Genomic DNA, 67946 nt, shown 5'->3' with positions numbered 1-67946 from the left:
CACGACAATGGTCTCGCAGAAGCATTTAACAAGACCCTTTGCAACTTATTGAAGAAAATTGTTGATAAGTCAAAGAGGGATTGACATGAATGAGTAGGAGAAGCACTTTGGGCATATCGAACAACATATCGAACGCCTACACAAGCAACCCCTTATTCTCTCGTTTATGGTGTAGAAGCTGTATTGCCACTTGAGCGTCAAATCCCTTCATTAAGGATTGCTATACATGAAGGACTAATTGATGAAGATAATGCCAAGTTACGTCTTCAAGAGTTAGAAGCACTAGACGAAAAACGACTCGAAGCCTAGTAACGCTTAGAGTGTTATTAAGCACGCCTTTCAAAAGCTTTTAACAAAAAGGTTCGCCTTCGGTCTTTTCAAATCGGTGATCTAGTTCTTGCCATTTGTAGACCCATCATCACCACACATAAGACTGGGAGCAAATTTACATCAAAATGGGATGGACCTTATGTGGTGCAAGAAGTTTACACCAATGGTGCTTATAAGATTGTCGCTGAGGACGAATTAAGAATTGACCCTATCAATGGAAAATTCTTAAAGCGTTATTATGCTTGAGTCACACTTTGCTCCTGGCCTGCATGAGCATAAACTGCGTACGGCACACAAAAAAAAAAAAAAAAAAATCATTCTTGGCAAACTTCTTATACCGAGGAACAAACTCTTTGTATTAAAGAAGTCAAATTCGAAGATTCCAAACTAAAATCTCTAACTTCTCTACATACAAGTGTTCTTTTCTTTCAGCATGACGCGTTCTCAAAAGGGCAATGCAACCTAGAAGCTAAATCCAAAAATGAAGCTTCAAAAGTCAAAATCAAACTCCAAACATTCTTCAACAAGCTCGTGGAAGAATATCAAACACAAACAAAAGTATCATTCATCCACCTTCAAAGCTAAAGAAGACAAGGTTGGGTTTTTCAAAACACTTGAGGAAATTGTTTATAAGTTTACTTGAGATCAAGTCATCATTGACCCTCAATTAAATTTTGCTCCAATAACACGTGGTTACCACCTTTGGATTAAAATCAAGTTCAAGCTTGACACATTCTTCAACAAGCTCGTGGAAGAATATCAAACACAATACAAAAGTGTCATTCATCCACTTTTAAGACTGAAGAAAATCAAGACAAAGGACTTCTTTTGTTCTCCAAAATGTTTAAGAAAAGTCTTCATAAGTTTGGTTGAGAATAAGTCATCTTTGACCCTCAATTAAACTTTATTCCAAGGACGTGAATTTATCATCCTTTGATCAAACTCAAGACAAAGTGATGCTCCTGGCCCGCATGAGCATAAACTACGTACTACGTACCAAAAAAAAAAAAAAAAAAGTTTGCTAAGTTGAAAACCTGAAAAGGCGACTTAGGCAAAAGTTAGGACATATGCTCGCAAGATTAAATCTTTCTTTTAGTCTTGGCAAAAGTTAGAGCGTTAAAAAATAAAAAATTATTACTTCAAGACTCACCCCATCTACATAACAATGGATGTACGTGATGAGTCTTGAAGTGGGGGCATTTGTAGACATAAAAAAATTAGTGGATTAAATTACCACTAATTTGGTCTTCTAAAATAAAATAAAAAATCATCTTATGGATAAGTCTCTCTCATCCCCAACTATAAAAAGGATAATAATAATAATAAGAAAATTATTATTATTATTATTATTATTATCTTGTTGGTAAAACCTCCCGGATAAGAAAATTTGCTAAAATTAAGGAACTAAATCCCTTGAATTAAGCAACTAAAATTGGGGATTCTAAAATTCAAATTCTCTTTCTTCACCTATAAATAGAGGTGTCTTTCATCAAGAGGGAATAAGAAAATTCTAGAGAGGAAAATCCTAAGGCGAAAATCCAAAGGTAACTCCGTATAGGAGAAGGGGCTTCACAACAATAGAGAGCTTCATCAAATCTCCTTGCAAGTTCGGTAAACGGCAAAAGAACTAATACAATCGTTCTTTTCCATTCAACAAGGTCATTCGAGAATAAGTCATTTGTGGCCCTCGATTGATCTCTGAAATCAAGAAAACGTCATTATCGTCTTCCGAAGTGTGATCAAGTCAAAAGAATCAGAGGGAAAAATATTCTTTTGGAAAGAATATTATTTATTTCTGAGATTGTACCCGCACTACACTTTTAAATTTAATAAATTATTTGTTCGCATTAATTTTCCTATTTTATTGTGTTAATTTTTACAGGATAAAATTTTACGAAATTTGTGCGTACAACATTATCTATGAAAAACCAAATTTAATGGTTCACTCTACCACTTATCTCTTAGAACACCCGCGTTTAAGCTTGAAAATCCAAGCACACTCCTACAAATAAGTAAATAAAACATAATAAATGTTAAATAAATAAACTGAAAATGCGCTGAATAAATAAAGATGAAAGCTTAGCAATGATTTTTAACTCAAGATTCAGCTGTAGAAAGTAAGATTATAACCCTAAGCCAAACCAACCTATAACATCAAAGAGAAGAAAAACTAAGAAACTAAGGGCTCCTGAGGGATGGAGGAAAACTTCTCTTCATATACAAAATGAGAGTTTTATATCTTCCAAAATATTGCCCTAGACCTAGGACACGTGGAAGCATTAAGATAGGAGAAGTGGAGATCCAGTGGTCGCAAGAAATTAAAGACTCATTTTTAGCTTACATGCACAAAACGAAACTAGATGGCAAGGTGGCCTAGGGCACATTTTTGGCAAACACCACTAAGCTCTTTCTTTGGCAATTTTATGATTTTTTTTTGGCCAAAATTTTATCGATTTTAGGGTTAGACAGATAGGATTCAAAATCTTAATTATGAGAATTGGTAGCACTGAGAGTTAGAAAAATGAAAAACATATCAAAGACTCAGGAAAAGATGATAATTAATGATCAAACATAACGGAATAGCTCCAAAATAACTGATGATGATGGGATAGAAACCACATTGAAACACTCCAAATATATGGTAGATATTAAGAATAGAGAGGAGTTTCAGTTGCTAGTCATCTTGGTATTAAGACGCCGGACAAATGATAGAAGTGGTGGTTGAAAAAGGTTTTAATTTCTGATCCAAAACCCGTGTGAAACAAAGAGAATCCCTTTGGACAAAATGAAAGAAACAGTGGGCGCCATAAAGAGAAGGTCATTGAACTGCATGGAACAATATGTCATCAAACTAACTCCACATGCAATGCAGCTGTCCCTCGTCACCCTTGGGCTTCTCCCCAACTTCTCCTCAATTTCATTGGCCATGAAATGAACCCACAAAGCACTTATCCATTTCCTTCACTTTGCATTGAGATAAGATCGCAAGACTTTCATGGAGAGTCCCCTCGGCCTTTTCTCTCAATTCACTGCGAAAACCTAACAAACCTAGCTTCTTTAATTCTCTGAGTACCGGCCCCCACTATGCAACCGTCCACAGTCACATTTATATGATTCTTCTTCTTCTTTTTTAGATCATCAGTCCAATGGAAAGATTTGCAGTTGCAACCATTAATCTTTCTTTCTCTATCCATTTCCTCATTTCCTCTGGTGCATTGGCACATGGGGGTCCACTTTTTCTGTGCAATTACAGCTCTCTATCCTACTAGAAGCCGCTAGATTTCACTGCCGGTTTTCTCGACACGCGTCCCATGCATTAATTAATTTAATAGATATATAGCTTTTTACTATTTTTAGATTACTATTTTTCTTTTGTTTTTTCCTTGATATTTAGCCTTTTTTTTTTTCTAGATTAGAAATGCCCTGAATTTGAGTATATTAGATCACCAATCCAGTGTAGAGATTTGCAGTTTCAACCAACCATCTTTCTTTCCCTATCCACTCCCCCATTTCTGGTGCAAAGGGTCTGGGCCTTTCACTTGCTTTGCACTAGCACCTTTCTCCATCCTACTAGAAGCTGCTAGATTTCATTTTCTGTTCTCTAAACATGTGACCCGTGTATTAATTTGATAGATTTATGGCTTCTTACTTTTTTTTCTTTTTTTTTTAATGGAATTCTCATGTAATATATGAGGCTAAAGGGTAGAGATTTTTAGGTTAAAATCATAAAAGTACATGTTAAATAATTACCTTACGTCCAGAGAGGAATTAGATCATTTTAAATAGGGGATGACAATGCAAGTTTGAGATAGATCAAACTATCTTGCCCTAAGAAAATAATTAAATGGGGAAGAACATGACAATTTCCCATACTTGCTCTACACTATTCATTTGATTTTTCGTTTTTTAATTTTTTTTAAATTTAAATTATATAAAAAAATAAATATTATAATTTTTATAATTTATTTTAATAGGAAATGATTTTAAATTTTATATGTTAAAAAAGAAAAGAAAAAAGAAAAGAAAATAAAATAATTATATATATATATATATATATATATATATATATATTATATATATATATATATATATATATATATATATATATATATATATATATAAGGGATAAAGTAATATACATTGAACTTAGTTTAAGTTTATCTTTTTTTTTTTTTGAAACTCTTCTTATTAAGAGCGGGATGGAAACGTGAAAAAACCCATTTTATTATCATTTTTATTTTTAATATCTTTGACCTTTAATTAAATACATTGTTACCTCTTGGCTACTTATTTATTTGCTTAGCCCTTTACATTATGCCACATGAATAAAATTTGATACATTCATTAGATTAATTGACTTTTATTTAACTTCATTATTTTTTTTCTTCGAACATAGAATGCTCCTCAGACCTCACTAAAAAAATTGAAAAAAGATTTACTTAAATGAAAAATAGAAGAAGATCTAGTAGTACTCTATTAACTTTTATTGTGTAACTGCCCGAGGAACCAAATCAGGAAACCCATTTGATATGGCAGGATCAAGAGTGCATCAAAGCTGGTCAATATTCTTGAATCAAGGAAACTAGAAGTTGACTCAATTTTTAAAATCCATAGTTGTTTAAAGTTGTTGCATGTATAAAAAAAAACCATATGTTTCAGCTCTCCTACATTTATATTTTTTAAAACTACTTAAGATATTCTTTAAGATTTTAAATAAGAGATCCTCATTCTCTAACCTTCAATATGAATGTGACTTTTTATTTGTTTTATATTTTCAAATTTGCACAAAACTGTGTCCTACCCAACGTGCATGTGTGAGAGTAATTTATAAATTTTAATTGCCAGTTGTTTCTTTTTCTTAGAAACTTGGGTAGTTTTTTAACTTAGGAGCTTTTGCTAGGTGTGTAGTTAAAATTTTCTTGTCAAGAAAATGACATGCATTATACAACATCTTTCCGCCCAAAAGCACTATCGAAAGTTACATTAATTTTTAAAGATTTTTTAGATTGATAATTAATTGGCATTGATTTTGTTAGAGTGCATAGTATTCATTGTGAGCATAATTCTTCAAACTTAAATTTTTAGGAAAATTGATTGTTCCATATGGTATTAGAGCTTCATTTGATTGGAGGTCATGTGTTTGAATCTTATCATTGTATATATATTTGTTTCCCAATTTATTAAATCAACATGTAACCTCAAGTGAGCCTAGACGTGAGTAAGGATGTTAGAGTGCATGTTATATATTATGAGTCTAAATCTTATTGATTAGGTATCATAATAGAAAGTTCAATACTGTTGTCACTGCCTAAATTATTTGAATTACTTTCCTTTCAATCATCCCTAACATTACCATAATTTTTTTCCTTTTGATTGATTAGCCTTTCAATAGTTGTTTAATCAATGTAATTTATAGACTGTTTGATGTACTTGTATATGTTGCCACAATCGAAATAAATCAAGCAAGGAATTCTTTTTTGTTTATCATGTTATTCGTTTATTGTTCTTCCAAATTACTAAAAAATTTAAATAATTAGAAGGGTTGTGATATGATTTATGCTAATAGTAGAGAAGGTTTGTAAATTTCTCACATTGGTAATACCAACTTACATAATCAACATGATATATAGCGCCCAAAAACTAAATAATGTTTTTATTGTACCTAAATTAAAAGAAAAACTCATATCTCTATAGACAACTCACTATTGATAGTTCTTGTATATATTTTTGAGTTTGATCCTAATAGTTTTGTGATAAAGGATAAAAGCAAAAAGATATTGTGAGGGAGTATGATGTGACTAACTTTATGCACTCGAGGATAAATAAGAAGAAGCCTTAATTGTTATTAGAAGCAACACTATGACCTCAACCATTCGGCATCAAAGACTTGGACATCTCATTCTAAAGATTATTTGAAGCTTTAAAGATAAAATTGATATTTCCAAATGGATCAAAATACCTAGTATTTGTTCCTCTTGTCAAATGGGTAAAAGTTGCAAACTACCTTTTATTAATTCTTTCAAATAAAGTTTCAGATTTCCGTTGGCAGAAGATACATTGTGACCTTTGGGACCTTCCTCCTATTGCTTCAAGTAAAAAAATATAGATATTATGCTTTATTTGTAGATGATTGCACTTGATTTCATGGATTTTTCCATTAAAAAGAAATCTAACTTTTTTTTTCTTGTTTCCTAAAATTCTAAAGGCAAATAAAAAATCAATTGGAAGTAAAAATCAAGATTTTCTGGTATGATGGAGGTGGTGAATTTCAATCTATTTTTGAATCACTTGGATTTATGTAGTGTAGCTAAACAAATATATTATCTTAAAAACCCCCGACCCAAATGGGGTTATAGAAAGGAGGTCACGCTTCATGATGACTTATCTCTTGAGTGGATGGTTTTCTTACAACAATTTATCCCATAAATAGATCATATATAATGTGGCCCACCATATTTTGTAGATTGTTTTTAAAAAAGTCACAAAGGCATGTGTCTTTTCGTGCATTAATGGCTCATTCATCATAGTGAAGGTAAATGGTTGCTTTCACACCATGTGAGGATGGGACATGAATAAAGTAAGAATACTTTTTAAGGAGAAAGATGTTAATATACTCTTATTTGAAACAAAAAAAAAAATGTATTTTTCAATAATCCCAACTTTCACATTATACTTTTTAGGGATAATGATGTTGACATGCTCTGATTTAAAAAAAAAAAAAATGTTTTTCGATAATCCCATTGATTAAAGTACATTAATTTTGGTTCAAGGTGACCTCTTTTTAATACAAAATAAATTGGAAAAATGAGTATCACTCCTCCCCTCCCAATCGCCTTCTCTACATCATGCTTTAACATCATTTTCTGTTTTTATTTTTTTATGTCCCCACATCTTACTTTGATATTTTTAATATATATATATATATATATAATATATATATATATATATTGAAGTGGCTACACTTTCTCTAAATTGTAAAATCTATTTAATTTCAATTTTCTTTACATTTTATCTTTTCATATTTATTTGTTTTAATCATTTTCTTAAATACATTAACACGAAGTTGATAATATATAATAGATAATTAATTGGAGTAAATTAAATATAACATTGATATACAATAAAGAAAACAATATTCTATAAATAATACATTTCATAATTTAAAATATACATTTAATAGTTGAGAATTTAGATTTAAAAGTTAAGTTTTATTATTTTTAGGTTTAGGATATAAGATTGATATTACTCAAAGATTTGCTTATCACAAGTAAATAAAATAAAAATATTTTTATTATAGCATTTTTATAAATATGTTATTTTATTTTAATTTAAAATTTTTTATATCGAGATCACCATCATTAAGATACACTATATGAATGTTATAAGAGGTATTTACCATTAACTAATGATCATAATCATCGACCTATATTTCCTTGCCCAATCATATCTGTTTGAAGATTATTTACTTTCATTTATGTCAAAGGGGTTAAATACATTCTTCATTTCTTATGGTATATCTTGAAAAAAATTCGATATATCATTAAACCGAAGTAAAGAAGAAAAAAAAATCTACAATGAGATTATACTGAATATGAGTTACATTGTATGAAATGAAAAGTTGTATAATGAAGTTCATGCGAGGCGTACGAGTCTTTTCATGTGTTGGGTCGTTCATCATCGAGGTACTAGGTTGCTTTCATAAGATGTGAGGACATGAGGATATGAGACGGATAAAGTAAGAATACTTTATATGGGAAAGTTGCAGGTATTCCAATTCCCAAGCCTTTGTTTCAATTCTCGGAGGATGTCCACAACAGCCCACATGTATGCTGCCGTAAGCTGGTTACTATTTTTAGTAACATATTTTATGCCTTATCTTAAGGTATGTCTGTTGAATCTTTAATTGCCTCGAAAATTCCATGTTCACTTTAACTAACACTTAACCAACACCTTCAACTAACTTCATCTTCTTCTTCCTCCTTGACATTAATCACTCTTCATTCATTATGGGTTAGGCGCTAACTTTTCTCTCCGTTTCACATGTCATGTGATTAAGGCTCTCCTCTCCTACAAGCTTTCTATATGAACAAATCCTTTCCTCTTTGTTTCTCAAGTTTCCCTATAAATACCTGCCAAACTCAACACAGTTCTCCACATCCTCCCTTTGGGAATTCATCAACCAATCTTGTAGGCACAATGGTATGCTTTAGTAGAATTGGCTTCTTTTGGGGGCTTTTTCTTCTTGCAGCTCTAGCTTGTGAAGCTAGGGTTCTTCAAAATTCAGGCTTTGTTCAAACCCGAAACACCCAATTCATCCTGATGGTTCCCATTCTTCTTCATGGATTTAACTCATACTGGTTGATGCACATCTCAGCAGAGCCAAGCCAAAGGAATAAGGTCTCTGATGTGTTTCGACAGGCTTCAGCTGCAGGTCTCAGTGTCTGTAGGACATGGGCATTCAGCGATGGAGGTTACCAAGCTCTGCAAATCTCTCCCGGAGTTTATGATGAACGCGTCTTTCAGGTTTCCAAGTCTTGAATAGTAGTTGGCCTGAGTAAATGATGTTACTAATATACATGAACTTGGAATACTTATGCATGCTACTTTTGTTATACTTTTGTTTTTTAGGGACTTGATTTCGTGATTTCGGAGGCAAGAAAGAATGGAATCCTTAGTCTTGACTTTGAGCAACAACTACCAAGACTTTGGAGGAAGGCCTCAGTATGTGAATTGGGCTAAAAGTGCTGGTGTCTAGTTAACAATGATGATGACTTTTACATTAATGCGTCATAAAAGGTTACTATAAGAACCATGTCAGGTATATATATGTACAAATTATAGCCATAAAAGTCTTGAACATTACATACTTTTTGGTTTTTTTACCAACTTTTTGTTTCACTTTTGTTCAGAGAGTGATAACAAGGGTCAATACAATCACTGGAGTTGCTTACAAAGATGACCCAACAATCATGGCATGGGAACTTATGAATGAACCGCGTTGCCAAATCGATTACTCTGGAAAAACCCTAAATGTGAGCCTTGATGCCCAAGCATGGATAGACTTAATGCATGTAGTTGTGATTGATTCAAGGAAAGCTGATCCCTTCAGTGAACTAACTAAAATTTTCAATGACAGGGATGGGTTCAAGAAATGGCAAGCTATGTTAAATCTATTGACAACAAACACTTGTTGACAGTAGGTATGGAAGGATTCTATGGAGATTCACTGCCAGAAGGAAGCCAGTCAACCCCGGCTACCAAGTTGGCACAGATTTTATTAGCAATCATCTTATTAGGGAGATTGATTTCACAACCATACATGCATATCCCGATATTTGGTGAGTACTACATTTTTATTAATCCTTTTTTTTTAGTGTTACTAATTATTGAGGACAAGTTGAAGCTAATGGATTGGATATTAATTTCCAATAGGCTGAATGGAAAGGATGATAATGCACAAATGGCTTTCTTGCAAACATGGACGACTAGCACTTGACAGACTCTAGGACAATAATAAAGAAGCCAATGATTTTTGCTGAATTTGGAAAATCAAGCAAGGATCCAGGATATAGTATAAATGCAAGGGATTCGTTCTTGAATGCTGTTTATACAAACATATACAGCTCTGCGAGAAGTGGAGGAATGGGTGGCGGCTTGCTTTGGCAGATCATGGCTGAAGGGATGGAATCATATTATGATGGATATGAGATTGTTCTATCCAAAATCCATCAACAAGCAGTGTCATTACTCAACAATCTAGAAGAATGGCAGCCCTTGATCATATGTGAGCAGGCCATGGCTAGTATGGTTTGAACCCATGTACGGCTATCTTCAAGAGGCTAAAGATGCAGAGTCTTAGTAATAGAAGTTTAATTGATGCTTAGAAGCTAGGGCTTTTATTAGTTAATAAGAAACCCTATGTATTTCACATCCCATAATTCTCAATGTTATGGAATGAGAGTATTTTGGTTTTATTATTCTGATCGAATCTTTTCTGATAATCAATATATGATGGTATAGTACTTAGCATCAACTGAGGTTGGGATTGATTAATCTCCTAGTGATTTTTTTCATACTTTCTCAATTATTTGACGTTAAGTGCAATACAATAATGACAGTTTAGCCAAAAGAAACTAGAATGTTGTATTCTTCAATACAAATTTCAAGAATAGTACTTTTGACATCCTTCACTACATGGTACAATAGATGCAGTAAGATATTTAATACTTTTAATAGGAATACAGTTAGACGCACTATAAATATCCAATAGACTACAGACTATGATTTCTGCCATTTTCATGTCGGTTCATGTAATTAATCTAACATTGAGGTCTTGATAACGAGTTCTCCCAAGACTAATTCCAAGGTGTGCAAGGCAGAAACATGTCATATATAAGCTTATGTCCTTCATTAATGTGATTTCATTTATGATCATCTCTATCCAGTTTGCTAAAATGGCAATTACGTACGAAGACGAGTTGGCTTCATACGGCTTGGTATGCCATTACGTAACCAGAACTTTTAGGTCATATTGATGACATCACATGCATCAATCTTTCTCTTTTAACCATGGACACATACATTATTTTTTTACCTTCCACTTTCAGGTGTATCTGCAAATTGGGCAGGAAGCGTTTCAGGGAAGGCCAAGATGGAATTTTCATGAGTATTAATTAGGTCATCATCTCGGTTGGTTTATATGGAATGGTTGAAGAATAGTTTCTTTGGCCCTCCATTTGTTTGACTTGCTTTTGTATAATTGGTTTGATTAATATTCATCTGAAAACTTATCTGAGAGTCCTTTTAGTATTCTCTTTTTACCCATATTCTTAATGGTTTAATTAATTACATCCGTTTTTTCTATTTTGCATGTCATTCATTTACTTCAGTGGTGTTTGTTTTTTGATTGAATAGAAAAAATCAAAATATTTGATTTTTTCGATTCGGCTAAAAGTAACCCGTTGACATCATCCAATATAATTAAAGTGAATTTGTTATTAATAGGTTTGGTTTAGATATGTTGGATAATGTTAATATGTTACTTTTAGCTGAATAAAAAAAACCAAATATTTTAATTTTTTCTATTCAATCAAAAAACAAATATCACCTTAGTAAGCCTCAGTTCCATACAAAATTTGAATATTAGGGAGCATCACAGGATATGTCAAGTTTCAAGACAAAATTGAAACCCAATCTATCCCAACTTTATGACCCATTATTAGGATTTTGCATCAATTTATCTGATGCAAAATTCTACTTGAATCCCACTTAGCCAGTACTTGGAATGGCTTTTTCAAATAAATTACCAAGCTTTAGAGACTGATAATTTCAATTAGTACATGCATGTTGTGAGGGCCGCTTTTCCATTACAAAGCCACGAATAAATAAAGTAATACCAATTTGTCATCCAAATCTTATAGATATTATCACATCGAGAAACATCAGCTAAGCAAAAGGTAATAAAATTGATAAAGAATTCCTTTGTCAGAGTTGAGAAAAAAATTCATCAGTACACCAACATTGAAAACACTACCTCCTAAAGCCTAATTCTAATACTAAGGTTCGATCAATCTCAGTGCTTTCAACCAGCTGCTTCATTGTCGTCCGCATTTGCTTCAATAATCACTAGTCATGTGCTGCTCAAATTAATATGATCAAGGGCTATCATTTTATTGGATTGTTGAGTAATGACGCCGCTTGTCGAAGGATTTTGGACAGAACAATCTCATATCCATCATCATACGACTGCATCCCCTCAGCCATGAGTTGCCAAACCAAGCCTCCACCAATTCCTCCACTTCTTGCAAAGTTGTAGATGTTGGTGTAAACAGCATTCAAGAATGAATCCCTTGCACTTGGACTATATCCCGGGTCTTTGCTCGATTTTCCAAATTCAGAAAAAACCATTGGCTTCTTTATTATTGTCTCTGAGTCCGTCAAATGGCTCGTCGTCCATCTTAGCATGAAAGCCATCTGTGAGCTATCGTCCTTCCCAGACAGCCTATTGAAAATTAGGCATAAAAGATGTTAGCTCCAACATGTTCTTAATGAACTTACAATTATAATTGGTAGCGAGAAGTAATTAGAATGTATTACTTACCAAATATCAGGATATGCATGTATGGTTGAGAAATCAATCTCCTTAATAAGATGATTGCTGATAAAATCTGTGCCAACTTGGTAACCAGGGTTTATTGTCTTCTTTTCTGGCATTGAATCTCCATAGAATCCTTCCATGCCTACTGTCAACAAGTGATTGCTGTCAATGGATTTTACAAAGCTTGCCATTTCTTGAATCCATCCCTGTCATATTGAAAATTGTTATTAGTTTAAGGAAGCACTCCATGATAATTATAAACATATGCACCAAAAGCTACCAACTAATGTTATGGGGGCGTGTCAAGGCTCACATTTAGGGTTTTTCCAGAGTAATCAACTTGGCAACGTGGCTCGTTTATCAGTTCCCATGCCATGATTGTGGGGTCATCTTTGTAAGCAACTCTGGTGATTGTATTGATCCTTGTTAGCACTCTCTGCAAGAAATTAAGCCAATATTAATTAGTATCAAGAATCGAGTCATTAGAAAAAACAATGTCGGCCAGACTCCTCAGCAAATCTAAATTAGGTATTTATAATTTGTACCTTAATGTGGTTCTTATAGTAGACTTTGACGACTTCATTAGTGTAAAAATCATCATCACTATTTACTGGAGCACCAGCATTCCTAGCCCAACTCACGTACTGAGGCCTTCCTCCAAAGTCTTTGTAGTTGTTGCTCAAACTCAAAATCAAGCGGACTCCATTCTTTCTTGCTTCCGAGATCACAAAGTCAAGGCCCTGAATATTTGTTGTCATATGTATCAAAGGAGTTAGTAAATTAAATCTATACATAAATGCACCAAAAAAAAAAGGGATTTCTGGAAATGCTGGAACCTGAAAGACACGCTCATCATAAACTCCAGGAGATATTTGAAGAGCTTGGGTGCCTCCATCGTTGAATGCCCATGTCCTACAGACACTCAGCCTTGCAGCTGCAGCCTGGCTAAAAACATCCGACACTTTACTCCTTTGGCTTGGATCTGCAGCCACGTTCATCATCCAGTATGAGTTAAACCCATTGAAGAAGAAAGGGGAACCATTGAGGGTGAATTGAGTATTTCGAGTTTGAACAAATCCTGAAGATTGAAGAAGTACTCTAGCTTCACAAGCTAGGGCAACAAGTAGGAAAAGCACCGAAAAGGAGATGATTCTACCGAAGTAGGCCATTGTAGTAACTGGGTTTTGTTTTAGGATCGGAATTCTTGTGGGTCTGGATATGAAGCACTTGTGTTGTGCTTGCTGCTTATTTATAGCAAAAAAATCGAGAGAGGAAGACAGAGAAGTTTGCTAATTTAGGAAAGATTTTAGCAGAGCAGCGGCTTAGTCATATTCCATGTGAAATCATGAGGAAAATTGGGAGGTGTAATCAGTGGAGAGAGATTGTGAAGAAAGAAAAAAATAGGGAATGAAAGATATGGAAGTTGAAAGAGTTGGTTAAAAGTTAGTTGAAGAGAACATGGAATTGTTAAGGCACTAATAAATAAAGATTTAACCAAAATTCCTTAAGGCTATATTTGGCTCCCGATAAATACGAAACAAAGAAAAAAAAATGCTAAAAAATGTAGTTTTTTCATGTTTGATTTCATCATAAAAAAACATAATTAAAATTTGTCAAAAATTTATATATTTTTAAATGATTAAATCTTTATATAATATAAAGAAATAAGTAAAATGAGTTTAAAAAAATATATAAAAATAATTTATTGAATTTAAACATACTTTTTTTTTTTTTCACTTCTTATTATCTTCCATTTTTTTTTCTCTATCTATTTTCCCTCACATTTTCCTCCTTCAAATTTTCCAAAACCAAACATATCTAAGGCTCAAAATTTGGTGCTAAATATAGCAAATAGGCTGCTGATAAGGCTGCAATCGATGTGGGCTGTTGATGACAAAGCCATCTGCAGCCTACCAAGAACTTAAAATAAAATAAAATAGAATAAAAAAGCCCCGTCTAACTTCATCTTTCCTTCAAAAGTAGTTCCTTCATCTATGTCACATTGTCACATGGTCTGAGGCGAATCGACCTTCACGATAACCAATCAACACATGGAAAGAGTCATATGGCTTGAACAAGGGTTCTCTATCATTCTGTACTTTGCAATGGACTCGTGTTTTCATATTTAGCATTGACCCCACTTGCTCCTACCTGTATTGTATCATATGACTACCCTAAAATATTTTGTTGAGTCAGTCATGTGAAGCTGATTTCACACCATGTGATCATATGAGATGGATAAAGTGCAACCCTTTAGGGGAAAGTAGGAGTTATTGAACCGCCGTTTTTTAATCTTGAGGGGCTGCAAATAGTCGTGTCATCACCAGCCCACATGTATTGCAACCATCAGATGCATGTTTCCTATATTTAGTAACATATTTTGAGCCTTAACTTAAGGAAATTGCTATTGAATCCGTAATCACTGACGCCTCAACAATTCCATGTTCTGTTCAACTAAAACCTAACCAACACCTTCAACTACCATACCTTTTTCCTTTATGTTTTTCATTCTTCACAACCTCTCTCTACTGATTACACCTCCCAATTTTCGTCACCATTTCACATGTAATATGATTCAACCTCTCCTCTGCAAAAAGCATCCTTAAATTAGCAAACTTCTCTCTTCATTTTCTGTCTATAAATAACCAGAAAACTCAATGCAAGTTCCTCACATCTAAACCAACAAGAATTCCTAAACCAAACCCATTTCGTATAATGGCATATTACCGTAGAAGCAGCCTTCTTTCGGTGCTTTTCCTTCTTGTAGCCCTTGTCTGTGAAGCTAGAGTCCTTCTTCAATCGCCAGGATTTGTTCAAACTCAAAATACTCAATTCGTCCTGGATGGTTCCCGTTTCTTCTTCAATGGGTTTAACTCATACTGGATGATGAACGTAGCAGCCGACCCAAGCCAAAGGAATAAGATATCTGAGGTGTTTGGCCAGGCTACAGCTTCACGACTCAGTGTCTGTAGGACATGGGCATTCAATGATGGAGGCAATCAAGCTCTTCAGATATCTCCTGGAGTTTATGATGAGCGCGTCTTTCAGGTCTGTACTACTCCCAAATGCCCATCTTTTTGTATTCAGAAAAACATTTTAGGCACAAATGCAGTAGTAGTGGTTGCATGACTAAATTTAACATATTTTCAGGGACTTGATTTTGTGATCTCGGAAGCAAAAAGGTATGGAGTCCGCTTGATATTGAGTTTAAGCAACAACTACAAAGATTTCGGAGGAAGGCCGCAGTATGTGAATTGGGCTAAAAGTGCTGGTGCCCCGGTGAACAAGGATGACGATTTTTACACTAATGAAGTCGTCAAAGGCTATTATAAGAACCATGTCAAGGTACAACTATGAACACCTAACTTTAGGGTTAAATTTTCCTTGAGAGTCCAAACCGTGAGCTTTCATCATGGAATGTTGCTATACTGAACATTTGCTTTCCTTGAGATATAATTATTAGATCATGAATCAATATTTATATACTAATAACGTGCTTTTGATACTTTCTTGCAGAGAGTGCTAACAAGGATCAATACAATCACTAGAGTTGCTTACAAAGATGACCCAACTATCATGGCATGGGAACTGATAAATGAACCACGTTGCCAAGTTGATTACTCTGGAAAAACCCTGAATGTGAGCCTTTCTGCACACCTATCACATTAGTAGCCTTTGGTGCCTATGTTTGTAATTAATTTGAGTGCTTCCTTTAACTAATTATGTTTTCAATATGACAGGGATGGATTCAAGAAATGGCAACCTATGTTAAATCTATTGACAACAAACACCTGTTGACAGTAGGCATGGAAGGATTCTATGGAGATTCAATGCCAGAAAAGAAGGCAATAAACCCTGGTTACCAAGTTGGCACCGATTTTATTAGCAATCATCTTATTAAGGAAATTGATTTCACAACCATCCATGCATATCCTGATATTTGGTAAGTAATACTTGCTAAATAATTATGGCTATTAAATATCATTATTAGTCAAAGCTAATTAACCAGTTGCTTACTTAATTTTGCATAGGTTGTCAGGAAAAGATGATAGCTCGCAAATGGCTTTCATGCAAAGATGGACAATGAGCCACTGGACAGACTCAAGGACCATAATAAAGAAGCCAATGGTTTTTTCTGAATTTGGAAAATCGAGCAAAGACCCGGGATATAGTCTAAGTGCAAGGGATTCATTCTTGAATGCTGTTTATACCAACATCTACAACTTTGCAAGAAATGGAGGAATTGGTGGAGGCTTGGTTTGGCAACTCATGGGGGAGGGAATGCAGTCATATGATGATGGATATGAGATTGTTTTGTCTCAAACTCCTTCAACAAGTGGCCTCATTACTCAACAATCCAATAAAATGATAGCCCTTGATCGTGTATAAATATTAAAGCGCTTAATTAAGCAGCAGGCTGAAAGCACTTAGAGAGAGTGTTAGCAATTTAGTGCTTATGAACTAGGTTTTTATAGACACAACCAGATGTACTTCACCATTGATTATTTATTCAAGAATTCGTTTCAATCAAATTTATTGTTGTTTTTAATATTATGTGATGCTAGCAAGATACAACTGATGAGATCATGTGGAGAAGTAATCAAACAGTATCATACTGAATATTGAAATGGTAGGTGCTCCTAATTTGGTGACCATTAATTGTTGTTTTTGATCCTAAATACAGATTGGTTCCATTGCTTTTTCCTACTTCAACCTTTCTGGTTCATTGGAAATATAAGAAATCGGGTTTTCATTTTGTTAACTCAAACAATCTGGCCAGTGGTTTACTATCATCAAAGGAATTAATTTACAAAATTACAGTCCCTTGATGGACTAGTAAATTCTAATTCACAAGAATGTTACGAAAAAGAGGTTGCTATTTAATATGAGAAAAGATTTCAAAATTTGGTATCTGTTCTTCTAAACTCCACTGCAAATGTGCGTATGTGACTTAACTTCAGAAGCCAACTACCTCATCTTTTTCCTTTAATAATAATTTCACTTACAAAGTAAAACCGAACATTGATATGCTTCAAATGTGTGTGATATACTTGGTTTTAAGCTAAAGTGATCAATAGCTCTTTGGCTAGCAAATACAAACTAATATGCTTTTGAACAACTTCAAAGTACTCTGCCTCTATTTGACAAGGCAACTGTAGATTATAGAGTAGACTTCCAACTTACTTGTCCTGTAGCAAGAGCAAATACATAAACTATCGTCAGTTTGATATTTTTAAAGTCAGTTGTATAATCAGATTTGACATGACTCATGACTACACACTAACCAATATCATCATCCGGCTGAAAAACCAAACTAACGTTCAAAGTTTGCATGATGTATTGCAAAATCCATTTCATAACTTGCCAATGTCCTTTACTAAGATTATTCGCATACCGCTTACCAAACTAACAATTTGCAAAGTTAGGGCGCATACACATGATAACATACATCAAGCTGCCTAAGACATTAGAATAAGGAATTGCGACATGTATTCTTGTTCTGCATTTATGCTAGGAGATGAAGTTGCACTAAGCTTGAAATGAAAATCAAATAGGGTACCTTACGTGTTCCGATTACTTAGTCATGCCACTTTGTACTAGTTTCTTTAAATATTGCTTGTGTCAAACTAGCCTTGGCGTTGCTTCTACCTTTGCAGATTTCTGTGCGTAGAATGTTTCTTTTCATTTCAAATTTTTTATTTAACCGAGTTTTCAATATTTCAATTTCCATTTTTCTCTTAGATGCTATTTGTATGTTGCCATCATATAAGAGCAAGTATATGAAAGATCCATCATGTAGCTTGCAAAAACACACACATGATCAAATTCATTTTTTGTGTGCTATGCTCTTAGAGTTGCTCAATCCATATAGCAACTTTCTCAATTTGTATACCCAATTTTCTTTTCTGACAACCTTAACCATATCGCTGATTCATATAAATCTCTTCTTCCTCCTCATCATGTAGGAATGTTGTTTTATATCAAGTTGAACTTGTTCAAGGTCCAACAATGCAACCAAGACTTAACAATGCAACAATGATAAAGGAATGCTTTACCATTGTAGAAAACATGTCATCGTAGTCAATGCCTTCCATTTGTGGATATCCCTTGGTACCAACCTAGCCTTGAAACTATCTTATTTCTTACCCTTGTGTAGTTAACTCCTAAGTCTTGTTCTTTTGAAGGGACTATATTTCTTCATCCATTTCATGCTTCCAATGTTTACTAAATTTATTTTTTCACTGCCTTTCTTACTCTTCGTTGAAACTATCATATCAACAAATGAAATAGGCATTTGAATATCTCTCTTCTTGGTCTAGTAATTACAATTGAATCTTGGTATTGCAGAAGATCTTGACATAAAGTATATTCTCCATCTGTCATTTAATTTGAAGGTTACTAGTTGTCTCATTGACATTTGTTGGGTCAATTGATGTTTTCTCAAACTCCACATGTTCTAAAGTACAATAGTCTTCTCTTCTTTAGAACAATTTTCTTGTCATGTTTCAATAGAGAAGATTCATCAAAAGTTATATCTTTGCTCAAATCTATTTTTTCTTTTTTTAAATATGGGCACCAAAGATGATATCGTTTCACACCTATACTAAGCTTCATGAATAATAATCTCTTGGCTTTCAGATCTAATTTAGATTCCTTCACATGAAAAAAAGGCAAAGAAACAAGAAAGTGATAAGGAATCATAATCATTTATAGGTTTTCTAGATTGTACCTGAACAAGAGTTCTACCTTTAATTATAATCGATGACATATAATTGGTGAGATGACAGGCCTAAACAACTGTCTCAACCCAAAATTCTTTATTTGCTCATTCCATCATTTGACAACATACATCCAGTCTTTTCCAACAATGCTCAATTTGTTCACTCTGCTTTCCCATTTTGCTGTGGTGTATCTCTAACCATGGAATGTTGAACTATACAAGCTCTCATTTTGACATGGAGAATGGACCACTTTTTTATCTACCACAATTTTTCTGATCTTAGCCATTTGATCTTCCTACTAGTTTAAGTTTCAATCATCTCGCTCCATTTAAGCAATACTCCCAAAACTTCATCCATAGTTTTCATGACTTATTCCCAAACCCTTCTTGAGAAGTTATCAACAAAAGTAACAAAATAGTACATACCTCCTTTAGAAGCTCCTCTGGTTGATCTCCAAACATCCTTACGGAAAAAGTCTAAGATAACTTCAGTAGAGTGGAAGATTGCAGTCTTAAATATCACTCTTGTTTGCTTTCCAAAAATATAGTGCTCACAAAATCCTAGTTTCCAAAAATTCAGCTGCAGCCTAGTGAAACACAGAAGATGTCATATTCCTTTGGCTTGGTTCTGCTGCTACGTTCATCATCCAGTGTAAGTTAAACCCATTGAAGAAGAAAGGGGAACTGTCCAGGATGAATAGAGTATTTTGGGTTTGAAAAAGTCCTGAATATTGAAGAAGCACTCTAGCTTCACAGATTAGGGTTACAAGAAGGAAAAGCACTGAAAAAAAAGGCTGCTTCTACTGAAGTATGCCATTCTACCAAGTGGGTTTGTTTTAGGAATTCTTGTTAGTTTAGATCATATGAGGAACTTGCATTGAATTTTCTGGTTATCTATAGATAGAGAATTAAGAGAGAAGTTTGTTAATTTAGGAAAGCTTTTACATGTGAAATGGTGACGAAAATTGGGAGGTGTAATAAGTAGAGAGAGAATGTGAACAAGGAAGGAATAGAGGAAGAAGATAGGGTAGTTGAAGGTGCATGTTGGTTAGTTTTAGTTGAAGAGAACATGGAATTGTTGCAATACATGTTACTAAATATATGTCACTAAATATAGAAAACATGCATCTGATGGTTGCAATACATGTGGGCTGTTGATGACATTGCTATTTGCAGCCCCTCAAGATTTAGAAAATGGCGGTTGAATAACTCCCCCTTTCCTCCAAAAAGTTGCACTTTATCCACCTCATACCATCATATGGTGTGAAATCAGCTTCACATGACTGACTCAACAAAAAATTTTAGGGTATGATATCATACAGATGTTGAATTATATATATATATATATATATATATATATATATATATATATATATATATATATTAGATCATTAAGATGAGGCTCAAAATATGTTACTAAATATAGGAAACATACGGCTGATGGTTACAATACATGTGGGCCGTTGATGACATGGCTGTCTGCAGCCTCTCAAGATTTAAAAATGGCCCTTGAATAACTCCCACATTCCCTGAAAATGGTACTCCCATATGGTCACATGAATTTTGAACATAAGCTTTTTAATATATAAATCTGGAATGCTGAATAGAGATTATTATTATTAAAAAGAATTAGATAGGAACAAATAAGGTGAAAATGTTAGAAATGATATCCAGCCACAAAAAAAGGTTCTTCCCGTTGGATCCATGTTTTTAGCCCATCTTTAAATTAATAATACTGGCTATAGAATAAAGTCGACTGCGACTGCCCTCTCTTTTTTCATTAATGTTGGAGCTTTGGCTAAAACAATGACCACTAAGCTAATATTCCTTTTAATAAATACATGATCTAAATCAATCAAATACAACTTTCGATTACTTTAAATACTCGTTTACCTAGTAAGATAATAAATGTAAAAAGTAATATAGGCTAAAAATTGTCATATATGGCTGTGGCAATGGAGTTAAAGTTGCATAATTTTATTTCATTTTTAAATAAATCTTCTTAACATTTAAATATATAATAAAATTAGGAATATTAATACATTGCATTTTATCCTCATCAAACAGAAAAAATGAAGAATCTATAAGTTATGTTTGGTTCCCAGAAAATCTGAGGGAACTGCAAGAGAAAAAAAATACAAAGAAAGAAAAAATGAAGGAAAATAAAAAAATAGATTAAAAGTCGATAAATTATTTTTTTTGTTACTTCAAACTTATTTTATTTATTTTAACTTATCAATATAAAGATTAAATAATTTAAAAATACGTAAATTTTTAATTAGTTTTAATTATATTTGATTTTCTTTTATATTTTTCATAAGACAACCAAACATGAAAAAATCATTTTCCTTTACATTTTTTTTTTCTTTCCTTAGTATTTTTCGAGAACCAAATATAACCTAAGTTTTAATTATATATATATAATTAATATTCTGAACCGATAATTTTTCTAATTTTAGAATCACTTTGGTTTACAATGGATTAGACTATTAGATTTTTCTTTTCCTGTTTTCTTTTTCATTTTTCTTTGATTGGTTCAATCCAATATTTAAACTTTTGCCCGGACTCCCACAAGTCCATGTTCAAGTCATGTGACTCTTTCCATGTGTTGATTCATCATAGTGAAGGTAGGTTGGCCTCACACCATGTTATAGTGTGACATAGATAAAGCAACAACTTTTGAAGGAAATATGGGTTTATCCAGGGGCTTTTCCTTTTATTTCTTGGTAGGCTGCAGATGGCTTTGTCATTAACAGCCCACATGGATTGCAACCATCAACAGCATATTTGCTATATTTAGCAACAAATTTTGAGCCTCATCTTAAGGAATTTCGGCTAAATCGTTAATTATTACTGCCTTAATAGTTCCATGTTCTCTTCAACTAACTTTTGACCAACACTTTCAACTACCATATCTTCTTCCTCTAATTTTTCATTCTTCAAAATCTCTCTCTACCGATTACACTTCCCAATTTTACTCATGATTTCACATGGAATATGACTCAACCTCTCCTCTGCTTAAAGCTTTCCTAAATTAGCAAACTTCTCTCCCCATTTTTTTGCTATAAATAAGCAGCAACCTCAACACAAGTGCTTCATATCCAGACCAACAAGAATTCCCAAAACAAAACCCAGTTACTACAATGGCCTGTTTCAGTAGAATCATCTCCTTTTCGTTGCTTTTCCTACTCATTGCCCTAGCTTGTGAAGCTAGAGTACTTCTTCAATCTTCAGGATTTGTTCAAACTCGAAATACTCAATTCATCCTCAATGGGTCCCCTTTCTTCTTCAATGGGTTCAACTCATACTGGATGATGAACGTGGCCGCAGATCCAAGCCAAAGGAGTAAAGTGTCGGATGTTTTTAGCCAGGCTACAGCCACACGGCTGAGTGTCTGTAGGACATGGGCATTCAACGATGGAGGCACCCAAGCTCTTCAAATATCTCCTGGAGTTTATGATGAGCGTGTCTTTCAGGTTCCAGCATTTCCAGAAATCCTTTCCTTTTTTTTTTTTTTTTTTTTTTATCGCCTTTATGTAGAAATTTAATTTACTAACCTTTTTTTATACTTAAATACGACAACAAATATTCAGGGACTTGACTTTGTGATCTCGGAGGCAAGAAAGAATGGAGTCCGCTTGATTTTGAGTTTGAGCAACAACTACAAAGACTTTGGAGGAAGGCCTCAGTACGTGAGTTGGGCTAGAAATGCTGGTGCTCCAGTGAACAGTGATGATGATTTTTACACTAATGAGGTCGTCAAAGGCTACTATAAGAACCACGTTAAGGTACAAATTATTATAAATACCTAACTCACATCAGGTTAGATTTGACGAACGTGGTGTCTGGCCGACATTGTTTTTCCTAACGACTTGATTCCTAATACTATTATTGGCTTAATTTCTTGCAGAGAGTGCTAACAAGGATCAATACAATCACCAGAGTTGCTTACAAGGATGACCCCACAATCATGGCATGGGAACTGATAAACGAGCCACGTTGCCAAGTTGATTACTCTGGAAAAACCATAAATGTGAGCCTTGACATGCACCCATAACATTAGTTGGTAGCCTTCAGTGCACATGTTTATAATTATCGAGGAGTGCTTCCTTAAACTAATCACAATTCTTCAATATGGCAGGGATGGATTCAAGAAATGGCTAGCTATGTAAAATCCATTGACAGCAACCACTTGTTGACAGTAGGCATGGAAGGATTCTATGGAGATTCAATGCCAGAAAAGAAGGCAATAAACCCTGGTTACCAAGTTGGCACAGATTTTATCAGCAATCATCTTGTTAAGGAGATTGATTTCACGACCATACATGCATATCCTGATATTTGGTAAGCAATACATTCTAATTACTTCTCTCTAACATTTATCATTACAAGTTTATTAAGAAGATGTTGAAGCTAACAACTTGCATGCCTAATTTCCAACAGGCTGTCCGGAAAGGATGATAGCTCACAGATGGCTTTCATGCAAAGATGGATGACGAGCCATTCGACAGACTCGGAGACAATAATAAAGAAGCCAATGGTTTTTTCTGAATTTGGAAAATCGAGCAAAGACCAGGGATATAATATCAGTGCAAGGGATACATTCTTGAATGCCGTTTATACCAACATCTACAACTTTGCAAGAAGTGGAGGAATTGGTGGAGGCTTGGTTTGGCAACTCATGGCCGAGGGGATGCAGTCGTATGATGATGGATATGATATTGTTTTGTCTCAAAATCCTTCAACAAGGGGCATCATTACTCAACAATCTAATAAAATGATAGCCCTTGACCACGTCTAAATATATAGGATATGAAAAGTTATTATGAAGCGCACCTATAGAGTAATGGTATTGAAGCAGCAGGGTGAAAGCACTTGAAGAGAGTATTAGCATTAGAATTTAGTGCTTATGAACTAGGACCTTATAAACACAACCAGATGTACTTCACCATTGATTATTTGAAGGATTCATTTCAATCAAATTTACTATGTTTTTTTGTTTTTTTGTTTTTATTATTATTATTATTAGGTGGAGAAGCAATGTACAACTGATGAGGTCATGTGGAGAAGTAATAAATATTATTGTAATATTTATTTTTGTTTTTGATCCTCATACTTTGTCCTTTTTGATTCATTTTTAAATATAAGAAATTGGGTTTTAATTTTGTTAACAACGTCTATCTGGCCAATGGTTTACTGTCATCAAAGGAATCAATTTACAGAACTACAGCCCCTTGATGCACTTGTAAATTTTAGTTCATAAGAATCTTAAGAAAAAGTGGTTGCTATTGCATAAGAGAAAAGATTTTTAGTTTTGATATCTGTTGTTCTAAACTCAAACAGCAAATGCTGTAAGTAACTCAACTTCAGAAGAGAAGTTTTAAATCCTAATTCTCTTCTTTAACAGTGTAAAGATATACGTACTGACCAAATTAAAGACATTATAATATTTTTTTCTTCTTCCCTGTCCATTTTTAGTAACAGGCTAGGTTTTAGGATAGGTATTGATACCAAATTAAGTGACAACCACTATGTTGAGGAATATCCCATTATAGTGGTATTGTTGTCAAGTAAGATTTCAAGATCATTTTCTTTCATTCACCTGTCTATTATCAAGGCATGCATGGTTATTTTTGGTGATAACCGTCCATTTGTATCTCATAGACTGATCACAGCTTTCACGGCTCCATTAATCCATTCCTATGCCCACACACTCCATTGGACCCTATCGGAATGCCTGTCTATATATGTGTATTTTTGGATCAAACTTGCCCTAGTCGTTGCATTTCATAGCCTTTCCATCAATTTCTGGGAGTCTGAGAATAGCTTTGTTATCAACAGTCCACATGTATTATAGCCATCTAGATTTAATAACATATTCTGAGCCTTATCTTATATTTACAATTAATGTTCATCAGCCAACCTTTTAATTAGGCACAATGGCATGCTTCAGTAGAATCAGCTTCTTTTGGGTGCTTTTTCATCTTGTAGCCCTAGCCTGTGTTGCTAGGGTTCTTCAGTCTTCATGATTTGTTCAAACTCGAAATACTCAATTTTGTCTTGAATGGCTCCCACTTTTTCTTCAAGGGGTTTAACTCATTGGATGATGAACGTTGCTGCAGACCCAAGCCAAATGAGCAAAGTATCTGGTGTGTTTCCCCTGCAAAACCAATTCATAAGCCAGAGGACTTAGACTTATTTATAGGCCCTCAAACCCTAGCAAAACCAATTTATAATCATGTGGGACAAGGATTCGAAAAAAAATAACAAACACTAATTAAGTCAAAAACTGACCAATCTCAACCTTGGCAAATTAGTCCTATACTACCAACTACCAAAATTCTTCTTTACAAGTGAACCAATTATCATCTCCTGCAAACGAACCTTTAGATGCCGTACACCCGAAAGGCATTCAAACTCCAAGGTTTAAATCAAGTTCAACAATGCTTGAACTTGAATGTTAGTACCACCTTAATAAAGATATCTGCCGGATTATTTGTAGTTTCAATTTTTTGGATGCAAATATTTCCTTCAATAATTTCACTAACAAAGTCAAATTGAACATTGATATGCTTCAAATGTATGTGATAAGCTTGATTTTAACTAAGTGACAACTTCAAAGTTCTAAAGCAGTCCATGTAACCAAATCACCTTCTTAACAACCTCAGAGAATACCATGTACTCTGCCTCTATTTGACTAGGCAACTATAAGATTGTAGAGTAGACTTCCAACTTGCAAGTCTGTAGCAAAAGTAAATACATGACCTATAATTAATTGACATTTATTTTAAGTCAGTTGTATAATCAGAATTGACATAACTAACAGTACATTTACCTATACCATCATCCTACTAAAAAACCAAGCCAACATCTAAAGTGTGCAGAATGTACATATTGCAAAATCCACTTCATAGCTTGCCAATGTCCTTCACCAAGATCATCCAGATACCTACTAACCAAACTAATAACTTGTTAAATACCAGGCCTCATACACACGATAACATACATCAAGCTCTTTACTGCTTTAGAACAAGGAACTTGCGATAGGTACTCATGTTTTGCATTTATGCTACCAAGCTTGAAATGAGAAGCAAGTGGGTACTTACATGTTTGGATTACTTAGTCATGCCACTTTGTACGTGCTTGTTTGTTCAAATATTGCTTTTGTCAAACTACCATAGCCTTTGACTCTTATCTTTGCAAATTTCTATGCCAAGAATCTTTCTTTTTCTTTTATTCCATTTTGTTGACTTAATTGAGTTCTCAATATTTCAATTTCCATTTTTCGTTGAATGCCCCCAATATATTATCATTATATTGGAGCAACTATATGAAAGATCCATCATATAGATAGCAAAAACATACACTATGATCAAATTGATTTTTTGTGTACTATTGTCTAGCTTGGATTGGAGTTGCTTAATCCATATAGCGAATTTCTCAATTTGCATGCCCAATTTGCCTTTTGGACAACCTTACAACCATCTGGTTTATTATTCATATGAATCTCTTTTTTCTCATGACCATTTAAAAATGTTGTTTTTACATCAAGTTGAACTTGTTCAAGGTCCAACAATACAAACGAAATTCGGATAGAGGAATGCTTTACCATTGGAGAAAATACATCATCATAGTCAATGCCTTCTTCTTGAGGACAACCCTTGGCCACCAACCTAGCCTAGAAATTGTTTTATTTTTGTCAAGAAATCCTTCCTTCTTTGTATATACCCATTTGCTTCCAATTTTTTTCTTACCCTTGCATAGTTGAGATAACTCCCAAGTCTCAGTTCTTTTGAAGGGACTACATTTCTACTGCCGTTGCATGCTTCCAATGTTTACTAATTTTATTTTTTCACTGCCTCTTTGTATGAAGTACATCATCATCTATTATTGGAAATACATATACTATCATATCAACAAATCAAGTAGGCATTTGAATATCTCTTCTTGGTCTAGTAACTATAGTTGAATCTTGCTATTGTGGAAGTACTTGAGTTGCAGTATCTTCTTCATGTATGATATCTTTATTTGACATTTCAAGGTTACTAGTTGTCTCATTGACATTTGCTAGGTCAATTGATGTTTTCTGAACTCCACATGTTTTGAAGTACCATAGTCTTCTCTTCTTGAGAACAATTTTTCTTCACATGCTTGTTACAATAGAGAAGATTTATCAAAAGTTACATCCTTGCTCAAATTTATTTATTTTTATTGGCACCAAAGATAATATCTTTTCACACCTATACAGAGCGCCATGAACAATGATCTCTTGGCTTTCAAATTTAATTTAGATTCCTTCACATGAAAAAAGACAGAACCAAAAACTTGATAAGGAATCATAATCATTTGCAGGTTTTTCAGACCGTACCTCAATAAGAGTTCTACCTTTAATTATAGTTGATGACTTACGACTGGATAAGATTACAAGCATAAACCACTGCCTCAACCCAAAATTCTTGATTTGCTCATTCCATCATTTGGCAACATATATTGAGTACTCTTTTCCAACAATGTTATTTGATTCATTTGCTTTGCTATCCCATTTTTCTGTGGTGTATCTCTAATTGTGAAATGTTGAACAATGCTCTCATTTTGACATGGAGAAATGGATCACTTTTTTTATTCACCTACATTTTCTAATCTTAGATATTTGATCTTCCTACTAGTCCGACTTTCAATCATCTTGTTCTATTTTAAAAACACTCTCAAAGCCTCATTCTTAGTTTTCATGGCATACACCCCAAACCTTTTACATTACATACAGCCAAACCCTTCTAGAGAAGTCATCAACAAAAGTAATAAAATAGTGCATACCTTCTAAAGATGCTACTCAGGTTGGTCCCAAATCATCTGCATGGAAATAATCTAAGATACCTTCAGTACAGTGGAATATTGCAGTCTCAAATATCACTACTCTTGTTTGCTTTCCAAAAATATAGTGCTCACAAAATTTTCCAAAAATTCAGCTGCAGCCTAGTGAAACACAACAGATATTTTATTCCTTTGGCTTGGGTCTGCTGCTACATTCATCATCCATTGAAGAAGCAAGGGGAACTGTCCAGGATGAATCGAGTATTTTTGAGTTTGAAGAAATCCTGAATATCGAAAAAGCACTCTAGCTTTACAAACAAAGGCTACAAGAAGGAAGGCTCCTTCTACTGAAGTATGCCATTACATTAAGTGTGCTTATTATAGGAATTATTGTTGGTTTAGATCGCCTGAGGAACTTGCGTTGAGTTCTCTGTTTACTTATAGATGGAGAATGAAGAGAGAAGTTTGCTAATTTAGGAAAGCTTTTACACGTGAAATGGTGACGAAAATTGGGAGGTGTAATCAGCAGAGAGAGATTGTGAACAATGAAGGAATAGAGGAAGAAGATAGGGCAGTTGAAGGTGTTGGTTAGTTTTAGTTGAAGAGAACATGGAATTGTTGAGGCATCAGTGATTAAAGATTCAATAGCAACTTCATTAAGATAAGACTCAAAATATGTTACTAAATATGGGAAACATGCAGCTGACGGTTGCAATACATGTGGGCCGTTGATGACATGGCTATTTGCAGCCCCTCAAGATTTAAAAATGGTGGTAGAATAACTCCCCCTTTGCCCCAAAAAGTTGCACTTCATACATCTCATATGATCACATGGTGTGAAATCAGCTTCACATGACTGCCTCAACAAATAATTTTAGTATATACATATATATATGTATAGGATCATTGAGATGAGATGGGGGTCAAAATATGTTACTAAACATAGGAAGCATGCAGCTGATGGTTGCAATACATGTGGGCCGTTGATGACATGGCTGTCTGCAGCCTCTCAAGATTTAAAAATGGCCCTCGAATAACTCCCACATTCCCTGAAAAAGATTTAAAAATGGTACTTCAGCCATCTCATATGGTCACATGAGTTTTGAACTAAAGCTTTTTAATATATATATTAGTCCATTGCAAAGTACCTATTAAGATATTTGATATGTTAGTCCATCTCATATTTGATCATATGCCCAAATTAAGTCCATGTTCTAGTCATGTGACACTTTCCATGTGTCGATTCATCATTGTGAAGGTAGGTTGGCCTCACACCATGTGAGTGTGATAGATAAAGTAACAACTTCTGAAGGAAATATGAGGTTATCCAGGGGCGCGCAGTTTTTTTAATTTCTTGGTAGGCTGCACATGGCTTTGTCATCAACAGCCCACATGGATTGCAACCATCAGCATTATATTTGCTATATTTAGCAACAAATTTTGAGCCTCATCTTAAGGAATTTCCGTTAAATCTTTAATTATTACTGCCTTAACAATTCCATGTTCTCTTCAACTAACTTTTAACCAACACTTTCAACTACCATATCTTCTTCCTCTAATTTTTCATTCTTCACAATCTCTCTCTACCGATTACACCTCCCAATTTTCCTCATGATTTCACATGGAATATGACGCAGCCTCTCCTCTGCTAAAAGCTTTCCTAAATTATCAAATTCCTCTCTCCATTTTTTATTTTTTTTTTTGCTATAAATAAGCAGCAAACTCAACACAAGTGCTTCATATCCAGACCAACAAGAATTCCTAAAACAAAACCCAGTTACTACAATGGCCTGCTTCAGTAGAATCATCTCCTTTTCAGTGCTTTTCCTACTCGTTGCCCTAGCTTGTGAAGCTAGAGTGCTTCTTCAATCTTCGGGATTTGTTCAAACTCGAAATACTCAATTCATCCTCAATGGTTCCCCTTTCTTCTTCAACGGGTTCAACTCATATTGGATGATGAACGTGGCCGCAGATCCAAGCCAAAGGAGTAAAGTGTCGGATGTTTTTAGCCAGGCTGCAGCTGCACGGCTGAGTGTCTGTAGGACATGGGCATTCAACGATGGAGGCACCCAAGCTCTTCAAATATCTCCTGGAGTTTATGATGAGCGTGTCTTTCAGGTTCCAACATCTCCAGAAATCCTTTTTTTTTTCTGCATTTATGTATAGATTTAATTTACTAACTCTTTTGATACTTAAAAATGACAACAAATATTCAGGGACTTGACTTTGTGATCTCGGAAGCAAAAAAGAATGGAGTCCGCTTGATTTTGAGTTTGAGCAACAACTACAAAGACTTTGGTGGAAGGCCTCGGTACGTGAATTGGGCTAGAAATGCTGGTGCTCCAGTGAACAGTGATGATGATTTTTACGTTAATGAAGTCGTCAAAGGCTACTATAAGAACCACGTTAAGGTACAAATTATAAATACCTAACATATATTTGCTGAGGAGTCTGGCCGGCATTGTTTTTCCTAATGACTTGATTCCTGATACTAATTTTGGCTTAATTTCTTGCAGAGAGTGCTAACAAGGATCAATACAATCACCCGAGTTGCTTACAAAGATGACCCCACAATCATGGCATGGGAACTGATAAACGAGCCACGCTGCCAAGTTGATTACTCTGGAAAAACCCTAAATGTGAGCCTTGACACACCCCCATAACATTAGTTGGTAGCCTTTTGGTGCACATGTTTATAATTATCGAGGAGTGCTTCCTTAAACTAATCACAATTTTCAATATGACAGGGATGGATTCAAGATATGGCAAGCTTTGTAAAATCCATTGACAGCAATCACTTGTTGACAGTAGGCATGGAAGGATTCTATGGAGATTCAATGCCAGAAAAGAAGGCAATAAACCCTGGTTACCAAGTTGGCACAGATTTTATCAGCAATCATCTTATTAAGGAGATTGATTTCTCAACCATACATGCATATCCTGATATTTGGTAAGTAATACATTCTAATTACTTCTCGCTACCAATTATAATTATAAGTTTATTAAGAACATGCATGTTGAAGTTAACATCTTGTATGCCTGATTTCCAATAGGCTGTCTGGGAAGGATGACAGCTCACAGATGGCTTTCATGCTAAGATGGATGACGAGCCATTTGACAGACTCAGAGACAATAATAAAGAAGCCAATGGTTTTTTCTGAATTTGGGAAATCGAGCAAAGACCCGGGATATAGTCCAAGTGCAAGGGATTCATTTTTGAATGCTGTTTATACCAACATCTACAACTTTGCAAGAAGTGGAGGAATTGGTGGAGGCTTGGTTTGGCAACTCATGGCCGAGGGGATGCAGTCATGTGATGATGGGTATGAGATTGTTCTGTCTCACAATCCTTCAACAAGCAGCGTCATTACTCAACAATCTAATAAAATGGCAGCCCTTGATCGGGTATAAATATATAGGACATGAGAAGTTATTATCAAGCGCAAGTTACTATCAAGCGCACATAGAGTACTCGTATTGAAGCAGCAGACTGAAAGCACTTGGAGACAGTGTTAGCATTAGAATTTAGTGCTTATGAACTAGGACTTTATAAACACAACCTGATGTACTTAGCCATTGATTATTTCAAGATTAGTTTCAATCAAAATTGTTGTTGTTTTTTATCCTCATACATATTGGTTCCATAGCTGTTTACTACTGTATCCTTTTTGGTTCATTCGAAATATAAGAAATCGGGTTTTCATTTAGTTAACTAAGCCAATCTGGCCAATGGGTGAAAGGAATCAATTACAGACATATTATAATATTTTTGCTTATTCCCTGTCCATTTTCAGTAATGGGCAAGGTTTTAGCTTAGTTATTGATACCAAATTAAGTAATAACCACTATGTTGAGGAATATCCCATTATAGTAGTATCGTTGTCAAGTAAGATTTGAAGTTCATTTTACTTGTCTATTATCAATGCATGCATGCTTAATTTTTGGTGATAACCTTTCATTTGTATTTCATGGACTGATCAAAGCTTTCACGTCTCCGTTAATTCATTCCTATGCCCACACACTCCACTAGACAGTCCATCAAAAGGGCCCTGAATCTTCAATTTCCAAACATCAAGGTATGATGATTTCAATAAAAAACTAAAGACGGCCAAATTATAAGCTAGTTAAATCAATAATCATCCTAAGTGAGAAGATCATTTCAAGGGTAAAAGGGAAGACTTAAGGCCCTCTTTCCTCAACCTAAATAACTACTTGAAAGACATAAAAGCAAGATTAAATTTAGGAACAAAAGCAAAGTGTGGGAAAATGAACATCGATCGAAATTCTCAAAGGAAATGACTTCAAGTTATTGCAAAGAAACTAAAATATAAAAAGAGAGGGAGAGAGAGAACATGAGGCAACCTAAACTCCAACTGCTACAAGATCTCCTTTTCTAACAGCTCGCCAAAATTTCCTCCCCCTACCCAGCAAAGAAAAAGAAGAAAAAGAATTACTGCAAAAAATAGGGCATGTTTGGTGAATGTTTTCAAAAAGGGTTTTTTGTTTTTGAGAACAAAAAACACACAAAATGTGTTTGATAAAAGAGTGTTCTTTGTTTTCATGTGTTCCTCGTGTTTTCTAAAGCCCGGTCTTCAAAAAACAAAAAAAATGGTGTTTTTCGTGTTTTTGTCAATATTCTAAAAAGAAAAAAAAAAGATATTATTTGTGTTTTCAATCAGTGTTCTTGAGTGTTCTCATCTCTTCACAGTGAAGGAAAATTATTTACCCTACGAGGGAAAATAAAAAAATCAGTCAAACAAAAATTCAACCAAAAACTCAACATTATTCAACATTTTTTTTTTTTTTGGTCATTTCTGTTTCAATATTTTTTGGATATTTCAAAGCCAAAACCTTCATAAATTCTAGGATTTCTCATAAACCAAACAAAACATAAACAATAACACAAAAGACCAATAATGCAAAAAATAAAAAGAACAAAAAAATTAATACAAAAACTAAAACCCTAATTAGGAATCTTTACAACAATCACAATCTAGATTTTAGCATCAGTGAGTAATGTTTTTATCTTAGAAGAGAGAAGTAGTTCAACTGTCATGAATAAAAATTTGGATGTTGGAAGAGAAACGGAGACAAGGAGAAAGGTAAACAAAGAATAAGAGCGGAAGAAAAACAAAGGAAAGAAGAAGGAGAGAAATGAGAATAGGTTTCGGTCCCAATATATATATGTAAAATAAGTAAAATAGTGAAAATTAATAATTTTTTATAAATAAATTAGTTTGATTTACTTTTAATTTTTTTTTTTATCTTTTATATAATTATTAAATATAAAATGAAATTTAATTTTAAATAAAATTATAAAATTTTTTAAACAAAAATTATCAAAAATATATCATTATTAATTAATTTTTTATATTATTAATTACATTTAAAATAGAAAAAATACAACATCTATTTCTAAATATAATGCATTACTATTTGATATCATAAATTTTATCTTTATAAAATCTAATAATTGATATTTACCAATTTATAATATTTTGATTATATAATTTATCGATTATTGAAATCAAACATATTTATATATGTTTACAAATAATCCTTTATTTGAAAAAATTAAAATAATGCATAAAATTTTTAAAATGAAACATTTTTATTTTTTATAAAATATGAATGTAAAAATTATTTATATATTTATGATATCAATTAGTTAAAGAAAATACTCAACCTTAAAAAACAAAACCAATTATTATTATCTTTTATTTATTTATTTTATTTATATATTTTTTATTAATCGAGAAGAGTTACGAGAAAACATTCAATTAAAAAAAATAGAATCAACTTTTAAAGATGTACGTCTTGGGCGGCCAAAGCTGGACTGTAACAGAGAGTGGAACAGCAGATTGCAGCTGCAAGGGGCTAAGGCTAGGAGCAGCTGTGCCGTTGCCCGGTTATGGGATACCGTGTTTTATTAGATTATTTTAATACAATGGGCTATGGAGGTAAATATGTAAATACATTTAAATGGAAATATAACTTTTATTATTTTGTTTTAAAACATAGGTTATGATAAACATAAAACTTTATTTTGATATATAATTGATGAAATGTTATTCAAATATGATTAGTTATTATTATTATTATAATTATTATAATCACTATTATCATTATTATTATTGTTACTGAAATTAACTCATTTTATATTTCGTGGATTGAATAATTATAGTGATGTTTTAATTTATAATTAATAAAATGTTGAAAAGATCATAATTTCATCATGATTTGTCAATTTTAAAAAAAACATATTAATAAATGTGATTAATATCTTTATTTTTATAATTTATAAAGTGATTTTTAATAAAATGATTGGATGACTTAAATTCTCATTTGTATAAAGATTTGTTTGAATTTGTTACGGGCATTTTATCATATTCTACATTTTAAGGGAGAATGAAATCAATTATTAATTAATTTAAAACTTTAATCTATTTTATAAAATTAAAGTTTTAAAATTTTAAATAAACCTAAATATGTTATAAATCAATAAAAAATAAAGTCCTAAACTAAGATTTAAAAATCACTAAAATCAAGATTGGAATGCATCTAATCTCTCTAGAATGTCTCTTGCATAAAATAAAAACTAGTAATCAATATAATCATAATGAACCATCAATGAAAGCTAAGAAAACAGTTTAGAAAAATGACCATAAGTGCATCATAAGGTGTTTAAGGATGAAAGAAGAAATTTTTAGATGAAATGTGTTAAAAAAATAAAATAGAGGATCTACACTATTTCCTCTACACTATTATGATCATTTGAATAGCAAAGGTAAGAGATCTTATTATAGTGTTAATAGTTGAAAGGTTGTTTAGTGGGAGTGAAGTGGGTTGAGTAGGTATTTGGATTGGATGGTTGAGACCATTCATCAAAGTCTCAAAATATGGTCATTTGACTTTGTTTCTATAAGAAAGATATGGTAAAAGTTTTGTTAGTAAAGAAAACTCAAACTCATCAAAGATTACAAATCTAGAGAAGTAAACTTGATTAGTTTAAGAATGTAAATAACGTTAACCCTTGTGAAGAGAGGGCTATAGTGAATAAATACACAAGAATATGTTTTCTTCAAATTTGCAACCTATTTCATTAAAACATAAAACTAATATTATTATTTAAAATAAATAAAAAAAGTTGGAACTTAGGAATGACAAGAGGAAGACAAGGAGGAAGGACTAAGATTTTTAACAAAATAGATGCAATTAAAGGCCACAAAAGGGGTTACCCACCTTCACGCTCATTACTATGATGACCTATAAATTAGTGGGATTTAAGTATAATATTTACTTATGTGCTTCTATTAATAATAAAGTCATCTGCAAAATGTGAAAAGGCTGTGAGAATTTAAATTTCGAGTTTTGAGCATGGTCTTTCTTCCCTAGAATTTCATGAAGGTTTTGTGCTTCTTTCTACTCTTCAATATCAAAATTTTATTTACCAAATGCAAAGAGGAAAGGGAACAAATGGTAGTTATCCCAATATTCTATCATGTAGATCCGTCTGAAGTGCGGAACCAAACTGGGGCTTATGGAGAAGCATTTACGCATCATGAGGAGAATACAGATGAGGAGAGAAAGGAAAAGATAAGGAAATGGAAGACTGCCCTGAGGCAAGCAAGCAATCTAGCCGGATACGATGCGAAGAACAGGTAATTGTGACTTCCCTTCATTTGTCATTTGAAGTACTGTCCTTTTCTCTGTCTGCTGATATAAAAAATTATTTAAGAATATACTAACCACTTAAAGCTATGTGGTTAGTATGAGATATTTACTAACCACTTAAAGCTAAGTGAGTTTTAAACTTTTATGATTTTTTATTCATTTTTATTTTTTATAAAATAAAATTCCGTTCATTAAAATTTTACACTTGATAGAGAATATACTAAATTATTTTAAGTTAAAATTGATATTCTTTTAAAATAATTTTTTTTCTTAATTCCTTCGTACAATAGAATTAAAATTATAAATAAAATATGTTTAATTAATTTATAAAAGTTATATTTTGATTAAAGGGTTTTCAAAATTTTTTATAAAAATTTATAAATAATAATAATAATAATAATAATAATAATAATAATAAAGAACAGGGGGAACCATTATCTAAATGAATGGTGAGAGAAAGTTATGCAAGTTCAAAAGATGGTAATGTTGATAGTCTATAGTAAAATTATTAGGTTAAAAAGCTTGGATGCAGAATAGTGGTTGATTCTGTGATGGAATCCCCTATCAAAATAGGGTAGTAATATTCCAAACAAGTCAACTTCATTTTGAGCCTTCCAAAAGATTGAGTAGATAAGTTAACACAAAAATATTTCAATTTCTTTTTTCCCACTTTTGATAATGCAAATCATATTTTGCATTTTTTTCCCTCATGTCTATCACACAAGCAACTGTATAGAATAATGCAATCGTACCCATAAGTAGTTTGATAGATGTGGTTTATTTTATTTTAATTTAAATTATTTTTAGCCCTACTAAGTTATAGTTGGAAAAGTAGGCATCATTAAATTTATTTCATATAATTTATTGTCTTTTGCTACTCATTCTATTGCATGAGTACATGATCTATTATGCTTTGCAATTGGCAGGTATGAGTCAACGCTTATTGATGAAATTATTGAGAAAGTTCATGGAAATTTACCTAAGATTTTAGGTCTTAACAAGAACATTGTTGGAATGGATTCATGCGTGGATATTTGAGGACAAAGCTAGAAATTTAGAGAATCTTTGGGACTCCATTTATTTCATCGCTTCGCTTTGGGCTTTTTGCTCAGCGGGTTTTAAGGACATTCCCCTTAACGTTTTACAACTAGATTGGCTAGCAGTGTGTAGTTCCAATGAGACGGTGTAGTGTCATATTATTTTCTTGTGTTGTTTAGTTTTAATTTTGGCAGGAGGATTTCTCATCCTCCTTATGTACTATTTTATCCTATCAATATAATCATGTGTGGTTTCCTATAAAAAAAAACATAATTATGAATTATTGTCACATGACATTGATGATTTTTGTGTCTTTTGAGCACGATATGCCTGATGAAATTGTTGTTATACTTGTTACCTTCTATATCACTTGGCAATGAAAAGAAAAATGTTAAATTTGAAACTGATCTTGAATCTGAAAATTTTGAAGGTTCATCTCATGATACAACATATTTGGAAGAAAAGTTGTCATTTGAGATTGCCAAGGAAGCCTTGTATGATTAGTGTCTTAAGATGAAAATTGTGAAAGTTGGATAAGAATAAAAGAAGTATGAGAGAAGACTTCCTCGCTTTAAAAAATCTTTTACCTTGAAAATGAGCATGGTACCTTGTTAAAAAATTTGAATGTCTTACAATCTGATTATGAGCCACGTAAATCAGAATTGACTAAATCGAAAGAAATCTGATCTAGCTCCATTTCTTTGTCCATAAAAGATGTTGAATGTAAGCCAAAGTTATTCTTCAATACCTAGCCAAACTGAATGCTTAGGTAAAATGAAAAGTAAATTAAAGAAAATATAGCAAGATCATCATAAAGCTTGCAAGACTAAGAAAATCCAACAATAAAACACCAAACTTCGTGCAAAGTTTTAGATCCTCAAAGGTTAAGGGTTTGTTTAGGAATTGTTTCGAAAATAATTCTTAAAAAACCGTAATTGAAAAAAGTTTTCAAAAATAGTTGTCTAATGTTTTCTAGAATAAAAGTCTATTTAGAAACTTAGAAGGTTTTGAATACATTTTTTGTATTTCCAAATATTTCTTAAAAATAAAATTTATTTTTAGTTCTTTATTTTTCATCATTCTTTCTATTTTTCCCATTATTTTCTTAAAACAACCCTACAAAATAAATGAAAACAATTGAAATCAATTAAAATATGTTATTAGGAGAAACCTTATTTTCAGAACAAGTTCTCAAAAAACTATAATATCTCATAAAGTTGTCAATCAGGGTTTTAGTCTAGAAAATAGGTTTCTATTTTTAAGAACTGAAAAATTAATTTTAAAAACAATTCTTAAATAGGCTTTAAGTCACCCATTGGAAAGAAAATCTGGGTTAAGAAGGAGAACCAAAAAGCCTTAGTTGACCATAAGGCCTAAGAGCTAGGAAAAAACACGTTTTGCCTACTCTAGTTGAATGACAAAGAACTTAGATCTTTCTCGACTTTTGAACTCATAGAATGAGTTTGGTTGTATTTGGGAATGGTAAAAGCAACAATGAACTTACAATCTTTCTCCACGTTTGAACCTATAAATAGAAGCTTGGGTGTATTTGGGGATGGTTGCATTACATATAACCAACTTGAAAGTGAAAGGCACCATAGAAGGTCCAAATTTACCTATACTCAAGGAGTTACTATATATTGAGGGATTGAAAGCAAACTTAATTAACGCAAGTTAAATTTGTGATTGTATTTGCTTTGTTCATTTTACTCTAAATCAATGTCTATTCAAGGATGTGTGTTGGTAAGAAATAGAATTTTTGATAATTTTTGTTATGCCTTTGTACACCTCTCTACTTCTTCCTCATCATCTAGTGCACATAGTTGTAAAATGTAAAATTTACATCCAAAGACATGTAGCATTGTATGATAGCGCATTTAAACTCTAATGATTTGTCAAGGTTTACAAATAAAGAACCAATTCAAGCAATTCCCATTTAGGAAAGCCTAAAAATCCTATTTGTCCTATCTAGGAAAATGAATTCACATGAGTGAGAGAAAAAAATGATTTTCTCTTCTTCTAGGATCTTAGAGATGTTACATATGGATTTAATGGGTCCTATGAGAGTGCAATGCCTAGGAAGAAAGAAGTACATCCTAAGATTCAAAGTGTTATTCTTTCAAATGATGAATAAAAATGAATTTTCAATAAGAAAAATAAGAAATAATAGAGGAAAGGAGTTTGTAATTCTGACTTCTAGAGTTTTTGTGAGGAGAAGGAAATTAAAGAAGAGCTTTCAACATCTAAAACTCCATAGAAAAATAAAGTTATTGAAAGGAAAAATAAAGTGCTCCAAGAGATAGCACATATTATATTGGATTTCAAGAACCTACCTGATTATTTGTCTTAAGATAGAGCCCTTGCAAGCAAGAGATGATGTAACAAAGTTAGGCTTGAGTTTCCACTAATTTATCCTTGTTCACATTGATATTGATTTGAGTATTCATGCATGCATTAGTGGTATTATACATGACTTAAGTGCATTAGGAGTTATGCGAAAGATTTAAGTGATGGGTTTCTTGCAAGATTTATGATTTGTTCATAGTTGGTTGATGGATTTAGGCAATCCATTTGAGGTTATAGTGCACTACCTTCTAATTGGATGGTTGACTTGTTATAGTCATTGGGATGAGGTTTCTAAGGTGAGTGCATTAGTATATATGATTACACATTAGACAAAATTTACAATGAATCATGACATTAGCTATTGAGGTAGTCATGATTCACCAAACTACTATACCGGATGCACTCTCAACCTTGAGAAAATATTGAGCTAGTGTTGAAGTTTTTAGTGACTTTGATTTATGGGTGAGTCTGTAGGATGGTCATATATTTCCTAGGGATTGGGTCACTATTGATTAAGGTAGGTGGCAATAGATTTGCATAAGATACGCATCATAATATCTCATGGGATTAAGATAGTGTGTCCCCTTGGGTGATCTTAAGGACATGTGATCATGAAATCTATGGTTGTAGTAATTCGTTTAGTAGAATTTAACATATGTTCGTTGTGAGTTAGATTATGTCAATTTATCACTTAATGGGATGATCTATAACTCAAGGATTGGAAAGATGATCTTAAAAGATTGATAGTGTTCACCTTATTATATCATGGATACCAATTCATGGGGAGCTTGCTTTTAGTCGTTAGTAGGTCACAGACCCATGTATTTTATATTAATGTAATATTATAGGATATTAGAGTGTAGTTGATTTTTTGTAGTGGGATGTTAAGTCAACTTTAGAATTAGATTATAAAGAAGCCATTGTTTTCCTACGAATCCTAATGGTCCCTACTCGAGTTCATACTTCTATGTGACACGTTACTTAAGGGATATATGGGTTATTTATTCATACGTGTGCATAAGGGTGTTTTGGTAAAAATTCAAAGTTGCTTTAGATCTTATGAATGATGTTTTTGGAATGGGATAATTAATTAATTGGACCATAATAGGGCTAATTAATTAATTAGGATCCAAGTGGGCTTTTTTTAGTGACCCCTAAGCCTAAGATAGGCTCAAGTCACTTTAGAATCTAGGGAGAGGAACCCTAGCATCCACCCTTCTATGAGGATTCCACCATCTACAAGTGCCTAGATCTAGGAAAGAGAGCCATCAAGCAAAGATCTCTTGGTTTTTGAGATTTGCACTAGCTTCTTCATCGACTAAAATCATTTTGGAAACATCAAGATTGCAGGTGTATTTTTTTAAGCACACAGATCTATAGTTTTTCATGTATATGCTTTTGTTGCGTATCCCTAAGATAGTTTTTGCATACACCCCAACGATCCTAGGCTTAGAATGGATTAATCCAAATGCTCTAACAACTTGTCAATTGAATCCATAAACACAACATCTTATACTTCTAATTGAGTCCACCTATACATTAAAACCAAAAGGACTTGCTATGATGTTTAGACAAGTAGGAAGCTTAATGTAAAATATCGTTTTTAGAAACAATGTCTTATCTAAACAATTCTAAAAAATTATGGATGTTTGAATCAAAGCGTGTTGAAAGAATTTTTGTTAGATACTCAACTTGGATTAAAGCCTTCAAGATCTTCTTTAATAATTAAAGAGTTGTAATTGAATCGATCAATGTATTGATAGATGACTTAGGAAGTAAAGAAAATAATGTGTTTTTCTTAAGGATATTTCATCAAACATTTTAGATTTAGGCGAGGAAAAAAGAGTTGAATGATTGAGAATGTGACTGAACTCAATGTTGAAAATCAAGCAAACATCCACATGGAGCAAAATAAGAGAAACTAGTGATCATCCTATCAACAATGTGATTGGAAATGTTAGCGATGGGGTCCCCTCTAGAAGCTAAATTAAAATGGATGAACTTAGCTAGGTCACAACAATAGAAAAGTTGTAGGAAATTTTTTACAAGAGATGGGAGTGGTAAGTTTGTAAATCTATCCACCCGTAGATCAATGGTTGGAAGCCTTCTTTATCTAATGACATTTAGGCTGGATAAACCTATAGCATAGGAGTTTATGCTTGATAACAATCTTCATAAGAAATCACACCTTGGAGTTGTTAATAAAATCATTATATTTGTGGTTGGTACTTATAAACTTAGATTGTGGTATTACACCAATATATTTGTAGACAACATTTTTCATACAAATGCTGACTAGGGATGGAAGGTCTAAAGATGGGAAGAACACTTATAGGGGATGTTTCTATATTTTAATTGCTCAGTTGCCTAGCTTAATAAGAAGCTAACAAACCAAGCAATTACTTTTGATAAAACATATGTTAAAAGGATTATGGTGTGAGTGATAAATCATACTTATGCCTTGTCATAACATGAGAGCTATTAATATATTAAAGATCTATTTTTACATTATAAAACTAAGCCCATTAACATAAGACATTACTAGTTTTAGTTGAATAACATACCATTGAGAGACATGAATTGTGCAGTGAATTTTGTTTACACTATCTTTGAACTCTTTCAAGAGATAAAATCAACCTAACTCATGGATGAATGTGCGTTATTATGGTAGTTTCTTTAGAAATCTAAAGATATATATTGATTTGATAAAATTAAGACTTGAAAGATGTTTGTGTTGGGATAATTCAAGAACTACCTTGGGTATATTAATCAACATATGAAAAATACTTTACTCGTTTTCTAATATTTGAATGATGGATTTTAGAGGGGTGTTTCAAACACATTTAATTTTTAAGTGTAAGCCTTATTGGCTCATTTCTCATAAAAGATCAAGGATAAAAAGAACTTAGCACCAAAATGCTTTAATATACATGAGTTATTCTCTCTAATGTTAAATCCTTTGATCCATACCTAAGTAGTCTAGAATCAAGTATCATTGTTTATTATGGTAAAAATTTATTAACATTGATCATTCCATTTTACTTGAATTCTGACCGTTCTTCTCTATTGTTCAAATACTAAGTCTTTTTATGTAGTAACTCTGATTAAGAAAAACCAGAGAAAGAGTCACTACAACTTTTAAAATAGATTTGCTATGGAATTTGTCAATACTAGGATAAATGAATCACTTTTATTTAAATCCTAAGTGAAAAACAATATGTGAATGAACTTTTATTTAGTAAAACTAAGTAAAAGAAATTAAATCAATAAGTAAATGAATATTGATTTTTAATTCAATTAATTCAAGTCTGAGGCTTTCCTCAATCCAACTTAAGGTATAAAAAACAGAAAGAACAAAGGTCTTTAAGTAACATGATCTTGAGGTTCTAGGATCCTTAGCCACTCGCGATCGACCCAAGCTTTAAAACTCAAAATTGCATTTGAAACCTAATTTTCCTTTTTAAAACAGACTCCTAAAACCATCAAATAAATTAGATGAATTACCAGTTTAAGACTTGTCTTTTTAACTCTTAGTACTCCTTGTAGCTTTGTCATAGGGTAGATAACGATAGGGAAGATCGGGATAACTAATGATCAAGAGTTACCAAGAATTACTAGTATCGAGTAATAGCCTACTATATTATTCCCTAAACTAACTCACAAGGATAGGGTAAAAATAAAATTGATAAATTGTGACTCAACCAATAATTAATCTCATTGTTATAATGATTTACCATTATCCCTGTAAGTTTCTTAGCCCTTAGGTTTTCATGCTTCAAGCCCCAAGTTAGCTTTTAGCCTTGTGGGGGTGATGTCATAATCACACTCCATAAAAGAGTAAAATTCCATAAGTTGAATAAAAAGAAACTAAAAAACAATATATTCACTAAAGAAGAAGAGAAACAAACCGAAGTTGTATTTTTCCACCACAAAATGTCAAACTCTTGGAAAAAGATCTCTAAACCTTAAAACTAAGAGAGTTTATATAGTATTATCAATGACCTAACATGTGGCATACTCTCATTGGCCACTTATTACAAGGAAAAGTCATAAACAACCTAAAAAGCTTAAAAAATTACGAGTTCTAAATGAGTGTAATGCATTTCGAATTTGATGGGGGCATTTGAAACTCGTTTCGACATGTCTCAAGCCTCAAACTCGATCACTAGTGGCTGAGTTCAAAATTTGGGTGAACTCCAAGTCAATTTCGAACTCATAAGTGGAAGGAGGTCCAATTCAAAATCAAGGGGTTGAGTTAGAAATGCACAGTGAATTTCGAACTCAACATTCTTCTCTGACTAGTTTGCTTCAAACGCGTATAATTTCCTAGTTTCAACTCCGACTTGTGCACCATTTGAAGCGTTGGATTCCTAAATTCCAAAGCTTCGAAAGATTTATAGCTTGCCAAAAATGGACTTCGGGAAATGCTATAAATTTCACCTCAAATTCAAAGTACATGATACCATTAGATTTTAAGTTCCAAATTTCCATCCAACTTGATGAATTTGCTTCATGCCTCATTTTCCCAAACTTATCATAACCTTGTCTTGCCTTTCTACATAGTCTATGTATCTTGACTCCCTCATTTCCTCATTTAACCCTTTCCTAATCTTTCAAATTTTAATGTGATTCAACTTGCTATGTGTAGTCCTCATAGACAATAAAGGTACACCTGAGATCCTCTTGCTATCAACTATGCAAGTAAAGAAGGGATTTAAGAATAAGCAAATGACCTACTTGGCTACACTAAAGAAGGAAAAGAAAGATATAGTAAGGGAACTCATTCCTAAGGTAATTGAGGTGGTACTTGAAGAGTTCTAGTATGTGATTATGTGATGCCAATAGAAGTGACAATTCATGTTGGTGGATCATGTTCACAGTGTGTCAAAGCAAAGACACTCAACTAAATAAATCAACTCAAACATGACACACAAAATATATACGCCCAAGATCCAATAGTACAGACTGAGGATGTGGATGCTAGCTGCTTGGAATGCCAGAGGAACGTGGAACACCGAAAGCTTTGTTTAAAGGGTCAGACAATCAGCCTACTACCCATTGAGTGTGCCTCTGAATTTGATACCTTATGTTTGCGAGAGTGCAAAAACCTTGAGAGTCTGCCAACAAGCATTTGGGAGTTCAAATCCCTAAAATCTCTCTTTTGCTCTCACTGTTCACAATTGCAGTACTTTCCAGAAATCTTGGAGAATATGGAAAACTTAAGGGAGCTTCACTTGAACAAAACGGCTATAAAAGAGCTACCATCATCAATCAAATATTTGAATAGGCTTGAAGTTTTGAATCTGTACGGCTGCAAAAACCTTGTGACTCTTCCAGAAAGCATTTGTAATTTATGCTTTCTTGAAGTTCTCGATGTCAGTGATTGTTCAAAACTCCACAAATTGCCACAAAACCTGGGGAGGCTGAAAAGTTTGACGATTTTCTATGCTTGTGGCTTAAATTCCACATGTTGCCAATTGCTTTCTTTGTCAGGTTTATGCTCATTAAAGAAGTTAATTCTACCTTGGTCAAAGCTAATGCAAGGAGTAATCCTGAGTGATGTTTGCTGCTTGTACTCGTTGGAAGTGTTGGATCTATCTTTCTGCTATATAGATGAAGGAGGAATCCCCACTGAAATTTGCCACCTATCATCTCTGCAAGAATTACTTCTAATCGGGAATCGTTTTAGGAGCATACCTGCTGGGATCATTCAACTTTCTATGCTGAGACACCTTAACTTGGGTCACTGTGAAGAGCTTCAACAAATTCCAGCGCTTCCATCTAGTTTGCGTGTCTTAGATGTACATAAGTGCCCACGGCTGGAAACTTCTTCAGGTCTACTCTGGTCTTCTCTATTCAACTGCTTCAAATCAGTGATTCAGGTATGATATTCATAGAACAAAACTTTTTTTGTGGAGACATGGGGATTTATGTGTTGATTAAATTTTCTGAAGGATTTTGAATGCAAGATTTATCCTAAAGAAAAACGTTTTGCCCAAGTAAGTCTTATTATTTCAGGAAGTAGTGGAATTCCAAAATGGATAAGCCATCACAAAAAGGGAGCTAAAGTAGTAGCAAAGCTTCCTCAAAATTGGTATAAAAATAATGACTTGTTGGGTTTTGTTTTGTACTCTGTCTATGGTCCACTTGATGATGAATCTGAGGAGAGACTGGAGAATCATGGAAGTTACTTCAAGTATGGTTTGACTTTGCGTGGTCATGAAATTTCTTTGGTGGATGAACAACAGTTTAATCACTCGTGGGGCTGCTGTGATGTTGTACCAAAAATGTGGATGATTTATTATCCGAAGGCAGAGATTGTGAAGAAGTGTCACTCAAATAAATGGAGGCAGTTGACGGCTTCATTTTGTGGCTTCTTACGTGGTAAAGCAATAAAAGTGGAAGAGTGTGGGATCCATTTTATATATGCCCATGATCATGAACAGAACCATGGTAAAGCAATGATACCCACCATTTGCCGGGAATGTCAAGAGGATATGCAATCCCGACGGTATCTAGATGTCCACAGTTGCACATGCTTGGAAACTTTATCAAGTCCATCAAGTCAACTTGGTTTTTCTCTGTTCAAATGCTTCAAATCAATGATTGAGGTATGATTTTCATAACATTCAGTCCTTTTTCCTTATGAACAGAGTATTAACACCTGTACTTCTGTGCAGGAATTTGAATGCGGCTCCTATTGGGACAAAGCAATCAGAGTTGCTATTTCGGGAAATAATGGAATTCCAGAGTGGATAAGCCAGCAAAAAAAGGATCTCAAATAACAATAGAGCTTCCTATGGATTGGTACAGAAAAGATGACTTCTTAGGATTTGCTTTATACTCTGTTTTTATTCTTATGGCTTGTGATGGGTTGAATTGCGAACTCAATATCTGTGGTGATCAATCTGAATGCTGTCACGTGGATGATGTCCAGTTTTATTGCTGCCCAATTTGCCGTGAATCGAGTCAAATGTGTGTGACTTGTTATCCCAAGGTTGCTATTGACAACCAGTATTGGTCAAATGAATGGAGACGTTTGAAGGCTTCATTTCATAGCTTGGATGCACCAGTCGAAGTGAAAGAGTGTGGGTTCTATCTTATATATACACGTGATGTTATCAACAGAAACATCCCAGAAGATACCAGTACTGATGCTCAGAGAAGCTGTGACAACACAGAAGCGACCAAGCGCGGCCATCAGACAATGATAGAGTACAGTGATGAGCAGAGAAGTTGTGATACCAGATCACCAGCAGAAGATACTAATTCTAATGCACAAACAAGCTATGACTGTACACAGTGCACTGAGCATAGCGATTCTCCAATGGATACAACGACACAGAATATTAACAGTAATGTTGTTGATGCCCAATATGATGAAGAGGACCATATGCAGAACTGGTTGGAGCTTCTTTGCAAATTTGTTGGATGGATATGCTGCAGAAGATACTAAGCATTTATCTCAAGCTTTTTGTGAGCTACGATCCTTTCTCTTCTTCTTAGTTTCTATTATATGGCTAAGTGATTTAAAGGGGCTGAAAATTCTTCCAGTGATCTCATTTTTCTTCTTTTTCTTCTCTTTTTTTTTCCTAGTGAACCCCTGTTTTGAAAGTCCATAGGCCTCCAGAGGCCAAAATCCAAATCTGTTTTAGTCAAAAACCATTTTTATTAAATAACTCAGTGCAGAAAATACATCATCAGGTTAAGGGCCCAACCTCTATCAGGTAAGCAATGAAAGTCCTTATTAAAGGAATGTGAATCTCAAAGTCATAATGAGCCTTCAAATTGAAGAAGACCAGAACATCTTAACTTCAAATGTTCTGAGAGGTATATGTCTAAGTGTGAATTTCTTTTTAAATCCATATGATATTCATACAATAAAGTAAATTTTGATTCTTTATAAATAAAAATAATAATCATTTAAAATAATAATCGACTGATTAGAAATCTCGATTCTTAATCATTCAAAAAGAATGTCTATAGATGATATTTTATAGATTCAACAAGAATACATAAAGAAACATTCTTGTAAAGAAACCAAAACAAATAAAGAAAAATGTATGGTCAGATTAATTTATTTACATTTATTAAGCCATGATTAATCGGGAAGATGGTGGTTGTTTTCTTCTAATAATATTTTAATCATCCCTGATATCTCAATTATTATTTTAAAAAGGAGTCCATTCATTTATTGCCTAATTAAAAAATATAATTAGTATATAACAATTTCATTTGGTCATATATGTTGCTAAGAAATAGAAAATGACGGAGAATGTGCGTGACCCAATATGGTCTGTTTCTAATACATACAGCTAGTTTGTGATTTTGAACTACAAGTTAATCATGAGATTTTGGTGCAACACATCCTAACCACATGGTCAATGCATGCACATCGAAGAATATATAAATAAAATGGGTGCCTTAGTAAACCAGTTTTACAGCCTGATCTCTGCCTGCATGCAAACTCTTAAATTAACTTTTTTTCTCATTAATATTATAAACTCTAACTATTTAGGGTCCGAAATTTATTTTTAAAAATTATTTTTTATTTTTAATTTAAAAATAAGTTTCAAAAAACATGGTCAAATGAGTTTATATATTTTTTTGTTTTTTAAAAATGAGTGAAAACAATTCCTACTTGTTCTTTATAAATTGTTCTCTATTTTACTGTCTTTAAACATTGTTTCCAAATAACAACATTAAAATAGTGTTAAAAAAATTTTAAAATAATTTTTTATTTTTAAAAACAAAAAACTATTTTTAAATCACACAACTAAATAAACTCTTAGTAACTTAAATTAATATATCTTGTTGTTGTGCTTTGCGTTATGCTTAAGATTTGTGTGAACTAACAGAAGTAGTGTCACTGGGTTGTCTCAAATCTAGCCTCAAACTTACTCAAACTATGGGATCTAAGGTTCGAATGTCATATAGACTGTGAAAGCAAAAAGTGATTTGTTTTTTTTTTTAAATGCAATATTTTTAATCATTAGTGAATTTGTAGGAGTAAAAATTTTAAAATTTAATTATTCATTTTTTTATTTAATTTTTTATTTTAAGTTGTATTTATTTTATTGACAAAATTTGTTATATACGGCTAAGTGTGAAATTCTATTTAAACCTATATGATTGTTTTCTTCTAATAAAAAAATTTTAATTATCTTTATCACCTAGTTAAAAAAATATAATTAGGGTATAATAATTTCATTTGGTCATATATGTTGCTAAGAAATAGAAAATGACGAAGAATGTGCATAAGCTAGTTTGTGATTTCGAACTGCAAGTTAATCATGAGATTTTAGTGCAACACATCCTAAACACGTGGTCAATGCCAAAAGAATATATAAATAAAAGGGACAATTGTGTTTTGAGCCCAACTGAGTTCAAAAATTAACATTTGGTCCATATAACTTACATAATTAATGGAAAGGATATAAGATGTTAAAAGACCAATATACCCTTTAAATTTCCATATATTACCTTTTAAGGATATAAAATAATGATAGACTAAAACATCCAATGATCTTTCACATAAGCTTTTTTGGTCTTTATTGCACCACTATTCATGCAACTATAATAATTCTATTTTAACAATTTGGATAATTGAAAATCAGCATTATTTTCTATTTTAAATTATAACTAAAGAAAAATATTGTTCAAAAACTATTTTAAAAAATACTTTCTAAGGGTAAGAAAAATACATAATAAAATAAATTCTAAATGAAAGCAAAAATTTAATAGAAAATTAATTCTTACTTTCTTATTGATTGCTGATAAATGTACAAGGCTGAAGATACAACATTCTTTCACAGACAACTTGACACTCAATTGCACACACCTTCGAACACACTTTCTCGGGCACACTTCTTTTCTTTTACCACCACTAATTTATAGGCAAAGCATTTACAAGTGACAGGTGAGAATACAGGTGAGAATTAAATTCAAGTGGTTGGACGGTAGGAAAAATATTTACGGTGTTCAGAGGTTTGGTATAAAATAAATACAAAGATGATAAAAGACTTCTGAGACTTTTGACTTTTGTTTATTCATCCGTTCTTCTCTTTCTTCTTGTCTCTTTCTCGTCCTTTTTTTCTCTCTTTTTATCACATGCATAATACGTGGCCTGTAGATGTCTTTACTGCTTCTGAACTTGTACTGCCACATTGAATTTTTGTAGTTGAAGACTCATTTACTGCCTCAATGTCGTCATTGCTGACATCACCCTTCCATTGCATTTTGTAAATTATGATAACTTTCATCGTCCAGGTTGTCCCAAAATAATGCATCATCGCTGAGGTAGGAAGATGGTTCCGGTATATCTACACTGAGTTTAGTTATAAAATCTTGTTCTTCAGAAGTAATAAAAGGTTTTGGAACAATAATGTGTTCTAAAGGTTTTACTCTCCATATAGACATGGTTTTTGTTTCACCAATGAGATGAAATAATTTATTCCGGGTTGGTCTAAGATCATAGCTTTGAAAAGCTCTAAAGCGAGTAAAAAATTCTGGAAATTCATCTGAACGGGTCATTTCCCATTCTGGTTCTTGTTGAGGGATGAGTGGTTCTTTATTATGTTTTATATGTACATGATGATATGTTGGTACTACTGATCCATCAGGTTGAAATAAAGGTGGAATGGTTTCAAAAGAAATATCTATATATTTTTCGGTTTTAAAAAGATAAGTTAAAATATTTTTCAATTTTTCAGGGAAATTTTCAGGGATTTGAGATATATGGTTCATAAAAACATTTTTAAAAATTCCATGATCCATGAGCTGTGATACTAAATCAAAATTTTCTTTATTTATAACAGATATATTTACATAAGCTAAATATATAACAAAGAAAAATTCAAGGTCGTGATATGCCATATACCCTCATTTTATCCTAACATTTTTGGTTCTAAAATGTTTATACAAAAGTTCTTGATTTTTAAATACTTTGTTATATTTATTTTGTAGGAAAAAGGTTTTGACGAAAGAGTAGTTATCAACTCCAATTATGTTTTTAACAACAAGCTTTTCATATTGTTAAGTCAGAAGAGCTGATTTCTTAATTAAACTAATTACTTCAGGTTGACTGTTCGAACAACTGGTTTGATTGGTTGACACTGTACTGGTTTCAAATTTTCTATCAGTTTTTCTTGATTTTCTTGGATTTTGAGGTTTTGGAATTTTTGGGTTTCTAAAGCAATCAGTTGGTTTTGAAGGTTTTGTAAATGTTGGGCTAAAGCTGACACTGTTTTTCCATAAGTGTATTCTAAATTTTGGTTCGAAAAACTCTGTGGTTTTAGAGACCAAAAATTATCTACAATAACCTTATGTTCTTCAAAAAGGTTTTGAGAAAATAAAGAGTTAAACCTCAGATTTGGATTTAACACTTCGTTCAGACATATGGTTCCATATTGGAAGGTTCTAGCTTTTGTAGGTTTTCTTTGAGCCATGTTCCTATAATCATGAAATCAATCATTAGTATCATCAACATTATTAATTATTTATCTACTTAACCAGTCTGCTAGTATATTATCTTTTCCTTTAATATGTTTAAATTTAGGTTTGAAACCAATTAAAGAGTTTTGAAACTTTATCCATCTTTTGGTGGACAGTTTTGAAGAATTTTTGTTTTCAAAGAATTTTTTAATATTCTCACAATCAGTTCTTAAAGTAAATTGTTCTTGGTTCAAAAATAATTGAAATTTTTCTAAGACTAATATTATTGCTTCAATTTCTAACTCTGTAGAACTAAGGTTCTTTTGATAATCATTAAAAGTTTCATTACAATATCTACAAAGTTTTTCTTCTCCTATATTAGTTACTGCTAAAAGTATACCTCCCCATCTTGTTTGACTAGCATCAGTTTGAACTATTTTATATTCATTTTCTAAGGGTAAATGTAAGGTTGGGAGATGTTTCACAAGTTCTTTTATTTTCTGTATAAGTTTAATATCTTCTTGGTTAAAATATCTCTGCCCTTTGTCTTTTGTTTTACTATAAAGGGGTCCAGCTAATCTACTAAAGTTTTTAATATATGGCCTAGCATAATTTAATAATCCTAAAAAACTTTGAAGGGTTTTTAAGTCTTCAAGTTTGTCTAGAAAATTATTTATTTTTTGTACTATATGTTCTTGTAATTTTATTTGTCCATCCTCTAATTCTAATCCTAAAAATTCTATTTGAGTCTTAAATAATTTCAATTTCTTTTTACTTACTATTAATCCATGACTAATTAGTATTTCAAAAATCAATTCTAAATGCTTTATGTGTTCCTGAAGAGTATATGAAAAGACAAGAATATCATCAATGTATACAAAAACAAAAGAATATTTTCCAAAAATATTATCCATCATTCGTTGGAATATCTTAGGAGCATTTTTTAGTCCAAATGGCATTACATTCCATTCATATAATCCACAAGGACATGAAAACGTTGTCCATGGTTTACTATCCTCTTCTAATCTAATTTGCCAAAATCCACTTTTACAGTCTAACTGAGAAAAATATTTACATCCTTGAATAGAATTAATTAAAGAATCTTTGTTTGGAATTTATAGGCATCATCATATATATTATCATTCAATCTTTTATAATTAATAACCATCTTAGCTTTTCCTCGTTTTTCTTCATTATGGTTTCTAACTAAAAAAGCTGAGGATCTATGGGGACTAAAACTTGGTTTAATGAGGTTATTCTGTAACAGTTCTTCTATTTGAATTTTAAATTCCTTTGTATCTATAAGATTACATGCTATATCTGCCGTTTTTATTGTTAAATCTGGGTTTTTAATTGGTATTTTACAGATTCCAATGTTTTTGTGGGTCTTCTCCTATAATTCCTATTTTTTCTGCTTCTAATATAAGGTTTTTTTAATCTATTTGCATTTCTTAATTGATCTGAGTAGTCATTAATTATGCTATCCTTTTGTGCCTCCACTTTGCTAATTTGATGAGATGTTACATTATGATTTTTATTTAATACATTTTCCATGTTTGTATAAACAATTGTTGTGGTTTTAGGATGAAAACTAACTTGGTTATTTTGTATTGTTATCCCTCCTTGTAAAGAATGTACAAAATTTAAACCTAAAATAAAAGGATATAAGCTTATAGTAGGTACAAGATAAGTTTGGGGCAATATTAAGGTTATGTTATTAATTATGATTGGTACGTTTGAAATATACTTGGTTAGGATTAGTTTTTGTTGATTGTATTGGATTAACTCTACTGGTTGAACTAATGTTTACTGATCTTCTTGAGGTACTAAGGTTTCAAATAAAAGGTTTTTACTCGCTCCAGTATCTAACATTGCGTCTACCTTTAATTCTATGGTTTTTAATTTAATTGTTGTTGGAAAAATAATAGATTTAACTTTATTTGCCATATTTACTTGTTCTATTGTTTGTATGGTTATTTTTTCAGGATTCATTGGTTCTTTTACAAGACTTTTTGGTTTTTCTGTGTCCTTAGGTTTTGAACAACTATCTTCTTCTTCTTTTGAAATTTTTCCTTTGATTATTATTTGTAAATCTTTCCATATATTATAAGGTTTTATTTTACTTTCTAAAGGTTGTACAAGGTTTTCTAATTTAAAGGGGTTTTCTTAGCTTGATTTTCCTCTTTTTCAATAATCATACAAATTTCTTCTTTTCATTTTCACTATCTTCTATACTATATACACTTGAATTTTCACTTTCAAAGTCTAATTCACTGATAAGTTCTTCTTCTTCACTATTTAGCTGATACTCATTTATTAGGTTTATTTTTACTTGGGTTTTTCTATTTCGTTCATTTAATGGTTTTTTAAGTTCAGGACATTCAGGTCTTATATGGCCTTCCTGACTACACAAATAACATTTACACTGTCTTTTTCTTCCTGAGGTTCTTTTTCTTTTTATCGAAAACTTTCCAGGTTTTTTATATCTTGTCTGATATGGTCGTTTTTTTATAAAAGGTTCTTGACTTTCTTCTTAAAAATTTATTATATCTCTTATGTTTTCTAAACTTATATTCTCTGCATCCTATATCTAGGTTTTCTTCTATATGTAATTTTCTACAAAGTTGTTGATTTATGCCTTGTTTCTTTATTTGACTTCTTTTTCCTATGCTTACACATTCTCTTTCTAACCAATTTTTTACAAATTCTATTCTAGCACCTATATAAGGAGAGTTTTTATACTCGGAGGTTGTAAATTCATTCCATAGTCTAAGTCCTACGGGTCCTTGTATTTTTAATATATATTTATTTAAATATTCAGGGGTTCTGTCTACTCTAGCAAGGATTGCATATTTCCTAAATTTTTATTCATATTCCCTTATATATGAAAGGTTACATAATTTCAATTGTTCTAACTTATGAAGGTATATTGCAGGTTCTTTTACATCTTCTTGTGTTGTTCCCAAAAAATAAAGTTTTATTAGATTTATAAATACATACATGCTAAAATTATTTCTAACTTCTTGAAAATAACTGTTGTTTTCTTATTCCATGTTTCTAAAAAATTGTAGTACAGTTCCTCTAAGGGTGCTTTTACAAAATTCGTAAATTTCTTGTTGGTTTTCAAAGGATACTACCACACCTACTGAATTTAAAGATTGCTCCCAATTTTCTATGGTTTTTCTAAGATCTTGTGCACTATCTATAGCTAATACTGTTCCATATTCATATACTGGTTGCAAAGAATTATATACTGGTTGCAAAGAACTATAAGGTTCTGTTCTGTTTTAGTTTTCCATTGAAGTCCTTTTGGCTTGCTATACGACTTATTATATTTTACTATTTCACTTTTTACATTTACAAATTCCTTTTCTTCATTTATTGTATTTATTGATTCGTTTGAGATGTTAACTTTTGGTTGAATAGTAAATTGATTTATCATTTCTATATCTATAAGTTTTTTTATTAAATTGGTCTTATAGAGTTGTTCTATTATTTGGTCATCTGTATAGTTTTTACACATTATATTAACAAAGTTTTCTTGATCCACTTATTCGTCTAGTAATGTTGGATTACTAAATTCCTCTAACATTATATTTACTAACTCTGAGTTTTTGTATAGGTTTTCTACTATCTCAATGTTTAGTAAAATATCTTCTTGTATAACATTCACAGTTTCTATCTCACTATCTGACTCTACCTCTACATTTATAGTTTTATAATTTCCGAAGGTTATACTTGCACTTCCATCTTAGTTTTCATATAAGCTACTGGATGTTGGATATTTTATTATTGGTTTATTTATTTGAGGTAATTCCCACTCTCGTCCTAGTAAATAGTTTATATTTACAGGTTTTGCTTCTATCATATTTACTGTCTTACTTCCAAAGGTTTTTACTATATCATCAAATTCCATCATACATTTTAAACTTAAAGCGTTAGTAGTTTTTCCTATAAATCCTATAGCTATGCTAAGGTTTTTACTTCCTAATTCCATATCATAACCTTTAGTATTTATAGTTATTTTTATTTTTTTTTTGAATTCCTTAAGATCTATACAAAGTTGAGGTATACAGCCAATAACTGCGTAATTTTGGTTCATATTAACTTCTGCACTAGCTAAAAGAGCTCATCCTATTGTATTGTTTCTAGTATCTAAAAGGTTAATATTTATAAGTGCTCCAATTTCTTTACGATGAAGTCCTATTATTCCTATTAAAATTATTCCTAAGTGCATATATTTATTGGTTTTATTTTTTAATAATTTGTGTTTTGTACATTTATTAGCAATCAATAAGAAAGTAAGAATTAATTTTCTATTAAATTTTTGCTTTCATTTAGAATTTATTTTATTATGTATTTTTCTTACCCTTAGGGGGTAAAAGGGATAAAAAGGTAAAGTAGAGAAATGAAATTTATTTGAATTATTTTTAAGTTTTCTTTACTAGTTAATATATGTAATATACGTGGATCCTTTTTATATAATGTTCTCATCAACATAAAAAAAAAAAAAAAAAAAAAAAAAATCAGGTTATTTAGAAAATTTTGGGTGTAAAATCATGTTTTAAAACTAGAGTCTTTAGTCTTAACCCTTGACTTTAAACCCGTTTTTGCCGGAAAATTGGCGTGTTAGGGAGACTCTATCTGGTCAGAAGGGGGGTATTACCTTGACATGAAGTGATGTTTTAAATTTTTTTGAATTTTATTACCTGAATTTTTGAGATATCTGATTTCAAAAACTTAATTTTTATACATTAAATGGTTTTACACTATAAGCAAAGAACCTTAAGTTAAATATATATTAAAATAATAATTGTCTGAAACCTTTTATATTATTTTAATGAGTGTTTGAAAATTTTATATTAAAATATTAAGTATTTGGAAATGTTTATATTATTTTAATGTTAGCAATAAATGTGTTCACACTTTAATTCAATATAAAATTTTCATTAAACTTTCATTGCTAACGGAGATTTCAAAAACCCCTACCATTACTTTGACTAACAAACTGTTGTTGAAACTGCTGATGGAAAAAGTTGGTATCAGAGCCTCTCTGTGTATTGTAGTATATTAATTAGGAAAGGAGACTGTAGATTCAAATTAATTTTCAGAGTATCGAACTTTATCTTACCCCATTTAAAGTCTGATTAATTTTGCTTAATTTATTCTGAATCTTTATTTACTCTGCTTATTTGATATGAATTAATGTCTTTTATTCCTTATCCTCCTAGTATATATAATATAGATTATGATCGTGTTATTTTAAAAGAACAATTAGCTAACATAGTTTTGAAAATAAAATAAAATCACGTTTTATTTGTTTTAATTATTTTAAATGTCAAACTATTGGGAACATAGTTTACACACTCATGTGGATATAATTTATGCATATATATGAAATCTATATCATTATACAAGGTTATTACACTATTTGTACAAGGGGTGTACAAGACTGTACATTTTGAACAACTTTTTTTTTTCTTGTCATCTATGGATTGTCCGTTCTCCTACTACAAATTCTTTTAGGGGGTGTTTGGTACGTCGGAATAGGGAATAGAAATAATATTTTGTTTCCTTTCCTATTTCTTAGTGGAATGAAATGAATTTGATGATTCCATTTCTAGCATTTGGATGAACTTAGGAATGCAAGATTAGAATGATTATTTGTTTCCATTCCAATGTTTGATAATAATAGGAATGGAAATGAAAAAGAAATAAATTTACAATAATATCCTTACATATAATTTAAAATATTTTTTTATTTTTACTTTTATTTTTAAAAAATAAAATTTGAGAGGTTTTTTGTTATTAAATAATAAGACTAAAAAATATATATATACTCAATAAATAAAAAATTAACCATAAAAAATCGTATAACCCTAATGCACAAATATTCAATTATTATTTTTATTAAAAATTTGAATAATTTGTCATGCTTAAGTAGTTATAAAATTATATTTTTCAAAAAAAAAATTATTTATTATAATATTTAAATTCTCAAAGTTAGCAAATGTTTTTCCTATTTTCAAAAGAGGAAATAAAAGAATTCAAATTTATTCTAATTTCAACAAGTATCATATCCGATAAAATCCATAACCTTAAAAAATTTTAAATATTCGTTTTTTTTTATCAAAATTTTAAATAATTTATCATGCAAAAAAAGCTATAGAATTATATTTTACTAAGAAAAAAAAAGAGAAAAAAAAAAGATAAGAAGTGGATGATGAATGGATCTCTACCTTTACAAAGAAGATAAACATCGGGTTTGAAAAACAAGATAAGAGGGTAAAATAATAATTTAAGTTATTTTATATTATCAAATAGGTTTAATGAATCAGAATACCACCTACTTTTAATGAATGCAAATCCGACTCATAAGTTGGATTTGATTTCTGCCGGAATAATTTTTTTTTTCATTTCCGCTTTCTTAACATTTATCCAAACATGGGAATAAGGGAGAAAATGAATGAGATGTCTATTCCCACTCCCTATTCCCGTGTACCAAACACCCAAACTATTCATGTACTTTATTTAACTCGCATATAACAATTCAAATATTTACCTTAATAATTATGTTTAGGGAAAAATTTTGTTTTTACGTTTTATATCATTTTTTAAATCAAACCATTGGAAACATGGTTCACACATCATATGTGGCACATAATGTATGCATATGGATGAAATTTGCACCATTGTACAAGGGTGTTATACTAACTATACTGGTAAATGTTCTAATTATACAAGGGGTATACATGGCTATCATTTGGGAAAGATTTCAATCAATTTTGGACAACTTTTTCTTTTTGTCTTGTCATCTAAGGGTTGCACACTCTCAAGGTACACATTCCTCTATCACACACTCATCTTATGAACTTTATTTAACTCACATATGACAATTCGAATACTTATCCCACTAATGATGTTTGAGAGAAAATTTTGTTTTTCCATCTTCCACTATTTTTTGAATCAAACTAATGAAAACATGGTTAATCTACCTATGGTTACACATTGAGTAGGGGGTATATGGAATTTGAGTCACTGTACAAGGTATTTACACTAAGTGTACATGATAAATATACTAATTGTACAAGGATACAAGACTATTATTTGTAAAGTATTTTAAGTGATTCTGAAAAACCTGTTTGTTTATTTCCCCTAACTGAGGATAGATGACATTCCTTACATACATTGGTTAAGCACACATTCATCTCATACACTTTATCTAACTTGTATATGGTCATTTAAATAGGTACCTCACTTATGATGATTGTAAAACAAAATTATACAACAATTTTCTTCTTTTTTAAAACAAAACCAATGCAAACATGGTTAACCGACTTATTGTTAGATATTAATGAGATGATATATGAAGTTTGAGTTATTGTACAAGGTATTACACTAGCTGTACAAGACAAATTTTCTAATTGTACAAGGGTGTACAAGACTATTTTTTGTTAAGGATTTCAAGTGATTTTGAAAAACTTTTCCATTTTTTTTCCACTCAAGGATTTTTCCGAACTCAAATTCTCTCACTCAAGAATTGTTTCAAAGTTTATTTTTAAATTTCATCATCAAAATTTTGTAATTACATATTTTGTTTTTGTAGTTTTAGCAATGTTCTTTCTTTCCACTATTTTTTTTTTTTTTGTAAAATTTTATCCAAATGAATCTATATTTAAAATTATAATCATATTTATTAAATTTTTTACTAAAATTATCTTTAATTCTTTTAATATATTTATACTCATTAATTTAAAAAATGAAAAACTAATTTTTTTTGTAAACATGTTCTATTGCCTTTCAAGTAAAAAATTAGATAAGTTTGAAAGTTAATAAAAAAAAAATTAAATACCACTTTCAATAATTTTTAGATAAAATTTTATATAGAAATTTAATTTTTAAAGTTTCACTAAAAAATTGTATTAACAATTTTCTTGTTGTGAGTCAAAATAATTTGCATTAGTCTATCTAGATAAGAAAAATTATTAATATAATATTAGAACTTCATATCTTAGTTATTTTTTTCAATAAATTTATCTTTTAAAAAATTTTAAAATAAAAACATTAAAAATTGAAAAACTAAAAGGATATATATATATATATATATATATATATATATATATATATATATATATATATATATATATATATATATATATATATATATATATGTATGTATGTATATATAATAAGAGTGAAATGATAGTATATTTTTAAATTTTTTAAAATATGGTTAATGTAGAAAATATAAAAAATAATTAAAAATAAGAGAAAAGTATAAATGAAAGGGTAATATAAATTTAAAATAAAAAATGAAAATTAAACTAAAATATAAATACAAAAAGATAAAAAAACAAAAACAAAAATTGGATGAAAAATCCCAAAATTTTTATTCTTGCTTATAATAAGAGTAAAAAGATTCAATATCTTTAAAAATGAAAAAAAAAAAAAAACCTTATTGCTTTTTATTTGACATAAAATAGAAATATAGATTGGAAGAAAAAGAAAAAAAAGGTTAGAAATGAGTAATACTTAATAGGGAATAGAAAAGGGAAAAAAATACAAAAAAATTAAAATTCACATTCACTATATGCCTACATAAGGGTTAAGGGTATTTTAGGGATTAATGAAGGACAATATCTTTTTTCTCAATTTTCAGACTTTCTTTGGGTGTTGGGCTTAATTATGTAAAATATATGAACCACATCTTAATTTTTGGACCCAGTTGGGCCCAAAACACAATTCTCCCTAAATAAAATGGGTGTCTCAGATAAACCAGTTTTACAGCTAGACACCTGCATGCAAACTCTTAAATTAACTTTTTTTCTCTTTAATATTATAAACCCCAATCATTTAGGGTTCGTTTGGTCATATTTTCTTAAACTTATTTTTAAAAATTATTTTTTATTTTTTAATTTAAAAACAATTTTTAAAAACAAATTTTAAAAAAAACATGATCAAATGAGTTTATATATTTTTTTGTTTTTTAAAAACTGATGAAATAACTCCTACTTGTTCTTTAAAAATTGTTCTCTATTTTACTTTATTTTAAAAAATTATTTCCAAAGAACAATATTAAAATAGTGTTAGAAAATTTTTAAAATAATTTCTTAATTTTAAAATAAGAAAACTATTTTTAAATCACACAACTAAATAAGCTCTTAGTAACTTAAATTAACATATCTTGCTCTTGTGCTTTGTGTTATGCTTAAGATTTCTTAAGTTGTATTTTATATATGGTAATATATTTGATAATTGTAATATAATTTACTAACCTTTTTAAAGATATAACATATATATATATATATATATATATATATATATATATATATATATATATATATATATATATATTGTAAAATAATTAATCAGATAACACCATTTAAAAATCAAATTCAACTTAAAGGGAAAAAGTTAAAGGAAATAATTTTTTTGAGTGCCAATTGTTCTTGTCTTTATTGGTGTTGATTGTGAAACTTGAATCACTACTGTTGCACTTCGCTTAGGATGTTAGGGTCGAGCTGCTTGGTTAGCTCATGGGGGTTGAAGGGTCAGCACTCTCTGGAGAAATTGTTTTTTTATGTGATGATTGACGAGTTTGCTTCTATTCTATATTTAACCCTTTTATATTTAACGATTTTTTTTTTAAGGGAGTGCGACCGTAATTGAAAGTTTCTTTTTCAAGAGCTTCACCATTATAACTTTTCTCATTCATTTTAGAAAAATTATACAACATCTAATGATTTTAGAAAAAATTTCAACAAGTTCTTCTTTAAAAAAAAAAAATTATTAAGCATTAAGTCAATTTTTATTTTTACCCGGTTGCCATATTTTGGAATAGGCTTGAGATGATATTACTGATTAAATATTATCGGTCCTATTTTTAACTTTTAACCCTAAGCAAGTCCCAGTGGTCTAAAAGCAACTTGTGCACTTCAGGTCATCAAACTAAGTTCATGTGCTACATTCTATAGTTCTATGATTTTTTTAGTTTCTCCATTTACCATCTAACAATATGAAATGCCATTAGGTATATTTTAATAAAGAAAATGATGATATTTTAATATGTAATGCATTTTTTAGATTGGTCTTATTTGAGTTGTAAACTTTTTCATTTTTATTCATTCACTTTCAATATTTTATATTGTTTGATCTTTAATTTTTTTTTCTTTTTTATCTTATTTGTTTTTCTTATTTAAAATTAAAAAATATCAATTTATTTTATAACCCTAACCATAAATAAATAAAATAAAAACATATTATATTTATATTATTTTAAATTAGTTTTTTTAATTGAGACCAAAAATTGATCCACTCATAAACACCCTTTGAAATTTGTAACTTATACTTTTCGATTTATATTTGATATTATATTTATAAAAATAATGAATATAAATTAATTTTCAAAATAAGGTTCAAAGTTATTGGACCATAACATCTTTAAAGCTTATGCAATGTGTAGAAAATAATAAACTCCAGTTGATATACTTTTTCAGTTGATAATGTCTGTGGGGAGCTTCCCTCCACATGTCCTTCTCAAATTCAAGACCCTTTGGCTTATTAGGGCAAACATATAACCCATCTGGGATCACTTCGTCTTGATCAAGATAAGCTCTGTCTAGCACCAAAAGTGAGAAGTTTTCGTTCTTCCATAATGTCAAACGGAATGGACAAACCAAGCCGATTGGACCTTTCAGACGAGCAAATCAATCCAATCAAGTCTTCAGAATTTCTGACATGCATGGTTAACCACACCTGATATCTGAGTGACGAACTAAACAACATTTACACCCAAAAGTCAATGTTAATCAATTGTTACACACAATCCCAGACATATGCAAGTGTAAATAAGGTTCAAAGTTAATGGATCATAATATCTTTAAAGCTTATGCAATGTATAGAAAATAATAAACTCCAGTAGAGATATTTTTTCAGTTGATAATGCCCACCACCTAGGTGATGAAATGCCGCACGATAGTTTTGTTTCTTAGATTGCTCTAGTTTCATTTGGGTAAGCCCTCGTCTCACCTTGTGTCGATATTCTTGAAGAGGAAGCAACAACATCAACAGCCACAGTAGCACATTCCCTGTAGCAACTAGCAACACATCACCAGCTGTAGTGATAGCAATTGCGCCCTGTTAGGTCCCAACAAATGCGATAGATGTTAACGTAAATGATTTTCTCTTCGGGTGAGAAATGAACCATAATAGTTGAATAATTTTTCTCCTGCTTCTTGATAATTTCTGGGCTGCTTTAAATAAGCAAAGCCAATTACAATAATGCCTAAAATAAAGGGAAACTAGTAGCTTAATAACCGGAACTTAAACACATAAAACATAGCATATAACAAAAAACACTAACGGAAAGAAAATGACATAAAATGCGTAACTCCTGAAAACCCATTCCTATGTAAACTTCCAAAGTAAACTTCCAACATAAACTTCCAACGTTCCCCACGACCCAAACTTCCTGTTGATCACGTCCAACTTATCCCAAGTATTTGGGATTTGGATTACGGGGCCTCGTTGACTGACGTGGCCTATCAATACTTCCCCCGTGTAGTGGATCCTCGTCCTCAAGGATCGTTGGTGAGAATTCGTCGAGCAGTTTCTTCGTTGGTTCCCAAGTGGCATCCTTCGGGCGTGTTAGAAATACTAAAAGATTGTATTGTATTTCCTGAATGAAAGAATATACATCAGTGCCTTTATATAGGAGGCATATGTGTGCGGTACAAGTAACCTAACTGGGCCTAAAGCCCATAACATAATATACCCATAATATACATTAACAGCCCCCCTCAAACTCAAGGTGGATGTGAGACCAACTTGAGGTTGTCAATTAAATCACGAGTGCGTCTTGTAGGAAGTGACTTGGTGAAGATATCTGCAAGCTGATCTTTGGAGGAGACGGAGAAAAGCTTAAGAGCACCATGGACAAGATGATAACGGATCAAATGACAATCAATCTCGATGTGTTTAGTCCGTTCATGAAAGACATCATTGTGAGCGATATGAATGGCACTCTGGTTGTCACAATAAAGGGGAGTAGCAGAGGAGGTGGACACACCCAAATCCTTAAGAAGCCATCTTAGCCAAAGGATCTCAAATGTGGTATTAGCAAGGGCACGATATTCTGCTTCAGTACTGGAGCGGGCCACAAAAGTTTGTTTCTTACTTCTCTAAGAAATCAAAGAAGAACCAAGAAGGAAGCAGTAACCTGTAGTGGACCTGCGATCAGTAGGATTTCCTGCCCAATCAGCATCAGAGAATGCACGAAGTACAAGAGGAGATTGAGCTGAGTAGAAAAGGCCATGAAAAATGGTACCCTTCAGGTATCGAAGAATGCGCAAAACAGCAGTATAGTGAGTTGATCGTGGAGCAGACAAATACTGGCTCACCTGATGAACAGCATAGGAGATGTCTGGACGAGTAACTGTGAGATAAACTAAGCTGCCAACCAATCGTCTGTAAAGAGAAGGATTAGACAATGGTTTTCCCCCGGAGGGTGTCAGATGCGCATTAAGTTCGACTGGAGTGTCAACATTCTTACTGTCAGTGAGTCCGACTTGAGACAGCAGATCAGAAGCATACTTGGCTTGAGTAATATAAAGACCATCTGTGGAATGAGTAATTTCAAGACCCAGGAAATAGCTGAGATGTCCAAGATCTTTCATCTCAAACTGCTGACTAAGAAAATCCTTGAGTTCTTGAATGCCACTAAGGTCATTACCAGTTATGATCATATCATCCACATATAGAAGAAGCAAAATAGTGCCTTTATTAGTACGACGAAGAAATAAGGCAGAATCATACGGACTGGCAGTGTAACCCAAGCGAAAAATAGTGGAGCTGAACTTGGCAAACCAAGCGCGTGGGGCTTGTTTAAGACCATAAAGTGCACGTCGAAGATGACAAACCTTGTTTGATTCAACAGAGAGACCAGGAGGAGGTTGCATATAGACTACTTCACTCAGATCCCCATTAAGGAAGACATTTTTAACATCCATCTGAAAAAGGTCCCATTGACGAGCAGCAGCAACAGATAAGAGAGCACGAACAGATGAGATACGAGCAACTGGAGCAAAAGCCTCTTCATAATCAATCCCATATTCCTGTGTAAAGCCTTTGGCAACAAGACGAGCCTTGTAGCGCTCAATGGATCCATCAGAGCGAGTCTTGATCTTATAGATCCACTTACAACCAACCACAGACTGTCCAGGAGGGAGAGGAACCAGGTCCCAAGTATGGTTTTTGGTTAATGCATCAAGTTCCTCTTTCATAGCAATCTGCCATAAAGGGTCAATAGAGGCCTCACGATAGGTTTGAGGCTCGTGAAGTGTAGCAAGGGCAGTGTAACAATGATAGTCAAGTAGGTGTGGAGGAATGGATCTTACCCGGGTTGAGTGGCGAGGTGGAATGTCTTGTGGAAGATCTTCAGGCAGAGCAGGAGCAGGGGACCCAGTCTCAAAGTGGGGTAGCTCGTCATCAATCTGTTCATCTGCAACCTGTCTGGAGAGAAGTCCAAAGGAGGATCAAAAGTATTTGTAAAAGGAACAAGAGACTCATCTGGAAAGATTTCTAAAACAGAGGAGTTAGTCAAGGAAGAACGAAAGTGAGAGAGTTCAACAAACAATCGATGTTCCCAAAAGACAACATTACGAGAAACACGAAGACGATGAGAGACAGGATCATAACACCTATACCCCTTTTGAGTTTCACCATAACCAAGGAAACAATAGAGTCTAGAGCGAGGCTCAAGTTTGTTGTGCTCATGAGATTGAAGAAGAACAAAACAAGCAGATCCAAATGAGCGAAGGTGATGATAGACAGGAGGTGACCCAAAGAGATGCTCATACGGAGTCTGATTATGGATGACAGCACTTGGAATACGGTTAATTGCATGAACAGCATGAAGAGCCGTTTCCCCCCAAAATGGGGCAGGAATTTTGGCAGAAAGAAGCAGAGCACGAACAGTGTCAAGAATATGACGAAGTTTTTTTTCGGCTCGACCATTTTGCTGAGAGGTACCTGGACAAGTTAGATGATGTACAATGCCATAGGAATGTAACAGAGCTTGAAACGCATGTTGAGTATATTCAAGAGCATTATCAGATCAAAATGTTTTGATACGTTTGGAGAATTGTGTTTCAACCATTTTTGCAAAATTGCTATATATTGATAAAATTTCGGAACAAGATTTCATAGGGAAAATCCAACTATAACGAGAATAATCATCAATAAAAACAACAAAGTATCGAGATCCACCAATACTAGCAACAGGAGAAGGTCCCCAAACATCAGAATGAATTAACTCAAAAATACTATTAGAAATGGATTCACTGTTATTAAAAGGCAAAGCTGGCTGTTTTCCTAACTGACAAGAAGTACAATAAAAAATGTCTTTAGACACAGAACCCAACAGACCCCTAGACACTAACTGTTGTACCCGAGAAGATGATGCATGACCAAGACGAGAATGCCAAAGTGCAAGAGAAGGTAAGGAAGAAACTGCAGCAGCTGCAGTAGCAATAGAAACAGGAGCAATAGGTGGAAGATGAAGATTGCTCACGGGAAACATACGCCCAAATCTAGGACCGGTCCCAAGCTCCTGCCCCGTCCTCGGATCCTGCACAATACACCCAGAATAGTAAAAAATAAGGCAATAACCTAGTTTAGCTAATTGTCCCACAGAGCACAAATTATAGGATAGGTCAGAAACATGGAAAACTTCAGGAACAGAAAGATTAGAGGTTGAAACAAAACCTAGACTATTCCCATGCATGGTGGAACCATCAGCTATATGAATATTTAGAGGATGTGGTGCAGGGTCAAGTTTGGAGAATAGGGATGAGTGAAGTGTCATGTGATTGCAGCAGGCAGAATCAAAAAACCAAGTTTGAGACTTACCAGGTAGAACAGATAAGGCAGTGGAAAGATATGCATTACCAGCCATACGAACAGCCTGAGTTATGATCTCCTGTAGTTCAGTGGAGGAGAGGTTGATAGTAGATCTAGAAGACTTGGACTCAACTGAGGTGGAAGCCATTGGCGGAGTAGGCTCAATATTAGTAACAACAGCAGTAGATTTGTTACGACGGTAACAAGTCTCAATGGTGTGGCCAGGACGCTTGCAATAGTTGCAGAACTTTTTGTTGGTCTGCTTGCGACGATTGTTAGAGCCATAAGAATCACCTGATTGCTGGGGTTGCTCTATGAGTGGAGTAGATGGAGTAATAGCTAAAACATTGAGCTTATTCTGGGCTTGAAGGGTTGCAAGACGAGCTTCTTCTCTAACCAACTCATTTACAGCAGTATCAAGAGAGGGAGCAGGACTGCGATTGAGTAGCTGACCACGAATGGGCTCAAAGTCCTTGTGAAGTGACATCAAGAATTCATAGAGGCGAAATTCATCTCTAATGGAAGCATATTGCTGAGCATCTTTTGAGCATGTCCAAGTTGGATCAGAAAGGTCAATTTGGTCCCAAATAAAGCGAAGCTGATCATAATAGTCATTGATGGATTGCCGTGGTTCTTACCTGAGTTGATGTAATTCAACCACTAACTGATATTTCAGGGATCCATGAGTAGTGGAGTACCTTTTGGCCAACATATCCCATGCAGATTTTGCATCATCAAAGCTGCCCATCAGATTGGAAATAGAGGGAATGGAAGTGTTCCGAATCCATGTGAGGATCATGTGGTTATGACTATCCCATTCAATCATGCGATTAAGAAAAACAGCATCTCCTTCACTTGCTTCCTTGACAGGAATAGTCATTGCACCAGTACAATAATGCCAGAGCATGCGACCCTTAAGAAAACTGCGCATAGCTTGAGACCAAGATAAGTAATTTTGATTTCCCTCCAACACAGTATTGATGGGGCGAGAAAGAAAAATATCCTTTTTATCCATTTAGAGACACAATATGCAAAAACAGACTGCAAAAGTGAAATCTAAGCGAAAAACTGGGTAAGGAGGACCTGGTCAACCCTGGAAAAGTCAACGGTCCAAGTCAACGGTCAATAGTCAACGGTCAACAGTCAACGCTGGTCAACTGGTCAACGGATGACGTGGAGATGATGTCAGCTAGGGCTAGCGTGGCACTGACACGTCAGCAGTGGTGACGAAGCTAAGGCTGACGTGGCGTTGACGTGGCAGATAAGATGACGTCAGCAGAACAAGCCTGGCGAGTGGAGGCGCGTGGTGGCGCGTGTGGCGCGTGATCAACGTCGCCTAATCTTTGGGCGGCGTGTGAGGGCGCGTGCGGGCTCCGATGGCGACGAGGTTTCCACGAATGTGTAGATCGGCGCTGGACGATCTCAGTGGTACCGTCAAAATTGAAATCGGAGCAATATTCGCAGCGGTGATGCGAAAAACAGTGATCTTGTGCGGTGTGAAACTCCTTAAGGACGGTGGATGCAGGTCCGGAACCCAACGACGACGCCTGGATGACGTCGGAGATTCAACGGCAAAAGGCTACGGCGGCAATTGTGATGGCGGAAGCGTTAAAAAAAAAGGAAGTCACACTAATGAAGACAGACTACTAAGAAAAGGGTCAGAGCAGTGGCTCTGATACCATGTTAGAAATACTAAAAGATTGTATTGTATTTCCTGAATGAAAGAATATACATCAGTGCCTTTATATAGGAGGCATATGTGTGCGGTACAAGTAACCTAACTGGGCCTAAAGCCCATAACATAATATACCCATAATATACATTAACAGGGAGTAGATGTTTCCATTGCACTAGGCTTTCTTCAACAAGTTGGCCTCCCTGTTTGACCAAGCGGGTGTCCAGAATCTTTTGTGGTTCAAGTGCGACCACTCCTTCATCGGAGACAGGTGGCAACGTTGTCTACTGTGGCTCCGTAAGTCCGTCATTTTCTTGGTATCATTTAAGTAGTGACACATGAAACACCAGGTGGATGCGCGTGCCTTCTAGTAAGTCTAATTTTTACGCGATTGGTCCGCATTTCTTCAAGATCACATAGGATCCGTAAAAACAACTAACCAATTTCTGATGGACCTGTTTGAAGGCCGTTTGTTGGCCGTAAGGATGCAGCTTCAACAACACCCATTCGCCAATGTCAAATGAAATATCCCTCTGCTTGTGGTCTACCATTTGTTTTATTCGATTAACTGAGCTTGCTAAGTTAATCTTCAATTGCTAAAGTAGTTCATTGCGAGTCATTAACTGTTGATCCACCTCATGTACTGGTGAAAGACCTTCTATGTACGATGGAATGTCGGGAGGCGGCCTTCCATACAGTGCCTGGAATGCGGTCATCCCCGTAGAAATATGGTAGCTGGTATTATACCAATATTCTGCTCAAGGTAAATAAGAACTCCATTTGCGTGGCCATTAGTGCACGAAACAACGAAGGTATTGCTCGAGGCAGAGATTGACGACTTCCGTATGTCCGACGGTTTGTGGGTGGTATTCGGAATTGAGTTGCAATTTGGTGCCCGACATCTTAAAGAATTCTTGCCAAAA

At 32.8% G+C, this 67946-nt stretch overlaps 6 protein-coding genes and 1 pseudogene across 6 annotated transcripts; 6 read left to right on the top strand and 1 right to left on the bottom strand.

Annotated features, from left to right (window-relative positions):
- The first annotated feature begins 8414 nt into the window (after nucleotides 1-8414).
- On the top strand, nucleotides 8415-10156 carry LOC117907528 (annotated as a pseudogene).
- A 1838-nt stretch (nucleotides 10157-11994) lies between these two features.
- On the bottom strand, nucleotides 11995-13733 carry LOC117907810 (mannan endo-1,4-beta-mannosidase 5-like). Its single transcript, XM_034821470.1, has 5 exons — nucleotides 13264-13733; nucleotides 12973-13167; nucleotides 12741-12863; nucleotides 12431-12633; nucleotides 11995-12331 (listed from the first exon to the last, which is right to left on the bottom strand). Exons 1-5 carry the CDS (start codon nucleotides 13594-13596, stop codon nucleotides 11995-11997), a joined length of 1191 nt encoding a protein of 396 aa, XP_034677361.1. The 5' UTR covers nucleotides 13597-13733.
- Nucleotides 13734-14997: 1264 nt separating this feature from the next.
- On the top strand, nucleotides 14998-17035 carry LOC117907595 (mannan endo-1,4-beta-mannosidase 5-like). Its single transcript, XM_034821189.1, has 5 exons — nucleotides 14998-15475; nucleotides 15578-15772; nucleotides 15944-16066; nucleotides 16168-16370; nucleotides 16459-17035. Exons 1-5 carry the CDS (start codon nucleotides 15143-15145, stop codon nucleotides 16814-16816), a joined length of 1212 nt encoding a protein of 403 aa, XP_034677080.1. The 5' UTR covers nucleotides 14998-15142; the 3' UTR covers nucleotides 16817-17035.
- Nucleotides 17036-22291: 5256 nt separating this feature from the next.
- On the top strand, nucleotides 22292-24087 carry LOC117907870 (mannan endo-1,4-beta-mannosidase 5-like). The gene is made up of 5 exons (XM_034821541.1): nucleotides 22292-22624; nucleotides 22742-22936; nucleotides 23059-23181; nucleotides 23290-23492; nucleotides 23592-24087. The coding sequence occupies exons 1-5, from the start codon at nucleotides 22292-22294 to the stop codon at nucleotides 23947-23949; spliced, it is 1212 nt and encodes a 403-aa protein (XP_034677432.1). The 3' UTR covers nucleotides 23950-24087.
- Nucleotides 24088-29693: 5606 nt separating this feature from the next.
- On the top strand, nucleotides 29694-31665 carry LOC117907650 (mannan endo-1,4-beta-mannosidase 5-like). The gene is made up of 5 exons (XM_034821271.1): nucleotides 29694-30077; nucleotides 30176-30370; nucleotides 30476-30598; nucleotides 30707-30909; nucleotides 31013-31665. Exons 1-5 carry the CDS (start codon nucleotides 29745-29747, stop codon nucleotides 31368-31370), a joined length of 1212 nt encoding a protein of 403 aa, XP_034677162.1. The 5' UTR covers nucleotides 29694-29744; the 3' UTR covers nucleotides 31371-31665.
- Nucleotides 31666-35427: 3762 nt separating this feature from the next.
- On the top strand, nucleotides 35428-37568 carry LOC117906686 (disease resistance protein RUN1-like). The gene is made up of 2 exons (XM_034819833.1): nucleotides 35428-35620; nucleotides 36560-37568. Exons 1-2 carry the CDS (start codon nucleotides 35436-35438, stop codon nucleotides 36669-36671), a joined length of 297 nt encoding a protein of 98 aa, XP_034675724.1. The 5' UTR covers nucleotides 35428-35435; the 3' UTR covers nucleotides 36672-37568.
- Nucleotides 37569-42761: 5193 nt separating this feature from the next.
- Nucleotides 42762-46593, top strand: LOC117906683 (disease resistance protein RPV1-like). Its single transcript, XM_034819826.1, has 3 exons — nucleotides 42762-44899; nucleotides 44972-45628; nucleotides 45698-46593. Exons 1-3 carry the CDS (start codon nucleotides 44228-44230, stop codon nucleotides 45800-45802), a joined length of 1434 nt encoding a protein of 477 aa, XP_034675717.1. The 5' UTR covers nucleotides 42762-44227; the 3' UTR covers nucleotides 45803-46593.
- Nucleotides 46594-67946: the final 21353 nt, after the last annotated feature.

This window comes from Vitis riparia, chromosome 18, assembly GCF_004353265.1.
Source record: "Vitis riparia cultivar Riparia Gloire de Montpellier isolate 1030 chromosome 18, EGFV_Vit.rip_1.0, whole genome shotgun sequence".
NCBI classification, from domain to species: domain Eukaryota; kingdom Viridiplantae; phylum Streptophyta; class Magnoliopsida; order Vitales; family Vitaceae; genus Vitis; species Vitis riparia.
The sequence above is the reverse complement of the archived record's forward strand: the minus strand, read 5'-3'. Positions and strand labels throughout refer to the sequence as shown.

Coding starts and splice junctions, on each gene's coding strand:
- LOC117907650 (XM_034821271.1), top strand. CDS start 29,745: ATGGCCTGCTTCAGTAGAATCATCTCCTTTTCAGTGCTTTTCCTACTC. Junction 30,078..30,175: donor ATGATGAGCGTGTCTTTCAG/GTTCCAACATCT, acceptor ACAAATATTCAG/GGACTTGACTTTGTGATCTC. Junction 30,599..30,706: donor ACTCTGGAAAAACCCTAAAT/GTGAGCCTTGAC, acceptor TCAATATGACAG/GGATGGATTCAAGATATGGC.
- LOC117906683 (XM_034819826.1), top strand. CDS start 44,228: ATGGAAAACTTAAGGGAGCTTCACTTGAACAAAACGGCTATAAAAGAG. Junction 44,900..44,971: donor GCTTCAAATCAGTGATTCAG/GTATGATATTCA, acceptor AATTTTCTGAAG/GATTTTGAATGCAAGATTTA. Junction 45,629..45,697: donor GCTTCAAATCAATGATTGAG/GTATGATTTTCA, acceptor ACTTCTGTGCAG/GAATTTGAATGCGGCTCCTA.
- LOC117906686 (XM_034819833.1), top strand. CDS start 35,436: ATGGTAGTTATCCCAATATTCTATCATGTAGATCCGTCTGAAGTGCGG. Junction 35,621..36,559: donor GGATACGATGCGAAGAACAG/GTAATTGTGACT, acceptor TGCAATTGGCAG/GTATGAGTCAACGCTTATTG.
- LOC117907595 (XM_034821189.1), top strand. CDS start 15,143: ATGGCATATTACCGTAGAAGCAGCCTTCTTTCGGTGCTTTTCCTTCTT. Junction 15,476..15,577: donor ATGATGAGCGCGTCTTTCAG/GTCTGTACTACT, acceptor ACATATTTTCAG/GGACTTGATTTTGTGATCTC. Junction 16,371..16,458: donor CATGCATATCCTGATATTTG/GTAAGTAATACT, acceptor AATTTTGCATAG/GTTGTCAGGAAAAGATGATA.
- LOC117907870 (XM_034821541.1), top strand. CDS start 22,292: ATGGCCTGTTTCAGTAGAATCATCTCCTTTTCGTTGCTTTTCCTACTC. Junction 22,625..22,741: donor ATGATGAGCGTGTCTTTCAG/GTTCCAGCATTT, acceptor ACAAATATTCAG/GGACTTGACTTTGTGATCTC. Junction 23,182..23,289: donor ACTCTGGAAAAACCATAAAT/GTGAGCCTTGAC, acceptor TCAATATGGCAG/GGATGGATTCAAGAAATGGC.
- LOC117907810 (XM_034821470.1), bottom strand. CDS start 13,596: ATGGCCTACTTCGGTAGAATCATCTCCTTTTCGGTGCTTTTCCTACTT. Junction 13,168..13,263: donor ATGATGAGCGTGTCTTTCAG/GTTCCAGCATTT, acceptor ACAAATATTCAG/GGCCTTGACTTTGTGATCTC. Junction 12,864..12,972: donor ACTATAAGAACCACATTAAG/GTACAAATTATA, acceptor AATTTCTTGCAG/AGAGTGCTAACAAGGATCAA.